General features: G+C 36.8%; 1 pseudogene; it reads right to left on the bottom strand.

Annotated features, from left to right (window-relative positions):
* Nucleotides 1–29938: 29938 nt before the first annotated feature.
* Nucleotides 29939–45839, bottom strand: LOC118833183 (annotated as a pseudogene).
* Nucleotides 45840–72089: the final 26250 nt, after the last annotated feature.

Raw genomic sequence — 72089 nt, 5'->3', positions numbered from 1 at the left:
TGAAACAGCTCAAAGGAAACACAGGATCCACAAATTTAGAGAATGCACCACAAATGTTCACATGGACTATTTGTGCCCAACCTGTGGTAGAACATTCCAAGCTCATATTGGTCTGATCAGTCGGACACATTGAAACTTGACTCTAGCATAGTGATGTCATTTTAGTCCTCTTTAAGAACAAAGGACAGCAACCAAACCCAAGTAAATACAGTCTGAATGCATTTGTGATAGATTAGTTTAGAGCCCAGTGGTGATTGATTTGTCCAGTCAAGTAAAATCATCCTTCAGATGCACAAGGTTGGGTTTGGACAAAGTGATGTCAGTTTAAATCGAATACAAATACAGGGAATCAATTGGAGGAATTCCCTGGTCAATTTTATCAGTTCCCCAATCATCTTGTTGAGATTGTTGTAGGGCATTAACCTTTGGAAGGCCACCTCCCTATATGGGTTGGGGAATGCCCACGGAAGTCTTGCTGAAGGGACTTGGAGAAATTGTAGTGATTGGCTGATTGGGACTCAGAGGGATGAACTTTTGTTGAAGGGGTCACCACTTGGTAAGCTTATAAAAGCAAACTGACAGACCACCTGTCTCCTTAAATTTCCTTTTTTCCTCCCTCTGTGAGGAAGACAGACCAAATTGTCCAGGAAGGCAGACTGGATCTGGGGGCTGGAGTAGGAGCGAAACCCAAGTTTGAGAATTCAAAGTTTGAGATTGTGAGCAGCAAACTTCTAGATCTATAAAAGGAATTGCTCATGCACTTTGCTCTTCAAAGAAAGAAGATTGTCACCCATGCATTTCCTTAGTAGTGTTCTACTTGGAAAGCAAAATCAATGAGTTTTTTCAGACAGTACAGGTCCAAATGGCAGAAGACTGCCTGTGTCTGTTCCATATGGACCTGCTTATGTATGTATTGCCTCCCTACTTAAGATGTAAACATTCATTGGCTTTGTATTCCCAGTACCTGGGACAGGCTCTAGCGCTAGATAGACATAGTGCTTGCTGATTGACTTCTGCCTTTACACATTTATTTTGTAAATTATAAAAAGTAAAAGTTTGTGAATCACTGGCTACCAATTCCATCCCCCACACCCACCACGCACATGTGTACGCATACATGTGCAGAGGATGATACATATGTAGAGCTACCTATGTTAGTCAGTCAGTAAGCATTTATATGAGTGCTCTGGCAGCTAGGTGGTGCTGCAGTGGTAGAGTGCCAGGCCCGAGGTCAGGAAGACTCACCTTCTTGAGTTTAAATCTGGCCTCAGACACTTACTCTCTCTGTGACCCTGGGCAAGTCACTTAACCTTGTTTGTCTCAGTTTCTTTATCTGTAAAATGAACTGGAGAAGGAAATGGCAAATGGCTTTAGTATCTTTGCCAAGAAAACCCCACATGGGGTCATGGAGAGTTGGACATAACTGAAAAGACTGAGCAACAACAACATGAGTGTTCAGTCTATTCTAGTATGATCTGCCTTCCTAGATATCAAAGAATTAAGGATTATGGTTTTCCTGTATTTTATGTATATTGGGGAAAATAAGAGGATCAAAGATGGGATGATAGAGAGAAGACAGAACTATAAAATATTATTTTGTTTCTATTTGCTCTGCCAAGGAGAATAATCTTGGAACTGAAAAGGATAGGAAAAGTGACTATTGGGAAGCTTAAACTAGCTACCCTTCTTGAGTTCAAGTCACCAGGCCTCAGTAAGCCAAATCCCAAGGTCCTGAGAGAACTGTTGAGGGAGAGCGCTAAGCTACAGTCAGGATTCTTTGAAGGACCTTGGAGAACAGCAGAGGTTCCACAGTACTAAAGAAGGATGGCTATCTTAATTTTCCAAAAAAGGAAGAATAAAATCTGCAAACTATTGGCCAATTCATTTGAATTTAGTTTTAGGTAAAATTCTAGAATGTATCATTAGAGGAACAGTTAGTGAACATCCAGAAAAGTATCATTGATCACAAAGAGCCAGCATGGTTTTATCGAGGACAGGTCAGGACGGCCGAGTTCATGTCCTTTTTTAGTAGAATTACTAGACTGGTAGATCAAGGGAATACAACAGAGTTTTACATATGTTTTAGAGAAGCATTCAATAAAGCCTCTCATGCTGTTCTTGTGGACAAGATGGATAGATGTGGGCTAGCTGACGGTGTGCTATATATGGCTCTGTAGGAAGGAAGGTAATGTAACCTCGGAAGGAAGTCTCTGATGTGGACCTATGCTGGAGGCCCCACAGAATCTGAGCTTCATCCTGTTCTGTTTAAGATTTTTTAATAAACGACTTGGATAAGGGTGTTGAGGACATGCCTCAAAGTTAGGAGGGATAGCTAACCATGGAGACAGAATCAGGATCCAAAATTAAGATTTAAATAGGCTAGAATGTTAGGCAGAATCTAATTTGATGAAATCTAATATGGATACACACAAAATCTTATTAAGGTTCACAAATACAAGATGAGGGAGGCATGCTTAGATATCGTTTTTTCTGAAGAAGATATGGGCATTTCAGTGGACTGCCAGTGCCATACAAATCTTATTAAGATAGGACAGCCTCCAAAAGTTAATGTAATATCGGGTTGTATTGAAATGAGGTGATAATCTCACTGTACTTGGTCTTGGTAAGAGCTCACATAGAGCTTCCATTCTGGGCATCACATTTTATGAAAGAAATTTATAAGGTCAAACTGTGTGGGAACATGTTAAGATATGTGCACCATATGAACTGTGCTAGAGAGGAAGATGAAAGAAAGAGAAGGGGTGATGAAAAGGGCAGTATTAGGAGGATGCTACAGGAAGGCAATTAGGATGGTTAATGGCCTCCAATTTATCTCATAGGTCAGGTGAAGGAAAGAGGGATGTTTGGAGAAGACTTAGCAGGACCATGATAACTGTCATCTAATAACATTTGCATATCACTTTAAGGTCTATGAAGAACCACGTGTGCTAATTGATCCTCACAACCACCCTATGAGGTAGGTGCTCTTATTGTCCTCATTTTATTAATGGGGAAGCTGAAATGGAGAGAGGTTAAGAGATTTGCACAGGATCTTATAGCTAGTAAGTGTCTGAGGCCAAATTTGAATTCGGGGCTGCCTGACTACTGGCCCAGTGCCCTGTCAATTGCGCCTTCTTTGGGATCAAGAGTTCTGTCTCACATCAGAAGGCAGAACTAGGAGCAATGGGTAAAAGTTTCCAGTGCTTACCATAGTGCTTGGCACACAGTAGGCACTCAATCACTGCCTTATTGATCACAAACCAAAAAGTAGAGAGACCTGATTGGGGAAAAACCTCCTAATAATGAGAGCTATCCAAAAGTGGAAGGAGCTGCCTCAAAGAGGAGTGGGTCCCCTTTCTTGAGGGCTCATCAGCCTTATTGGACAAAAGTTTGCCTAGATGACCCCTGAGATGTCTTCTCACTTGGAAATTCTGTAATTCCAGATTTGGGGAAGAAAGGTAATGCCTCTTTCCGTAGAGAATCTCTGGGAGAGCCAGAAGATCATCAAATTGTTTCTGTGAGGCATTTTTCTTGATATACGAGTTCTGGCCTCCTTACTGCCCTTTAATTAAAAAAAACATTAAAAGTACTGAGAAATTGAGTAGTACAGTGAAAGGAAGCTGGCTTTGAATACGTCTGACACTTAATAGCTCTTTGAGCCTGGAAAGTCACTCAGTTTCTTCATGTGTGCGATGGCAATGATAATGTTGGAGCCTATTTCTGTTTTAGCTACCATCTTTTGTACCATCTATGAATGGTTACCAGGACTTAAAATGGTGCTGAGTAATCAGGTTTTGGAAGTCAGGTTAGATATATTGCTGTATTCTCTCTTTAATTCCTAATGAACTAACTTATTTATACCCCCTTCACTTTAAAAGAAATGATTGAAAGTGGCTACCCTTCCACCTTTTACTGCTTTTATCTTTCTTTCCTCACCTTTCCCAGAGAAAGGAGGAAATTGTATTTCAGTTGCTTAAGAGTAAAATAATTAATAAGTTATGAATGAGCTCAGTTTATTATTTTTCATTATGCCAGGTTTTTCTGTAATGAATTTTGGCAGGAAGACCTAATTAAACTATAATAACAGTCCCTGAGAATAGTAACAGGAAGCATGTTAAACAGCTACCTCATGAAGCCAAATCCTTTTCTTCATTTTTCCCTTTATTTTGTCTCTTCTAGCCTTTAGAAAGTACTTTATTCAGAGAAGCATAAATCATGTACTAGAGAGTTATATAAATACAATGTTATGTACATTTTATAAACACAGTACTTTGCCTTCTGGCTGATGTGTGAGGAAAAAAAAGATTTAGGGATTAATGACAAAAACACATATACACACATATGTTCCTTTACTGAGTTACTGTTAAGATGAATTAAATATGTATTGTACAATTGAGAGGATTTGCCTTTAAGTAATCCACAAGACACTTACTTAAAGTCCAGATGTTTAGCATAGCAAGATCTGATTTTCTTCCTGATCGTGTCCATTGCCATTGTTACAATATTAAAGTAAGCTTTAATCATATCATACCTCCACTTCTGCTGTTGCCTAACAATTCACTTCACTTTCTCACATTTCTTTCTTTCTCACATCTACACTGCAAATTGTAACAAGATTAATCTTACTAATAAAATAATTTCATCAAGTCACTTTCCTGCTCACAGACTTTCACTGGCTCCCCATTGTTTTCTTTTCAATTTTTCTTAAAAATATTTATTTATTTTTAGTTTTCAAAATTCACTTCTATAAAATTTTGACTTCTAAATTTTTCCTCCTCCCTCTCTTCCCCCCTTCCCAAGATGGCATGCAATCTGATATAAGCTATACATATACAATCATATTACACGTATTTTCATGTTAGTCATGTTGTGAAAGAAGAACCAGAGCAAAATGGAAAAAACATGAAAAAGAAACAAACAAAAAACCACAAAAAGATCAAATAGTATGCCTTGATCTGCATTCAGACTCCCTAATTCTTTCTTTGGTTGGGGATAGTGTTTTTGATCATGAGATGCATTTCTAAGAAGAGCTAAGTCTAACAAAGTTAGTCATCACACAACGTTGTGGCTATTACTGTGTACAATGTTCCCCTGGTTTTGCTCATTTCCCTCAGCATCAGTTCACATAAGTCTTTGCAGATTTTTCTGAAATCTACCTGCTCACCATTTCTTATGGAAATATTGTATTCCATTACATTCATATACCACAACTTGTTCAACCATTCCTAAACTGATGGGCATCTCCTCAGTTTTCAATATTTTGCCACCGCAAAAAGGGCTCCTACAAATATTTTTGCACATGTAGGTCCTTTTCCCTTTTTTTAGGATCTCTTTGGATACGGACCTAGTAGTGGTATTGCGGGATCAAAGGGTATACACAGTTTGGTTGCCCTTTGGGTATAGTTCCAAATTACTCTCCAAAATGGTTGGGTCAGTTCACAACTCCACCAACAATGCATCAGTGTTCCAATTTTCACATATCTTCTCCAACATTTATCATTTTCCTGTTTTGTCATGTTAGTGAATCTGATAGTTATGATGTGGTACCTCAGAGTTGTTTTAATTTATACTTCTCTGATCAATAGTGATTTAGAGCATTTTTTTCATATGACTATAGATAGCCTTAATTTCTTCATCTGAAAACTGCCTGTTCATATCCTTTGACCATTTATCAATTAGGGAATGACTTGTATTCTTATAAATTTGACTCAGTTTTCCCCATATTTTAGAAATAAGGCCTTTATCAAGGACACTGGCTGCAAAATTCTTTCCCAGCTTTCTGCTTCCTTTCCAATCTTGGTTGAATTGGCTTTGTTTGTGCAAAACCTTTTTAATTTAGTGCAATCAAAATTACTCATTTTGCATTTCACAAGGTTCTCTATCTCTTGTGTGGTCATAAGTTCTTCCCTTCACCATGGATCTGACAGATAAACTATTCCTTGCTCTCCTAATTTGCTTATAGTATCACCCTTTATGTCTTTCATTGTGCACCCATTTTGACCTTCTCTTGGTATACAGTGAAGGATGTTGGTCTATGCCTAGTTTCTGCCATAGTATTTTCCAGTTTTCCCTAGCAGTTTTTGTTAAATAGCAAGTTCTTATGCCAAAAGCTAGAGCCTTTCGGTTGATCAAATAGGAGATTACTGTAGTCATTGACTACTGTGTCTTGTGTTCCACTGATCCAATATTCTATTACTTAGGCAGTACCAAGTAGTTTTGGTGATTACTGCTTTATAATACATTTTTATATCTGGTATGACTAGGCCTCCTTCCCTGCATTTCTTTTCATTAATTCCCTTAATATACTGGACATTTTGTTCTTCAAGATGAATTTTTAAATTAATTTTTCTAACTATGAAATAATTTTTTGGTAGCTTGATTGGTATGGTACTGAATAAGTAAATTAATTTAGGTAGAATTGTCATTTTTATTATATTCGTTTGGCCTACCCATGAGCAAATGATCTTTTTCCAATTATTTAGATCTGACTTTATTTGTGTGAAAAGTGTTTTGTAATTGTGTTCATATATTTCCTGGGTTTGTCTTGGGAGGCAGACTTTCAAATATTTCATATTGTCTGCAGTTACATTAAATGGAATTTCTCTTCCTTATTTCTTGTTGCTGGCCTTTATTAGTAATATATAGAAATGCCAATGACTTATATGGGTTTATTTTATATCCTGCAACTTTACTAAAGTTGTTAATTATTTCAAGTAGTTTTTTGTTGATTCTCTAGGATTCTCTGAGTAAATCATCATATGATCTGTGAAGAATAATGACTTTGTTTCCTCATTACCTATTCTATTTCCTTCATTTTCTTTTTCTTCTCTTATTGCTAAAGCTCATGTTTCAAGTACAATATTAAATAGTAGAGGTGATAATGGGCAACCTTGCTTCACCTCTGGTCTTACTGGGAAAGTTTCTAGCTTATCCCCCACTACATATGATGCTTGCTGATGGTTTTAGATAGATGCTACTGACAGATAAACTATTCCCTGTTCTCCTAATTTGCTTATAGTATCACCCTTTATGTCTTTCATTCCACTTATTTCTATGCTCTAAAAAGTTTTTAATAGCAATGGGTGTTGTATTTTGTCAAAAACTTTTTCTGCCTCTATTGAGATAATCATATGCATTCTATTAGTTTTGTTATTGATATGGTCAATTGTACTGATAGTTTTCCTAATATTGAACCAGCCCTGCATGCCTGGTATATATCTCTTTCCTAATATTTTATCTAGAAATTTTGCATCAATATTTAATAAGGGAAATTGGTCTATAGTTTTCCCTCGCTGTTTTGGCTCTTCCTGATTTAGATATCAGTACCATATTTGTGCCATAAAAAGAATTTGGTAGGAATCCTTCTTTGACTACTTTTTTCAAATAGTTTATAAAATACTGGAATTAATTGTTCTTTAAATGTTTGGTAGAATTCACTTGTAAATCCACCCAGTCCTGGTGATTTTTTTCTCAGGGAGTTCATTGATGGCTTGTTCAGTTTCTTTTTCTGAAAGGGGGTTATTTAAATATTTTATTTCATCTTCTGTTAATCTGGGCAATTCATATTTTTGTAAATATTCATCTATTTGACTTATCATAGTTATTATCATGGTTATTGGCATACAGGTGGGCAAAACAATTCCTAATTGTTATTTTAATTTCTTTTTCATTGGTAGTGAATTCTCTCTTTTAATTTTTAATACTGGCAATTTGAAGTTCTTCTTTTTTAAAATCAAATTAGCCAAAATATTTATCTATTTTATTGTTTTTTCCATAAAATCATCTCTTAGTTTTATTTATTAGTTCGAATAGTTTTCTTAATTTCTTTTTTAAAATTTTCTTAAATTGAATTGTATTAATCTCTCCTTTGGTTTTCAGAATTTCTAATTTGATATTTAATTAGGGACTTTTAAATTTTTTTTCTTTTTCTAGCTTTTTTAGTTGCATGCCCAATTCATTGATCTCCTCTTTCTCTATTTCATTCATATAAGTCTTTAGAGATACGCAATTTCCTCTAAGAACTGCTTTGGCTGCATCCCACATGTTTTGGTATGTTGTCTAATTATTCTCATCCTCTTGTACGGAGTTATTGATTGTTTCTATGATTTGTTTGACCCACTAATTCCTTAGGATTAGACTATTTAGTTTCCAATTAATTTTTAGTCTATTGTTCCATGGCCCTTTATTACAAGTAATTTTTATTGCATCAAGATCTGAAAACGATGCATTTAATATTTCTGCCTTTTTGCATTGGATTGTGAGGTTTTTATGCCTGATTACATGATCAATTTTTGTGTAGGTGCCATGTACCACCAAGAAAAAGGTATATTCCTTTCTATCTTCTTTCAATTTTCTTCAGAAGTCTACCATATCTCACTTTTTAAAAATTCTATTCACCCCCTTAACTTCTTTCTTGTTTATTTTGTGGTTAGATTTATATATTTCCAAGAGGGGGAGGCTAAGGTATCCCACTAGTATAGTTTTTATTAATGAATTTTACTAAAATAAACTTTGCTGTGGTAAAAATACAATATTATTTTTCAGGGTTAAGGGTTTAGAAGAGGGATTACATTTAATTAAAATTAATTGAACTATTTATAAGTGCTTAGTTTTCCTGTAAATAATTGAATCTTCCCGGCTACATGCTTCTTAGCTTCCAGTGTTGCATTTATAAATATTCTTGGTTCATGAGGAACTTAATACAGAAGTGGTGCTTTATTGATGTTTGACTTTCTGACCCTTCTAGGCTTATGTTGGTGACATATTGGTGCTCTGTCTCCAGTGCTGTGAGTATCTAACAGATAGGATGGAATGGGTCAGATAATGAAAGTCCCTGGTACATTAACTTTCAATTTCCTAAATGTCTGAACATTGCAGAGAAGATGAATAACAGGATTTTTAACATTTATAAACTGGTTAAATTCCTTGCACATCACCTCACAACAGCCCCTCCTCTTATGACAAGAGCATGTCTATTTACATTTTTTTACCAAGATTATAAGATTCTGAAACAATTTATAAACTACAAAGGAGTCATCTTTCTGAGAGTAATGACTAAATATGGTATTTGTTTAATTTCTAACATGTGAACATTTAATTTAAAAAAGCAGCTCCTTTTCCATCTCCTTGTTTTACTGACATAAGAGAATATTTGGGGTGTGGCATTGCATGCAGGCTAAAGTCATCCCCCAAAGCAACATTATTGTTCTAGAGAAGCATTAATCTGCACAGAGGACATAACTGCAAAGCATGGGAGTCTGAAGAGTCTGTTAGAAGTAATTAATCGTTGGCATGAGACTCACAATCACCAGAGCAATGGGGAATAAGAAGGAGCCAGGGAGTTGTTGGGTGAGGAGAGTGATAAGGAGGCACATAGCTGTTAGATTGTCTGGGTTAGGATGACGACAAGTGAGCTCATTTGTATTCTCGCAGGTTGTTTTATAGCCATTGCATCATCTGCTCTTGCCCTGTTCTATTCTGACCACTATATTTTTGCCATCCATTTTTATGAAATATGATCAGAATCAGACTTTACAATTTGGCCTTTTGGATTGTGCTAATACTACATCTGTATTTTTAATAGGTGCTGTTTTCTATGGTACTGCATTTTTTTTATAAAGATGAGAAATTTTTTTTAAATGAGGAAAGTAGCCATTGGGTTGATTCAGTAAGAAATACTATTATGCAAGCCACACCTACCCTGGACTCCTTTAACATTAAATTAAGGATATGTGTGTGTGTTTGTGTGTGTGTGTGTGTGTGTGTGTGTGTGTGTGTATTTTGATGGTGAAACAGATTTTTCCATGTGAAAATCTTCAAGTACAGAATATAGAATAGGCAAGGAGCATTACATTTACAAAATTATTTTACTCGATGATCCCTTAGGGAATCCCCTAGGTTTTTGTACTTGGCTCTGTAGTATTCCCTGACTATACAAACTCTTCTAGAGAGACCAGTCACTCTCTTGGTTTCAGTTGTTACGGAGTTTCTGTCATGTCCAGACTTCTCAATTTTGTAGAGCTTTGCAACTATCTCTATTCTTTGTGCTTCAGTCCAAGTAATTCACCAATCCCAAATATTTGGCCATGTCATAAACTCATCACAGTCCTCTAGTGGTTCACAACTGATCAATTTGAGCTCCCTGTGAGCATGTTTTAAGCACACTTCTCACCTTAACTCTGTTCTTCTCCCCAGAAATGGCTCTCCAGTCAGGCAAAGCTAGACTTCTCTTATCTCTAAAGTTTTAGAGAAACTGGCTCCTTCATTCAGAGCAGCTTACCCTATCTCCTTTGCTGATATGTATCTTTTCAAGTTTTTAAAGCTTGGATCTAAACTCTGCTCTAGAGTAATGATATTTTCTACATTCGCAATTCATTTCAACAAGCATTTCTTATGAATCTATTATGGGAGAAGTATCCTGGCTGTTTGTCCTTTGTTCTTAAAGGGGACCATGACATCAGGTGATGCCATGACAAGCAAGTGAATTAAATTCAAGTGAAGGATGGCTGTACAAAGTCACCAGAAAGCTGACTTCATGTCAGTTACTGCCTCTGATACACACTTATTGTGTAACCCATGACCAGTCCCTTAGCCTCTCAGTGTTTCCAGGTACCCTACTAAGATTATCTCTCAAAGAATAGGCACCAGTATGTATTGGTATTTGGAGTCTCTTCAGCAGAAAATCCTTATACCACTGAAATAACAATTAGGTAAAAAAGAAATATAAAAGGCCTGTAGCTGCTAGAACCTTCCCTTTGGATCTACTTTGTATGTATCTTGTAGATACCAGTTTTTGTACCTGATCTCCCCTTCATTAGAATATAAACTCCTTGAAAGCAAATTGATTTTGTCTTTGTATCTCCAGCACTTACATCAAGTCAAGTCAAGTCGATGAGCATTTATTAAGCACTTCCTATGAGCTAAGCACTGAGAATAGAATGACTGTGCTCACAAGGCGCTTAAGTTCTGATGGGAAAATTGAATACAAGAAAGGAAACTGAAAATGGAAGGGAAGATGATGGTCCCTGTCCAAGGGCCAATTGTAGGGAGCTATGGCTGCTTTAAATGGTGGTTCTGGGAGGAGCCATCCAATGGGAGGGAGAGGGAACTCCCAATTTGGGAAGTCTAGGGCTGGAGTGAGCTTCCAGGGGGCATGGTAGAGAAAGTCTGGGAGGAGAGTCGGGAACGCAGTATTGAGAAGAACGAAAAAGGAGAGCCTTCCAAGAATCCATTATCCCAGGCAGATTATCCACTCAAAGCAGAATAGAGCCAGAGTATATTTCTAAGCATGAGCTCAGGATCCATTTAGGGTTAGTCTCATCAGAGGAGCTAGCAGATTTGTTTTTTTTTAATTGTGTAAAACCTGTTGTTCTGATTTTTAAACCAGATAATATGAAAAGAGATTAAAAATTGCTTATATATATATATATATATATATATATATATATATATATATATATATGCAAACAGTGAAAACCTTACCTTTTCTGGAATTGCGCTGGTCTGAACTTGAATTAGAATTGTCCTCTCTTTCCTCCCTGCCATGGCCTTTTGTCATGGTTCTAAATGTATTAAACAGGAATGGGGGAAAAGAGATATAGGAGATTCTGTAGCTCAGAACTCAGTACATACGTGTATGTTTGAAAATCTGATGGTAGTTGTCTTACATTATGACAGTGAGCATGGTATGGAAACAGATAAGGTTCATCTGGGTTTATAGCTTATAGGGGCGAGAGTGAGACTAACCTGAAGAAATGACCTATTTGATCACACCTTATAACTGGAGGTGCATGTGCCCTAAATAGCCAGGCTATTGTGACAACCATTTTGTTATATACACATACATATATCTATATGCATGTATATATACACATATATACACATGTGTATATATACACATGTGTATATATGTACAGAGATACATATACATGCATACATATACACATACCTATCCAAAAATAAATTTGAACATATGTTTGAAAAGAGAAGCTGAGTCCACAGAGGTACATAAAGGTGTAGCTCTAAGCCTAATCCTTAAACTTCTTTATCTGGATAGTTTTCCAGGCACCTTTTAATTATTAAAAGTAGTTAGATGAGATCTAATTGAGAGGCATGGACTCTGGGCCACTATCAGGGTTTCTGGAGAACTGGGGACTAAAGTAGGAGTTAATGAAGCCATTGTATAAGATTTTCAGATTTTTTGAAAAATAATATTTTAAGACTGTATTATCATCCATCCCCCTTATCTCCCATACCTCTGCTACATAAAGGATGTGGCCTATCTTTTGTACACAAAAAAGTCACCATGGCTTAGGGATTCTAGGAACTGAAATCTTTACCTTCTTTTCCAATAAAATGTTTCATTAAATAAATATCTATATTTTTATGCTTCCTGTACTGACCAGTTGGTCATTTTAAAGATCTCAGCAAAGGGCATAATTGTTTTGACATCAAGGCAGAGGTTGCTGACTTGACCTCACAGCATCCACATCTAGAAATTTTTGGGGGGCAGGAGGTGTCAGGATTTGTGAATTCATTGTTCTAGGGATACCCTCTGCCAAAGCAGATCAGAAACTCTTCTAGAGATGATAGTCTTACAAAGTCATCTGAAGGCACTAAGAGGTTGAGGTATTTGCCCAGGGTTACCCAGACACTATGTAGCAGAGGTGAACCTTAGCTTTCTGCCAACTAGCCCAGTCAACATCTTTCCACATCTGTGATACTGAATGTATAAAGTGTTTACTCCAGTGGTATTCCATTCTTAGGATTTGAGAGTTAGACTTGGAAGGCAACTCAAAGATAATTGAGTCTAAAGGGATTTGCCCAGGCTTTCTTTTTTTATGCTGTTTGATAGTTTCCCCCAATTACATGTAAAAATAATTTTTAACTTTCACTTTAAAATTTTTTTTGAGTTTCAAATTATCTCCTTCCTGTCTTTCTCCTCTCTCCCCTCCTCCCATTGAAAAAACAAACAATTTGATATGGGTTATACACGTTCAGTCATGCAAAACACATTTCCATGGTAGTCATGTTGTAAAGAAAACACAGGTCCCAAGAAAAATAAAGTAAAGAAAAAGTATGCTTCTATCTGTATTCAGATTTCATTGGTTCTTCCTCTGGAGATGCATTTTTCATCATAAGTCCTTCAAAATTATCTTGGATGATTGTATTGCTGAGAATAGAATAGCTAAGTCATTCACAGTTGATCATCATACATTATTGCTCTTAACATGAACAATGATTCCAGGTTCTGCTCACTTCACCTTGCATCAGTTCGTGTAAGTCCAGGTTTTTCTGAGAGCACCCTGCTCATCATTTCTTATAGTACAATAGTATTCCATCATAATCATATGCAACAACCTGTTCAACCATTCTCCAAATGATGGATATCCCCTCAATTTCCAATTCTTTCCTACCACTGAAAGAGCTACTAAAAATATTTTTGTACATATAGGTCCTTTTCCTTTTTTTTAAAAAAAATCTCTTTAGGATACAGTATTGCTTGGTCAAAGGACATTCATGGTATTACAGCCCTTTGTGCACAGCTCCAAATTGCTCTACAGAATGGTTGAATCAATATACCACTTTACCAACAGTGTATTAACATCTCAATTTTCCCACATCCCCTCCAACATTTGTGATTTTCCTTTTCTGTCATATTAGCCAATCTGATAAGTGTGGAGTGGTAGCTCAGAGTTGTTTTAATTTCCCTTTTCTAATCAATAGTGATTTAGAGCATTTTTTCATATGACTATACATAGCTTTGATTATTGTCTGAAAGCTACTTGTTCATATCCTTTGGCCATTTATCAATTGAGGAATAGTTCTTATTTTTATAAATTTGACTCCATTTTCTATATATTTGAGAAATGAAGTCTTTGTCAGAGAAACTTGCCTGTAAATTTTTTTTCACTCCTTATATTTATTTCATTTTTTTGATATCATCCCTTCATAGTCAACTCATCCTGTGCCCTCTGTCTATATTCCCTTCAACTCCCCTAATACTGAGAAAGATCTCATGAGTTACACACATCATCTTTCCATGTAGGAATGTAAACATAACAGTTCAACTTTAGTAAGCCCCGTATGAATTCTCTTTCTTGTTTACCTTTTCATGCTTCTCTTTATTCTTGTATTGGAAAGTGAAATTTTCTATTCAGCTCTGGTCTTTTCATTGAGAAAGCTTGAAAGTTCTCTATTTTATTGAAAGTCCATATTTTGCCTTGGAGCATGATACTCAGTTTTGCTGGGTAGGTGATTCTTGGTTTTAATCCTAGCTCCTTTGACCTCCAGAATATCATATTCCAAGCCCTTTGATCCCTTAATGTAGAAGCTGCTAGATCTTGTGTTATTTGGATTGTGTTTCCACAATATTCAAATTGTTTCTTTCTGTCTGCTTGCAATATTTTCTCCTTGATCTGGGAGCTCTGAAATTTGGCGACAATATTCCTAGGAGATTTCTTTTTGGGATTTATTTGAGGAGGTGATCGATGGATTCTTTCAATTTCTATTTTGCCCTGTGGCTCTAGAATATCAGGGCAGTTCTTCTTGATAATTTCTTGAAAGATGATGTCTAGGCTCTTTTTTTGATCATGGCTTTCAGGTAGTCCAATAATTTTTAAATTATCTCTCCTGGATCTATTCTCCAGGTCAGTGGTTTTTCCAGTGAGAGTTCACATTTTCTTCCATCTTTTCATTCCTTTGGTTGTTTTATAATATCATGGTTTCTCATAAAGTCACTAACTTCCACTTGCTCTAATCTAATTTTTAAGGTAGTATTTTCTTCAGTGGTCTTTTGAAACTCCTTTTCCACTTGGCTAATTCTGCCTTTCAAGACATTCTTCTCCTCATTGGCTTTTTGGAGCTCTTTTGACATTTGAGTTAGTGCCTGTAAAATTTTTTTCATAATTATGATTACTAACCATATATCATATGACTATAGACAGCTTTGATTACTTTGTCTGAAAGCTACCTCCTATTTTCCCTGCTTATCCTACTCCTTCTCTCCTTTATCCCTGTCCATTATCAAACATGTTTTGCTTCTGGCTTTTACCTCCCCCAATGTGTCCTCCCTTCTATTAGCCCCCCTTCTTTTATTCCCTTCCCCTCCTATCTCCCTGTATAAAATAGATTTTATACCCAACTGAATACGTATGTTATTCCCTCTTTGAGCCAATTCTGAAGAGAGTAAGGTTCACGTGCTCCCTCCTAGCTCCCCCGTCTTCTCCACTGTAAAAGCTTTTTGCACCTCTTTTGTGTGAGATGATTTACTCCATTCTACCTCTCCCTTTCCCCTTCTCCCAGTGCATTGTTCTTTCTCACCCCTTAATTTTATTTTTTAGATACTTATCCCATCCTATTCAACTAAAACCTGTGTCCTCTATCTATGTGTACTAACTGACCTAATAATGAGATAGATTTTTTAGGACCTACATGTCCTTATTAAATCTCTTGCGATTTCCCTTACCTGTTTACGTTTTCATGTTTCTCTTGAGTCTTAATCTTGAATCTTCTCTTGAGTCAAATGTTTTATTCAGCTCTGGTCTTTTCATCAGGAAAGCTCCTCTATTTCATTGGATGTCTATTTTTTCCCCTGAAGGGTTATGCTCAGTTTTGCTGGGTAGGTGATTCTTGATTGTAGTCCTAGCTCCTCTGCCCTCTACAGTATCATATTCCAAGCCCTCCATTCCTTTAATACAGAAACTGACAAATCTTGTGTTGTCCTGACTGTGGCTCCATGATATTTGAATTATTTCTTTTTGCCTACTTGCAATATTTTCTCCTTGACCTGGGAGCTCTGGAATTTGGCTATGATATTCCTAGGAGTTTTCATTTTGGGATCTTTTTCAAGAGGTGATCGATAGATTCTTTCAGTGCCTATTTTGCCCTCTAGTTCTAGAACATCAGGGCAGTTTTCCTTGATAATTTCTTGAAAGATGATGTAGAGGCTCTTTATTTGATCATGGCTTTGAGGCAGTCCAATAATTCTTAAATTATCTCTCCTGGATCTATTTTCCAGGTCAGTTGCTTTCCAATGAGATATTTCACATTTTTTCTTTTTTTATTCTTTTGATTTTGTTTCATTATTTCTCATAAAGTCATTAACTTACCTTTGCCCAATTCGTGCCTCCTTTACCAAGGTGCTGACTCTTTTTTTCATGATTTTCTTGCATCATTCTCATTTCTTTTTCCAATTTTTCCTCTACCTCTCTTACTTGATTTTTAAAATACTTTTTGAGTTCTTCCATGGCCTGAGACCAATTCATATTTTTCTTTGAGACTTTGGATATAGAAGTTTTGACTTTGTTGTCTTCTCCTGAGTGTGTGTTTTGATCTTCCTTGTCACCATAGTAACTTTCTATAGTTAAATTTTTTCTGCTGTTTGCACACTTTTCCAGACCATTTCTTGACTTTTAACTCCATGCTAAAGTGGGGCCCTGCTTCTGAGGTTGTCGGCACAGTATCCTAAGCTTCAGGTTTTTGTGCAGCTGTTTTTATAGATAAATCTGGGGACCTGTAAGTTTTTGGTTTTTCCAAGGTGGTATGGTCTAGGCTGGGGGGAGGTGTGTTTGCTACTCTCTTCACTTATGCTCTGCTCTGTGAGTGACCACAAGCACTATTTTCCACCCTTTAACTGTGACCAGGGTCTAGGATCCCCTGTAGCCTCAAGCTCCAGTGTGCTAGTGCTCTTATTCACCCTAAGACCTAGAGACCCAGGACTGAGATACAGATCCAAGTATGGCCAATGCAAGAGTCCTGTCCCTGGTGCCAGTAAAGGGACTCCTGTAATCTCCTTCTGATCAGTTGTCTGACCCCCCTTTACTATTCGTTAGTTTAAAGGCCCAGAAACTACCACTGCCACCACTGATTCAGTCACCCCCAAAGGCTACTGCTGATTTACTGGGGCTCAACCTGCAGTGGACTGTGTTCCACTCTCACGTTGGTGCAACAGACCTTTCCTTCAGACTTTCTAAGTTGTCTTGGGCTGGAAAAATTTTTTCACCTTGTCCTTTTGTGGGCTCTGTCACTCCAGAATTTTTTGAGGTATTAAAGTTGTTTGGAGGGATTTGGGGGAGAGCTCAGGTGAGTCCATGACTTTTCTTTTCCATCTTGGCTCTTCCAGGTTTTCAACCAATAACTGGCAGACCCAAAATTTGAACCCAGGAGCTTTTATTGCAAATCTAGCATTCTTTCCATAAAATCAGAAGTGATCATCTTATTTTCTTGCAGTATCCCATAGATTAAGCATAATAATTCATTTTTATAACCTATTAAGGTTTGCAAAGCACTTTGCTCACCACAGCCCTTTGAGGTAGATAGTGTAGGTATTGTTATTATTACAATGAAGAAACTGAGGCTCTGTGAGGTGCTCTTCTTGACCCAGGATCACATTGTGAATTGGTATCCGAAGCAGCATTCCAATTATGTCCCCCGTCTCTAAGTCCAACATTCTCTTGTGACAATCCATTTCTTATGACAATGTCTGTCAAAAGCATACAAGGATGGGCATGCCATTAAAACCAACATGGAATGTAACACATTTGAAGAAGTCCAGAATAGAATTTCCATGATAGAGCACGGTACCCTTCAGTTTTTTTTTGATGTCTAGCAGAACGCTAGGAATAAAAGACATATAGAAAAGGTGAAATGGTGGATGGAGATGCCAAATCAGGGATGATGGCAATAAAAACACAATGACATCTCAGATTTTATATGTGCTTTAAAAGTGGTTAAAATGGTAAATTAGAATCAGAGGTAGTCTAATAATCCCAACCCCGCCCCAACTCTAAGACTCCATTTGTCAGACATAAGGTAGAAATGGTGGGTTTGGGGGAGAGGAGATGGAAGTTCATGCAGCTACTTGTCTGAAATGATGGGCCAGTGAGTTTGGGCCCAAACTGGTCATTCTAGAAATGGAGATAATTGGGTTTGGATATTATGAATTAGGGTTATATTTTTATTTTGATCTGGACCTGTGATTTCATTGGTGTAAGGACATGTGGGAATTGTAAAGATAACTCAGTGACTTAGGGTGCCGTTGCCTGAGTGAATGAATGTGTCAGTGAAAAAAATATTAAACACTATGTGACAAGCACAGGACAAGCTACTCACTAGCAGCGCAAAGAGAAGCAAGCAAGGGATTTAAGGAGATAATATGCTTTGAAAGGGGGATAAAATGGTAAATTAGAATCAGAGGTAGTCTAATAATCCCAACCCTCCAGCTCTAGACCTCCAGCTATGAGACATAAAGTAGAAGTGTGGAGGAGAATGGAAATTCATGCAGATAAAATATAGCATGGAGAAAAAGTTGGTGGAGTGAGATTCCCATGCAGAAGTGTGAGATAGCCTGGATTCTAGGCAAAATAAGGCAAAAATCACCTATCAAAGTATAGAATGTCAATGGCAGAGTCCAAGTTCCAGTGGCACTGAGTGGTTTAATGATTTGCCTGGAGTCACACAGGTAGTATAGTATATATGTCAGAAATAGAGCTTGAACTCAGGTCTGCCTGACTCTAAGGATTTTCTTCTATCTACCATATAATGCTGCCTCCATTTGGGGGTTATCTATTCTATTCTCTTAGTGATATTTTATTTTCACAGGATAGTGGCAATAAGAGTAAGTCTTTAGAACTCAAATTTTTAAAAATTGAATATGGCCTCATTTAATTAGAGTCTACCCTTACTTGGTTCACTGAGACTCAATGTTGGTCACTTCGTCTTCCGCAAAATCAGTTTTTTCTTCCCTATGCAAACTTCCTACCCCAATCTTCTCTGCTTAATGCAGCTGAGAGCTGAAAAAAAAGAATAAATATGCTATATTTTAAGTTGCTTTCTAGGCAAAAGATGGTCAATAAAGGATTTAGTTCAGCCTAGATTTGAAATTTATATTTAACACTTTGAGATCATGTGTTTTCGTTTTTTCTTGTATTCACATTGGTGTGGACCTAGGGGATAGTTCTTAAAGAACAAGATTAAAAAAAAAGCTAAAGCTCCAAGGGAAACTGGTTTTCCTGTGTCAACCTGAAAGTTAGGTTAAAGGAGGCAAACAAGCTAGGTGATATGTAAATTCATATTTTTATTCCCTTAAACCTAGCAGAGCAGGCTTACTTGTACCTACAAGGAGCCAGAGCATAAGTTCTGACTGTCTGAACAAAAGAGTGAGAAGGCTTAAATGCATTTCAGGACAGCCCCAACTCAGCATGTCTGTGTCAGTCAAAATTTAGGATCTCCATGTATGTTTAATCATAGTATAAGAAAGAAATTTCTTAATTGGATAGATTGTAAATACAATAAGATAAGAGAGTTGACAAAGTGTCAATTGAAATTACAGCCCAGGATCTCTATGTTTAATTTACCATTAATATGCCATAACATAGTATATGTCCATAAAATATTAAGATAAGAAAAAGTCCCATTATTCATGATAGTGTTTTGGGCTAAGGGTCTCATCCTTAATGGCCATGAACAGAGGAGAGAATGCTCTTAAGTCAGCCCCATCTGGGCTTGTTGACATAAGAAGAGGACAAAGAAGCTGTTAGGGTCCAGGCTTTGCTTCTGGTTGATTAGTTCAGGCTCCGGCCCTTATTGAAGTTATTAAATTGATATTAAATGATTATCACCTGCAGACCAACCTCTTTCACATTAACAGAGTAAAGTGCTAATGTGAAACCCTGTGACACTAATCACATTTCCCTTTAGCTTTGTGGGGAAATCATAGTCATCCATATTAGCATTTCCCACTAGTCAGGGAAGCACAATAAAATGATAAAAGAAGGATAAGAGAACCAGGAATGAGAATTGAACTGGGGAGTGAGTTTTTCTGGGGAACACACCTCTCCAGTAAATGTGGTGTGGAAGCCAAACACTTTTTGAGACAGCCTTTGAAAAATCAAGTACAAGAGGCAGTGACTATGAAACAGGAGCCAGAGTAGGCTGTAGTTTATTCAGACACTGATGCACTGTCAATATTGGCAGCACCTATTGATGATTTATTTGAATAATTACTTATGAACTCTTAACCAAGATGCTGTCAAAACAGGACAACCATGTAATGGAAAATGAGTGTACTTTCCTATTTGGTGGATGAATAATGAAAACAATACTGGCCAGGATAGGATCCTGATAATGACCAGTCAACAATATATTAAATGTATTAGAGATTAGGGGAAGATTTAGAAATTTTTCAAAATCTTAGCTCATGTCACAATCAGGATTTGACTTCCCAAGGTAAAGATATTTTTCCACTAGTCTGGATGACAATCAGTGTAATTGGAAATAAATGTGGTAAAAGAACAGCAACCTGAGGGGCAGCTAGGTGGCCCAGAGAGTAGAGCACCAGCCTGGAGTCAGGAGGACCTGAGTTCAAATCCGGCCTCAGACACTTGACACATTTACTAGCTGTGTGTCCTTGGGCAAGTCACTTAACCCCAGTTGCCCTGCCAAAAAAAGAACAGCAACCTGGGAGTCAGCAGACCTGTTAGACCACGATCTTTATGAGGGGAGCAGGGCCATTGACTTATACAAATTTTGTGTTTGTCTAAGTACCTTAGTGCCTAATACAGAAGATGCTTATTCAATTCAATGGGCCTTTATTAAGCACCTATTGTGCACAGAAAACTGTGGTGGCACTAGGGCTACAAAGACAAAAGTTCTTAAAAGAGACCTTTGAGAGTGTCCCTGTATCGCTTCTTCTGAATACCATGTCAGCACTTGTCCTGTGTGAGTTCTCCATAAAATAATCTTTTTGGCAAGTGTGCATTTGGCATTCGAGCAACTTGGCCAGACCATCTCTTAAAAACTTTGGAATTGATTGTGTGACATGGGAGACACTGGCACAGGACCACTCAGCATGGCATGCCCACAATAGAGAAGGTGCAGTATTCTATGAGCAAAGTAGAATTGAAACAGCTCAAAGGAAACAGAGGATTCTCAGATTTAGAATATCCACCCCATATGTTCATGTGGACTATTTGTGCCTGACCTGTGGTAGAGCATTCCAAACTCACATTGGTCTGATCAGCCATGGTTGCACACACCAAAACTTGACTCTAGCATAGTGATGCCATTTTGGTCGTCTTTGGGAATGAAGGACAACAACCAACCAACCAACAGAGACAAAAGATGAAATTAATCCTTGCCCTCAAGAAGCTCATATTCTATTGGGGAAGTACAATATCTATGTAGGTAAGTATATTTAGCTATATATCTGGGCTACCCCCCTCCCCAACTTGATACTCATACATTTTGCAGGTGAGATCTCAATAGGAATGACTATCTCCAGGGATCAAAAGTACCTGTGAGTCTGCTATAGCTCGTGAACCCTCACTGGTAAGTTTACCTTTTATAATCAGCCAGTAGACAAATTTAGGTCAAAACAAAGGCAATTACTAAAATAATATAGAGAAAATAGCAGCTAAATACATTCTCTTGCCTGGGATATAAAATGCCAAACGTATGCTTGCCAAAAAGATTATTTTATGGAGAACTCACACAAGGCAAGTGCTCACATGGTAGTCAGAAGAAGTGATACAAGGACACTCAAGATCTCCTTGAAGAACTTTGGAATTTATTGTGGGATATGGGAGATACTGGCACAGGACTGCCCAGGTTGGTGTGTTCTTATCAGAGAAAGTGCTGTGCTCTATGAGCAAAGCAGAATTGAAGTACCTCAAAAGAAACACCAGATGCATAAATATAGAGAATCCACCCTAAATGTTCACATGGACTATTTGTGTCCAACATGGTAGAGCATTCCGAGCTTGTGTTGGTCTGATCAACCATAGTCAGACACACTGAAACTTGACTCTAACATAGTGATGTCATTTTAGTCCTCTTCAAGAACAAATAACAACAACGACTTTCCCAGAAATGCACACAACATCGATGGGAAGCAAATGCAGAATATTAGAGTACATTGATAATGAAGGACATATGTAAGAAACACATATAACCAATGCAAATACTGCTTCTAATACCACAGGGCCGGGATATCATTTTTCTTTTCATGGTGCCTCCACAATCATACCAATTGGATACAGCATCCGAACAGACAAATCTGCTTCTTTCTGCAGCTTAACTTTCTATTTAAAAATTTATTAAATAATTAATTGTTAGTTTTCAACATTCAGTTTTATAAGATTGTGAGTTCTAAATTATCCCCTCTCTTTCCACAAGAAAGCTTGCAATCTAATATAGGCTCTACATGTACAATTATATTACAGATATTTCCACGTTAGTCAAGTGGCAAAAGAAGAATCAGAACAAAAGGGAAACACATGAGAAAGGAAAAACAAACCAAAAAAAGATAAACTAGTATCCTTTGATCTGCTTTCACACTCCATGTATTCCTATGCTCTCTAGTGTTTTTAACAGAAATGGGTCTTGTATTTTGTAAAAGGCTTTTTCTATATCTATTGAGATAATCATATGATTTCTGTTAATTTTGTTGTTCATATGGTCAAATATGCTGATAGTTTTCCTAATAGTGAACCAGCCTGGCATTCCTGGTATAAATTCCACCTGGTTATACTATAATATCCTTGTGATAAGTTGCTCTAATATCTTTGCTAATATTTTATTTAGAATTTTTGTATCAATATTCATTAGGAAAATTGGTCTGTAATGTTTTCTGTTTCAGTTCTTCTTGGTTTAGGCATCAGCATCATATTTATATCATAAAAATTGGTTGGATTCCTTCTTTGACTATTTTTCAAAATAGTTTATATAGTATCAGAATTAATTGTTCTTTAAATGTCTGGTAGAATTCACTTGAAAATCCATCTGGCCCTGGTGATTTTTTCTTAGGGAGTTCATTGATGGCTTGTTCGGTTTCTTTTTCTGAAATGGAGTTATTTAAGTATTTTATTTCCTCTTCTGTTAATCTGGGCACTTTATATTTTTGTAAATATTCATCACGTAGATTGTCAGATTTATTGGCATACAGCTGGGCAAAATAGCTCTTAATTATTGTTTTAATTTCCCCTTCATTGGTAGTGAATTCACCCTTTTCATTTCTGATACTAGCAATTTGGTTTTCTTTTTTTAAATCAAATTAAGCAAAGGTTTATTTATTTTATTGTTTTTTCATAAAGCCAGCTCTTAATTTTATTTAATAGTTCAATAGTGTTCTTAACTTCAATTTAATTAATATCTCCTTAGTTTTGTAGAATTTCTAACTTGGTATTTAATTGGGAATTTTTAATTTGTTCTTTTCCTACCTTGTTTAGTTGCATGCCCAATTCATTGATCTCTTTCTCTACTCTATTCATGCAAACATTTAGAGATATAAAATTTCCCTAAAAACTGTTTTGGCTGCATTTCATAAGTTTTGGCATGATATGTTGTCTCACTATTGTCATTCTCTTGAATGAAGCTATTGATTGCTTCTGTGATTTGTTGTTTGACCCACTCATTCTTTAGGATCAGATTATTTAGTTTCCAGTTAATTTTTAGTCTATCTTTCCATGGATTTTTATTACATCATGATGTAAAGGAAACATTTAATATTTCTGCCTTTCTGCATTGTATTGTGAGGTTTTTGTGCCCTAATACTGTAACGCCAATGCAATACTCATAGCAGCTGCTATGAATATACATACGTATCTCCAAGGTTAGTTTGCAAAATATAATAAACTCTCTTCCTCCAAGACAAAACCAAAATATTTATTTGAAACATCACTATTGGGATACCAGGAAGCAAGATTTAGCAAGGTAATCTTAAGAGTTATTTCCATCAGGCTTCCCCACAAGCAAGTTCCCCTAGGCAAATTCCTCATTCAGAGGGTTCTTCTCTCCACTTGGGTCTCTCTCTCAGCCCACAGGGGAATTTTTCCTGTCAATCCTCCCAGCAGTGAGTTCTCCTCAAGGTAATATAAATCCCCCTGCAAACAAAGACTCGACATCTTATTGGCTTAGCGCCTAGAAACTAGAAAATCCATGTGCCTCAGCACATAATTGGAAAATCCCTGTGGCCCAGAGCCTGATTAGCTCTGGGCAAGGGCTCTCTGTGTCTATTAATGGACAGGGAAGATCTTCAAATTCCATTAACCCTACAAGTACATGGTCAATTTTTGTTTAGGTGCCATGTACCGCTGAGAAAAGGTATATTCCTTTCTATCCCCATTCAGTTTTCTCTAGTGGTCTACCATATCTAACTTTTCTAAAATTCTGTTCACCTCCTTAACTCCTTTTTTGTTTATTTTGTGGTTACATTTATCTATTTCTGAGAGGGGGAGGTTGAGATCCCCCGCGAGTATAGTTTTGCTGTCTGTTTCTCCCAGTAACTCCCTTAACTTCTCCTTTAAGAATCTGGATGCTATACCACTTGGTGCATATATGTTTAGTATTGATATTACTTTATTGTCTGTGGGTACCTTTTAGCAGGATGTAGTTTCCTTCCTTATCTCTTTTAATTAGGTCTACTTTTTCTTTTGCTTAGTCTGAGATCAGGATTGCTACCCCAGCTTTTTTTTTTCTTACTTCAGCTGAAGCATAGTAGATTCTGCTCCAGCCTTTTACCTTTACTCTGTGTGTATCTGTCTGCTTAGAATGTGTTTCTTGTAAACAATGTATTGTGGGATTCTGGTTTTTAATTCACTCTGCTCTCCACTTCTGTTTTATGGGAAGGTTCATCCCATTCACATTTACAGTTATGATTACTAACTGTATCTTTCTCTCCATCCTGTTTCTCCCCTCTTTATACTTTTCTCTCTCTTTTCACCCTTTCCCTCCTCACCACTGTTTTTCTTCTGACTACTGCCTCCCTCAATCTACTCTCCCTTCTTTCAGCCCTCCTTCCTTTCCTTTCCCCTTTCCCCCACTACGTCTTCCCTCCATTTCCTCTCCCTTCTATCAACCCCACTCCCTTTTATTTCCCCTTTCTCCTCCTACTTTCCTATAGAGTAAGATAGATTTTTATAACCAACCGAATGTGTATGTTATTTTCTCTTTGAGCCAAATCCTATGTAAGGTTCAAACAATGCTCTCCTCCTTCCCTTCTTTCTTTTTACTGAAATAGTTCTTTGAGACACTTCATGTGATGTAATTTACCCTTTTTGCCTCCTCCTGTCATCTTCTTTCAGCACAATCCTTTTTTTCACTTTCTATTCAATTATTTTTTTATCCTCACATCAAAGTCAACTTATACCCACATCCTCTGTCTATGAATACCCCCTTCTAAATGTCATAATAAAGATACAGTTCTCAAGATTTACAAATATCACCTTCCCATGTAGTGATGTAAACAGTTTAACACCATTGAATAATGTTTTTTTCTTTCCTGTTTACCTTTTTCTGCTTCTCTTTAGTCTTGTACTTGAATATTGAATTTTCTGTTCAGCTGTTTTTTTCATCAGGTATGATTGAAAATCCCCTATTTTATTGAATATCCATCTTTTTCCTGAAAGATTGTGTTCAGTCTTTCTGGTTAGTTGATTCTTGGTTGTAATCCAAGCACCTTTGTCTTCTGGAGTATCATATTCCAGTTCCTACAATCCTTTAATGTAGAAGCTCCTAAGTCTTGTGTAATCCTGACTGTGGTTCAATGATATTTAATTTGTTTCTTTCTGAATGCTTGTGGTATTTTCTCCTTCACCTGGTAATTTTGGAATTTGCCTACAACATTCCTTGGAGTTTTCATCTTGGGATCTCTTTCAAGAGGTGATCAGTGGATTCATTCAATGACTGTTTTACCCTCTGATTCTTGGATATCAGGGCAGTTTTCCTTATTAGTTTCTTGAAAGATCCTGTCTAGGCTCTTTTTTTTGATTATGGCTTTCAGATAGTCCACTTATTCTTAAATTATATTTTCTGGATCTATTTTCCAGATTGGTGGTTTTTCCAATAAGGTATTTTACATTTTCTTCTCTTTTTTTCATCCTTTTGATTTTGTTTGATTGATTCTTGATGTCTAAAAGGGTTATTAGCTTCCACTTAACCAATTACTTTCTTCAGTTGGTTTTTGTATCTACTTTTCCATTTGGACAATTTTACTTTTCAAGGAGTTGTTTTCTTTAGTTAATTTTTGTCCTTCCTTTTCTAAACTGTTGATGGTCTCTTGCATACTTCTCATTTATTTTCCCAATTTTTCTTCCACCTCTCTTAATTGACTTTTAAAATCCTTCTTGAGCTCTTCCAAGAAGGCTTGTTGTGCTTGGGCCTAGTTCATATGCCCCTTTGAGGTTTCAGATATAGGTATATTGACCATGTAGTCTTCTTTTGAGTTTGTGTTTTGATCTTGGTCAATGTTTATTTTTGCTTTTTGGTCATCTTGTTTGCCTGTTTCTGGCTTTTAAAGTTGAATGGATTATTCATTTGGTTTTGTTTGGTTTTCTGATCAAGAGCATCGTATATATTGAGCCTCTTTAAAATCTTAACAGAAAATTCTCTATTTTGGAATTGTTAGTCATGATTGGAACCTTTAGCTGAGCTGGAATCATGGGAACTGAGGATGTATTTCTTTCTCTTTGATGACTCTCTTGCTTTCAGATTTCATTATTAAATCAATCTTTCCCTGTGAAACAGAGCCTAGATATGGCATATGTTAACAGCCTTGACAGAAGCTTCCAAACTTTTAAAGAAAGAATATAATAATAGTCCTATAAATTATGAAACAGTAAAGAATATAATTAATATAAGAATAATAAAGAAATAATAGATAATATAATAATAAATAATATATGTATATGAGAGAGAGAATCTAGGTAAGAGACTCTCTACGTAGTGCTATAAGAAAGCTTATGGACTAGACTATGATTTCATTGGTATGGAGACCCGATGGGTTAGGAAACTCCTTCTACCAAAGCAGTTTGGTACCTTATAGTTTAAGAGAGTGATTTACCTAGAGGTCTGAGGCATTAAGTGACTTGGACAATGTCACACAGCCAGTATGAGTTCAAGTTAGGGCCCAAACCCAGATCATCCTGGTGTTGAGGCTGAAACTTGCTATTATGCAATGCTGCTCAGTGTAAGACATTAAAAAAGAAGAAAAATTACAAATGTAGTTCAATTGTGAGAGTTAATCAAAGAGGAATTCTGATATGCCTTATCCATTCACTTTCTTATTTTTAAAACAGGCCTTTTTAAAAGTAAATTCCTCCTGGTTGTTTCATCATATCATTACACATTCAAACTTTAACATTGATATTGATTATAACCTCTTGGTTTTGCTTATGCTAACTAATGCACTTTATGGGACCTTATCTTTTGCTATTTAAAAAATACACCTTTTCCCCCTCCAGAAGAGGATAGTGAAAACACTTATTCAAATGTGATGCTTTGGGCCATATTTTTATGCCACTAGTATTGTGTTATGTTAGAATGAAAGTGCTTAATGGATGTTAAGCATTATTTTTTGTTCTGATTTACTACTAGTGGAGTATTTTTTTGCTGATTGGTACTACTTTAAGATGAATTGCCCAATTAATTGCCCATCACTTCCAGGAACCAAGATGGTGGAGTAAGCACTAAACCACTGTAACTCTCCCATACTCATCTGCAAACAACCATAAAATAGCTCCCCAAAACAAATCCTGGAACAGCAGGAATAGAACTGGCAAAAAGACAGGGTGAAACAATCTTTGAGCCCAAAAAACTTGGAATATAACCAAGAAAGGTCCATCTCACTCAGGTGGATGGGAAGTACAACCCAGGATGAGAAGCATCCCAACAAGCCAGCAGCAAGCCCCACCTCAGCAAACCAGTGGAAGGTCCTGAGCCCCAGTGTGGAACAGAAAACAACAATGCCAGGACTCCCCATGTGCCTTAACATAGCCAGGGAACCCACAGACTCCATCTCAGAGTACCACCACACTCTTCAGTGTAGTCATTGGGAAACACAGAAACACCCTACTGGGCCTCAGCACGCACCAGGCAAGCCCCATCTCACCCCAACAGTGCAGCACCAGACATGAGGGTCCCCTCTTGGCCTTGGGGCCACATCAGTGATGTACCAGGCAAGGGCCAGCCCGGGCCTGCAGCCACTAGCACAAGAAGCCAGAGACAGTACCCCTTTTACCTTGGGAGCAAAGCTCAAATTAAAAAAAAAGGAACCCTCTCCAAAAAAAGCATGAGCAGAAAACAACAACAACAGCAACAACAAGAAGCCCTCAACATCATCTTCCAAGAGGTTGTCAAGGAGGACTGCCCTGATGTCTTGGAACCAGAAGGCAAAATGGGCATCGAACGAGTCCAGCAATCACCTCAGGAGGGAGATCCCAGAATGAAAACACCAAGGAACATTATAGCCAGATTTCAGAACTATCAGGTCAAGGGAAAAATACTCCAAGTGGCCAGAAAGAAACAATTCAAATATTGGGGAGTCACAGTCAGGATCACAAAGGACTTGTCAGCTGCAAAACGTTAAAGGAGCAAAGGTCATGGAATATGATATTCCAGAGGGCAAAGGAGCTGGGACTACAACCAAGAATCACTTACCCAACAAAAAATTAAGCATGATACATCAAGGGAAGGAATGAACGAAATAGAAGGATTTCAAGCCTTCATAAGGAGAGGACCAAAACTAAGCCAGAAATTGGATCTCCAATATCAAAACCTAAGAGAAGCATAAACAGGTAAAAAGAGAAAAGAAAATATAAGGGATTCAATAGAGTTGGACTGTTTGCATCCATATATGGGAAAATGATACTTTTAACTTTGTTTTCCTTTTTGAATTGGTTTTAATTGAAATTAAAGGTGAAAAATGCAGATTACATTTTTAAGTGTTATCATCATCAGTATGTTAAAACAGTAACATCTGAACAGTGAGGCATGTCATATTTATACACTTTCTAATTTTAATTGTCTAAGAGCAATGCATTATCGGATAGATATTTACACAATCATTTCAAGCCACAGTCAATAATAAATTCCATCCCCCAAAAGAGAACAACAAAAAAGACCCTCCCCCAACAATATATTTTCTCACACTGATAAGTCTCTTTCCCTTCCCTCGCATATTCTTGTAGACCCAGAGTCTTTTTAAGTTACTTAGGAACAATTTCTCAGTGGAGATCCTGGACCAGCCCCGCCCCCCCCACTTATCTCTTAGTTTCATATTAATTTTTACAACTTTGAAACCACATAAGCAGTGTGATCTCGCCATCACAATAAAGTCCTGAATGATTAGAACGACTTTCTGTTTCTCCAATACGAAGAGATGTAAACATCTCTAAAAATAAGCTGTGATGCATACCCAAAATACCAATAATAATAATAACAATAATAAAATTTCAGCTCTATAGAACAGTTGCTTCATATCACAATGACAATATTAAACACAAGTTAACTTACTGGGAAAGATTCTTACAGATATCAGTACAGAGGTACTAATTAGTTTTGATTTCTTTTATAGCTGCTTTATAAATAAGGATTTTTTTTTCCTTAAGTCCACTGGTGAAAGAGATTTTCCTGCCATCCAGGTTAGGATCTGTCTTGAGTACTGTGTGAGAAACCCACCCACCTTCAAATGCCCTGGTTTTCTGATTAATGTCTTGCTGTTAGTAAATGGAAACCATGACAAAGTTTATATCAGCAGACACATAGACATGCCTCAGCCTATAAATATTCCACAACAGAAAAGTGTCAAGAATCCATCCCAAGAGATACTCAAGGTTTCTTTGGGACATTGGAGAAGCGGGTAAGGAAGTAGCCTACCAACTGGCAACTCTCTTTCACAGCGAAAACTCCAGGTGCAAGACAACGCAGGTCTTACTGAAACTGGGACGTTGAGCCCTGGGGAGTGAATGAAGAGATGAGAAAATGGAGGCCACCCTGCTGCCTGACAAACTTGGAACTGGTTCCATCTGAACAGGTAACTTGTCTTCATGGTCAGTTGTGATTTTCTTATTGTAAAGGTGGCCGAGGATGAGTTTAAAAGCCCAGTTCCGTAGTGGTTCATAGAACGTCCTGCCTGGGATATAGATGCATCCTTGAACTTGATCCTTTAAAATGTCAGCTGGAGCTTCTTCATGTTCCTTTGGTGCATGTTGTGGTGATGCCCTAACTCATCTGAGCTGGCAAATTTTTTCTGACAACTGGGCCACCAGCAGCTGAAGGGATTTTCACTTGTTTTACCTGTATGAGTCCTGGTGTGAGTCTTCAGGTGGTCGGACTGGGAGAATATTTCTCTGACAGGTTTTACACCGGAATGGTTTTACACCTGTGTGTCTCCTTTGGTGTCTTTTGAGTTAGTTTGACTGAGAGAATCGCCGTTCACCCTGGTAGGGTTTCTCACCAGTATGCTTTCTGCTATGCATCTATAAGTGGGACAACTTAAAGTATCTCTTGTTGCAGCCTGGATACGTGCACATGAATGGGTGTTTCTCATTGGTCTCCATGGCTGACCTCACCCCAGGTACTCACTGGACATCTTGTATTCTTCTGAAGATTCCATGAGTGTGTATTCTATATTGGGCTCCACAGAGGATCAGAGTGGTATAGTTATCATTTTCATATCCTGTAGCATGGCCCTTCAGTGTGGCCCCTAGGTTTTTCTGGTTCCAACTCATGCATTCTAGCTGCAAGGTCATTTGGCACAGATTGACACTGTTGTAATTAGTCTGGAGTAGCAGGGCTTACCTCCCAGTGCAGCTGTTGGTGGGCATGTGGCATCCATAGACTGAGGAGGCACAGAGTATTGCTGCTTGCATAAAGAGCCCTGCTGACCAATGGGACACTCGTGTTTGAAGGAGTAATTGGGAAACTGTGCTGCATGGTGCGAGAGTATGTGTCCATAGCTGGGTGTTCAGTAAAAAGTGACAGTGCTGTATCCCTGGTTATGGATGGTTGGCTGGCTCTCTAGGCTGCTGGGCAGGTAGGGAGCTGTGGGAAACATCCTGGCCTAACTCGAGGGCAGTTGGCTGGGTGGGGGCTGACTGAAGGGGCCACAGCAACAGGCTCCAGCTGTACCAGTGAATTGGCCAGAGAAGTGGACTGTGAAGGCACGCAGGCACTGCTCATTGTGGGGCTCTGCACTGATGAAGGAGTGAGGTGGCCAATACTTTTAACTCTTAAAAATTGTATCACTGGTAGTACAAATAGAAGGAATATACATAAAAAGAAGATAAGGGTATAGGGTGAATTTGAGGGAAGGACATAAAAAAAAATTAAGGGATGAGACAGAAGAGTTGAAGTTAAAAAAAAGCAGAGGTAGCAATCATGATCTCAAAGTAAAAGCAAAAATATACCTAGTTAAAAGAAATGGAGGAGACTTCATCCTGTTAGACAGTACCATGGACAATGAATCAAATTGGATGAGCGAGGAATTGTCTACCTGTCAGATTGATGGGGAAGGGAAGAATTCATGACCAAACAAGAGATGGCGAGCATTATGAAATGTAGAGTGGATAGTTTTGATAATGTCGAGTTGAAAAGCTTTTGTACGAACAAAACCAATGCAACTAAGATTAGAAGGAAAGCAGAAGGTTGGGAAACAATCCTTACAGCAAGTGTCTCTGACAAAGTCCTCATTTCTTAGATATATAGAGAACAGAGTCAAATTTATGAGAATACAAGCCATTTCTCAATTGATACGTGGCCAAAAGATATGAACAGGCAGTTTTCAGATGAAGAAATCAATGCTATCTATAGGCATATGAAATGCTCTAAATCACTTTTGATTAGAGAAACAAAAATTAAAAGAACTCTGAGGAGCTACCTCATACCAATCGGATTGGCTAATATGACAAAAAAGGAAAATGATAAATGTTGGAGAAGATGTGGGAAAATTGGGACACTAATGCACTATTGTTTGAGTTGTGAACTGATCCAACCACTCTGGAGAGCAATTTGGAACTATGCCCAAAGGGCAACCCAACTGTGCATACCCTTTGTTGCAGCAATAGCACTACTAGGTCTGTATCCAAAGGGATCAGAAAAAAGGGAAAAGGACCTACATGTGCAAAAATATTTGTAGCAGCCCTTTTTACGGTGGCAAAAGATTGGAAATTGAGGAGATGCCCATCAATTTGGGAATGGCTGAACAAGCTGTGGTGTATGAATGTAATGGAATGCTATTTTTACGATAAGAAGTGGTGAACAAAGTAAAATCAGCAGAAACAGGAAAACATTATACAAAGTATCAGCAACACTGTGTGATGGTCAACTATGAATAACACAGCTTTTCTCAACAACAAAGTGATCTGACACAAGTACAGAGAATCCATGAAGGAAAAGGCTATCCACATCCAGATAAAGAACTGATGGACTCAGAATGGAGATCAAAGTTTATTTTTTCACTTACTTTATTCTTTCTCGTGGTTTTGTTTCTTTTTCATCTGTTTTTTCCTTCTACAACTGTGATGAGTATGGAGACATATTTTGCATGATAGAACACATATAAACAATGTCAAACTGCCTACTATTTTCAGAGACGGGGAAGGGAGGGAGGGAGAAAAATTTTGAACCCAAAATCTTATAAAAATGAATGTTAAAAGATTTCTTAATATGTAATTAGGGAAAAAATAAAATGCTATTTAAATTTTAAAAAGATTAATTGCCTTTCACATTGGTGGTATAGATTCCATATCTGATGGCAATACAATTTTATGAAATTAAGGCCTATAACCATAGAGCCCCCTAAGTTTTTCTAGACAGAATACCTCAAATATTTTTCAAATAAAAGATCTCCTCTGCACCTCACCTAATGTCTTTTCCCTTTTCCTTATTTATCTACAATAGCAATTAAAGACTTGTTATGTTGCATTCTGCCACATAAGCAAGGATTACACACAGCTATGTTCAAGTCCAAATGAGGTTCTTACACTGAATGAAAAAGACACAAATTAGAAGATGAAACTGAAGCTGTGTTGGTGACTCCAACTATGCTAGGATGAAAATGAGTAAAGGGAAATGGTGTGACAAAAGTCTGCCCTGCTTATCTTCTTAGTATTCTAACTTTGATCAGCTTGTCTCACTGTTTGCTTAAACCTGGCTTAAGAAAGTTCTTAATTTGCTATGGAACCCAAAGAGGCAAATAGATGGCACAAAGACTGTTGGTGCCAGGAAGGAAATCTAAAACCATCTAGGTAAGTTTTCAGAGTCAGGAAATAGGTCCTAGTATTCTTTGTTTGATTCTTGTCTAGTTCAAATTGTGCCTAGAGAAGAATCAATGAAGCAAACCACATGCATTTATTAAGTGCCCACTGTGTTTAAGGCACTTTACTGGACTCTGGAGACATGAATTCAAAGAATAAAATAATGCTTGGTCTGAAAGAGCTTGTGTTCTAATAGAGGAGAAAGTAAGTCCCTATATTAGTACATACAGAACAAATAAGAGAATAAAACAAAGTAGCTGGCCATACAAGGTCATTTGGGAAGGAAGACATCATCAGTTGACCATCAATCAAGGACACTTTTATAACATCCCCATGAAAGACATAGATGGAAAAAGGTAATAGTCTGAGAGGAATTTTAGTATTCTGGATCAAGGAGATCCAATGACAAGTGATCATGTGATAAAAGATATAAAACTATCCATAAGCGTGACTGAGATTCAGTAAAGTACAGATCCTGGGAGGTAGATGAACTGGGAGGCCTGAGCATGTGAGGGGAATGGAACGTGTATTGAAGTCCCCAAGGTTAAGAGCAGGGTTGGGGGAACATTAAGACTCTGATGCAGTTGTTGGACTGCTTTTCTTTTCCTTTTTAATTAATGAATTTATTTTTAGTTTACAACATTCAGTTTCACAAGCTTTTGAGTTCCAAATTTTCTCCCCCTCCCTAAGATGGCATGCAATCCAGCATAAGCTATACATATACATTCATATCAAACACATTTCCACTCTAGTCATGCTGCAAAGAAGAATTATAACCAATGGAATGAAACATGAGAAAGAAGAAACAAAACAAAAAAAAAAAGAGAGAAAGAGCAAATAGTTTGCCTCAATCTACATTTAGATTCCATAATTCTTTCTCTGAATGTGGATAGCTTTTCCAACATGAGTCTTTTGGAGTTGTTTTAGAACCTTGCATTGCTGAGAGGAGCCAAGTCTATCAATGTTAGTCATCACAGATGCAGTGTGTCTGTAATTGCGTACAATGTTCTCCTTGTTCTGCTCCCTTAACTCACCATCAGTTCATATAAGTCTTTCCAGGTTATTATGAAGTCCATCTGCTCCTCATTTCTTATAGCACAATAGTATTCCTTTACATTCATATACCAAAACTTGTTCAGCCATTCCCCAACTGATGGGCATCCCCTCAACTTCCAATTTTTTGCCACCACAAAAAGAGCTGCTATAAATATTTCTGTACATGTGGGTCCTTTTCCCATTTGTATGACCTCTTTGGGATACAGCCCTAGAAGTGGTATTGCTGGGTCAAAGGGCATGCACATTTTTATAGGTCTTTCAGCATAGTTCCAAATTGCTCTCTAGAATGATTGGATCAGTTCACAACTCCACCAACAATGCATTAGTGTTCCAATTTTCCACATCTTCTCCAGCTTTTATCATTTTCCTGTTTTGCAACGTTAGCCAATCTCAGAGATGTAATATGGTACCTCAGAGATGTTTTGATTTGCATTTCTGTAGTCGATAGTGATTTAGAGCATTTTTATATATACTGAATTGTATTCTTATAAATTTGACTCAGTTGTCTATATATTTTAGAGATGAGGCCTTTATCAGAGACACTGGTTGTAAAAATTCTTTCCCAGTTTTCTGCTTCACTCCTAGTCTTGGTTGCATTGGCTTTGTTTTTACAAAAACTTTTCAATTTGATGTGATCAAAATTATACATTTTGCATTTCTTAATGTTCTCTATCTCTTGTTTGGTCATAAATTCTTCCTTTCTCCATAAATCTGACAGGTAAACTATTCTTTGCTCTTCGAGATTGCTTATAGTGTCAGCCTTTATATTTAAATCATGAAACCATTTTGACTTTATTTTGGTATACAGTGTAAGATATTGGTCTATGCCCAGTTTCTGCCATACTATTTCCCAGTTTTCCCAGCAATTTTTGTCAAATAGCTAGTTGAAAGACTCCCAGAAGCTGGAGTCTTTGGGTTTATCAAACATTAGATTACTGTAGTCATTTTGACTACTGTATCTTGTGTACCTGACCTATTCCACTGATCCACCCTCTATTTCTTAGTCAGTACCAAGTAGTTTTGATAATTGCTGCTTTATAATACAGTTTAAGATCTGGGATGGCTAGGCCACCTTCCCTAGCATTTCTTTTCATTAATTCCCTTGATATTCTGGACCTCTTGTTCTTCCAGATGAATTTTGTTATTATTCTTTCTAGCTTTATCAAATAATTTTGGTAGTTAGATTGGTATGGCACTAAATAAGTAAATTAATTTAGGTAAAATTGTCATTTTTATTGTATTAATTCAGCCTAACTACAAGCAACTGACGTTTTTCCATTTATTTAGATCTGAATTTATTTGTGTGACAAGTGTTTTGTTATTGTGTTCATATAGTTCCTGGGTTTGTTTTGGCAGGTAGACACCCAGATATTTTATAATGTCTACGATAACTTTAAATAGAGTTTCTCTTTCTATCTCTTGCTTTGTTAGCAATATATAAGACTGCCGAGGATGTATGTGGGTTTATTTTATATCCTGCAACTTTGCTAAAGCTATTTATTATTTCAAGTAGTTTTTTTTACTTGATTCTCTAGGATTCTTAAAGTATATTATCATATCATCTGCAAAGACTGGTAACTTAATTTCTGATTTGCCTATTCTAATTCCTTCCATTTCTTTTTCTTCTCTTATTGCTAAAGCTAACATTTCCAGTGCCAAACTGAATACCAGGGGTGATAATGGACACCCTTGTTTCACTCCTGATCTTATTGGAAATGCTTCTACCTTATCCCCACTACATATAATACTTGCTGATGGTTTTAAGTAGATGCTACTTATCATTTTAAGGAAGACTCCATTTATTCCTATTATTTCTATTGTTTTTTAATAGGAATGGGTGTTGTATTTTGTCAAAAGCTTTTTCTGCATCTATTGAGATAATCATATGGTTTCTGTTAGTATTGTTGTTGATATGATCAATTATGCTGATAGTTTTCCTAATATTGAACCAGCCTTGCATTCCTGGTATAAATCCTACCTGATCAAAATGTATTATTCTTGTGATAAGTTGCTGTAATCTTTTTGTTAATATTATATTTAAAATTTTTGTATCTATGTTCATTAGGGAAATTGGTCTATAATCTTCTTTTTCTGTTTTGACTCTTGCTGGTTTAGATATCAGTACCATATTTATGTCATAAAAAGAATTTGGTAGGACTCCTTCTCTGCCTATTTTCCCCAATAGTCTATATAATATTGGAATTAATTGTTCCTTAAATGTTTGATAGTATTTGCTTGTAAATCTGTGTGGCCCTGCAGATATTTTCCTAGGGAGCTTATTGATTGCTTGTTCAATTTATTTTTGTGAGATGGGATTATTTAAATGTTTTATTTCCTTTTCTGTTAATATGCGCAATTTAGGAGCCAAGATGGTAGAGCGAAAGCAGGGACTTGCTTGAGCTCTCTCCTAAGCCCCACCTATAAAAATGACTCTAAACAAATTCTAGAGCTACAGAACCCACAAGGTGACGAAGTGGAGCAAATCTACAGCCCAGGACTACCTGGAGAGTTGACCGGAGGGGGCCAGTCACACTGGGCTGGGAGTGGAGCTCAGTCTTCGTGGGCTGTGCCAGCACAGACATGGAAGAGCGGGCCTCCAGGGATGCAATCACTGACAGCTGTGGCAGTTTCTTAACCCATAAAAAAAAGACAGGATAGAAGGTCAGTAGGAAAACTCTGTCAGATCTGGGTAAGAGAGTAGCATGGTCTGGCCCTTGCCCCTGGGGAAACATCAGCGGGAGAAGCAGTAGCAGCTGCTTCTGGAGCTCCAGGCCCACAGATGGTGGAGGAATCAAGTGGCTGATCATAGGGAGATTGCAGGGATCACTTTCCTGGCACTGAGGCAGGATGCTCTTGCTTTGCCCTGCTTCTATCTAGGTCATAGTCCTGGGTGATGGTCTTGGGTAATCAAAATGCATGCCATCTTGCAATGGTGGAAAGAGCAGAGATGGGGAAAAAATTGGAACTCAAAATGTTGTAGAAATGAATGTTGAAAACTTTAATGAGTAAATTTATTAAAAATCTGGGCAATTTATATTTTTGTAAATATTCATCCATTTCACTAAGATAGTCAAATTTATGGGCATACAATTGAGCAAAATAGTTCCTAATTATTGTTTTAATTTCCTCTTCATTAGTTGTGAATTTACCCTTTTCATTTTTGATTCTGATAATTTGGTTTTCTTCTTTCTTTTATTTAATCAAATTAACAAAAGGTTTATCTATTTTATTTTTTTTTCATGAAACCAGCTCTTAGTTTTATTTATTAGTTCAATAGTTTTCTTAATTTTAATTTTATTAATCTCTCCTTTGGTTTTCAGATTTTCTAATTTGGTATTTAATTGAGGCTTTTTAATTTGTTTTTTTTCTAGCTTTTTTAGTTGTATGCCCAATTCATAGATCTCCTCTTTCTCTGTTATATTCATGTAAACATTTACAGATATAAAACTTCCCTTAAGAACTGCTTTTGCTGTATCCCATATGTTTTGGTACATTGTCTAATCATTGTCTTGGATGAAGTTATTGATTGTTTCTATGATTTGTTCTTTAACCCACTCATTCTTTAGGATTAGATTATTTAGTTTCCAATTGATTTTTAGTCTATCTTTCCATGGCTCTTGATTACATGTAATTTTTATTGCATCATGATCTGAAAAGGATGTATTTAATATTTCTGCCTTTCTGCCTTGGATTGTGGGGTTCGTATGCCCTAGTCCATGGTCAATTTTTGTGTAGGTGCCATGTACCGCCAAGAAAAAGGTACATCTCTTTCTATCCCCATTCAATTTTCTCCATATTTTCTTTCTACCATATCTTACTTTTCTAAAAATTCTATTCAGCTCCTTAAGTTTTTTCTTGTTTATTTTGTGGTTAGATTTATCTAACTCAGAGAGAGGGAGGTTGAGGTCCCACACTAGTATAGTTTTGCTGTCAGTCTCTTCCTGTAACTCTCTTAACTTCTCTATGAATTTGTTTGTGATACTACTTCATGCATATATGCTTAGTAATGATATTGCTTCATTGTCTATGATGCCTTTTAGCAGAATATAGTTTCTTTCCTTATCTCTTTTAATTCGATCTATTTTTGCTTTTGCTTTGTCTGAGATCAGGATTTCTACCCCTTTTTTATTTCAGCTGAAGCATAATATATTCTACTCCAGCCTTTTACCTTTACCCTGTGTGTATCCCTGTGTTTCAAATGTATTTCTTGTAAATAGCAGGATTATGATTTTTAATCCATTCTGCTATCTGCTTCCGTTTTATGGGAGAGTTCATCCCATTCACTTTCACAGTTATGATTACTATTTGTGACTTTATCTCCATCCTGTCTCTCTGCCCATTTATGCTTTTCTTTCTCCTTTCTCCCTTTACTTCTACACTAGAATTTTGCTTTTGACTGCCACCTCCTTCAATCTGCTCTCCCTTCTATCTGTCCCCCTCCCTTTTCTTTCCCTTTTCCCTTACTACTTCTTCCCTCCCATTCTTTCCCTCTCTCCCTTTTCTTTCCCCTTCCCCCTGCCCCAAACTGCCTTTAGGGCAAGTTAGATTTCTATACCTGAGTATGTTATTCCCTCCTTTAGCCAAATCTGATCAGAGTAAAGTTCAAACAACGCTCATCACCCTCCCTTCTTTCCCTCTACTGTAATATGTCTTTCTGCCTCTTAATGTGATGTAATTTACCCTTTTTTGCCTCCTCCTTTTCTCTTCTCCCATTACAATCTTTTTTCAGCATTTAATTAGATTTTTTATCAACACCTCAAGAGCAACTTAAACCCATTCCCTCTGTCTATATATTTCCCTTCTATATGATGAAATAACGATTCAGTTCTCAAGAGCTGTATCATCTTCCCATGTAGGTATGTAATCAGTTTGAACTTATTGAATAACATGTTTTTCCCCCTTTCCTGTTAACCTTTTTATGAGTCTTTTATTTGAAGATCAAATTTTCTATTGCTCTCAGGTCTTTTTTATTTCATTGAATATCTATCTTCTCTCCTGAAAGATTATGCTCAATTTCACTTGGTCGTTGATCCTTGGTTGTAATCCAAGCTCTTTTGCCTTATGGAATATCACATTCCAAGGCCTCCAATATTTTAATGGAGAATCTGCAAGGTCCTGCATTAATCCTGACTGTGGTTCCATGATATTTGATTTTTTTTCTTTCTGGCTACTTGCAGTATTTTCTCCTTAATCTGATAGTTCTGGAATTTGGCCACAATAATTCCTTGGCATTTTCAATTTGGGATCTCTTTCAGGAGGTGATCAGTGGATTCTTTTGATGACTATTTTACTCTCTGGTTCTAGGACCCCAGGGCAGTTTCCTTGTTGATTTCTTGAAAGATGCTGTCCAGGCTCTTTTTTTCATCATGGTTCTCAGGTAGAGCAATAATTCTTAACTTGTCTCTCCTGGATCTATTTTCCAGGTCAGTTGTTTTTCCAATGAGGAATTTTATGTTTTCTTCTATTTTTTCATTCTTTCAATTTTTGACTGATTCTTGATATCTCATAGAGTCATTAGCTTCCAGCTGCCCAATTCTAATTTTTAACAAATTGTTTGCTTTTGTACCTCCTTTTCCATTTGGCCAATTCTACCTTTTAAGGAGTTGTTCTCTTCAGTGTACTTTTTTCCCCTTTTGTCAATTGTATTTTTAAATTTTTCCTCTACCTCTCTTATTTAACTTTTAAAATCCTTCTTGAGCTCTTCCAAGAAGGCTTTTTGGGCTTGAAACCAGCTCATATTCCCCTTTGAGGTTTCAGATGTGTGTATGTTGACCATGTTGTCCTCTCCTGAATTTATCTTTTGATCTTCCTTGCCACCAAGATATTTCTCTATGGCCATTGTTTTCTTTTAATTTTTCTTGTTCACGTTTTTTGCTTTTTTCTGGCTTTTAATCTTTGCTTCTGGGGCCCAGGGGTCACTGTTGCAAACTTCTTGTGCTGGGGGCTAGGGGCCTGCTTATTGGCTTTCTGTGCTGGGGCCTCAGGTGCCTATAGTTGGATGTTGTAGTGCTCTGGTACTTTACCTGGTGCTAAGCTGGAGGTAGTATGTGCCTGGTGTTGGCACTTGCCTGCTCTTCCACCCTGGGGCTCAGGCTCTCCTGCTGGTCTGCTGAGGGGGGATTGCTGCTAGCTTGCTAGGATGCCTCCTGTCCTGCACTGGTCCCCTTCAGCCACAGCACAAGGGAGCTTTCCTATTAATTCCCTAGCCTTCTGAGCTAGAACTAAAAGACTGCCATCTTTCTGCTAGCTCCACCATTCCAGGATTTTTTCTGGTAAAATATTTTCTGGGTTTTTCAAGGTCATCAAAGGGAGAGTGAGAGCAACTCTCTGTTCACTCCACTATCTTGGCTCCTGGAAGTTTAAATCTGGACTCCTTTTCTTAAGAAAGGAGAATGTCACAGGATCTTGTTAGGGTGATATCAGTGAACTTCAAAGAGACAGAGGTTTAGAGGAATAGAGATAATCACAGATGGGGGATCTGGATGGGGCAATAAGAAACAAAGTGTATGGCTGCTCTTCCTCCTTCTAGCCCAGTGTGTTAGGACTGAGACACAATGTCTTCTTAGGCGAGCCAAGTTTCCATGAATGCAAGAAAATTGAAGGACTATGAATGGACAAGGTCTACACATTTCTTTGTGGTTGTAGTTCAGTCATGTCTAACTCTTTGTGACCCCATTTGTTTTTGTTTTTGTTTTCTTGGCAAAACTATTGGAGTGCTTTGCCATTTCCTTCTCCAGCTCATTTTACAGATGAGGAACTGAAGCAAACAGGGTAAAGTGGCTGGATCAAGCTTATACAGCTAGTAAGTATCTGAGGCCAGATGCATCTCCCTGACTTTCGGCCTGCCCCTGTATCTACTTCACTACCTAGCTGCCCCCAGGAATTTCTAGAGGACACTATAGAAAGAGACAGCAGAGTTGTATAAGGAATTGTTTGCTGTTTGTCCTTCATTCTTAAAGAGGACCATGACATCAGGGAAGTGATGCCATGACATGCAAGTGAATTGGATTTAAGTGAGGGAGAGCTGTGCCAAGTCACCAGCCTCACTTTCTCCTCTGGAGCCATCTTGGTCCAGGGGCCAGATATGGATCAGGACAGCTGGAGATAGCCCAGGATGTCATGGGAGACCTTGGCCTTTTCAAGCTAAGGTCTTTAATAGGAGAGTAATGTGGTATTTTTTTCCTTTATTCTAATCTTCTTGTATAAAATTACTAATATGGAAATGTTTTACATAATTGCACATGTATATGTATATCCTATATCTGATTGCTTACCATCTCCGGGGTGGAGGGATAGAATTTGGAACTAGAAACTTTAAATAAAAATGTTTAAATTTTTTTAAAGGCAAAAGGAGACTGGAGCTTAATCCATAAATTTAATCTGAGGTTTGTTAGATCCTTTAGGTCCTTATGTCTCCTCCACTTTCATTCTATGGAAGGGAGAAATGTGAAGTGATGCAGGTCAATTCTGCCCAAGTCAAGTAGAGAGATTGGTGTTTTTATGCAGCAAATTCTTCCCATCTCATGTTTTCTCTGAATCTATGTACATTCATGAAAGGACAGATATTAAATGTGGGTAAACTTTGAGCCCACAATTTTCAAAAGTCATAAAATAAGTAACATCGATCTTACAGCACTGAATAAAAAGTCACTGACCATCCAGACGTCTTATCAGAGATAAAAGAGATTATAACTCTACTTCCAAAGAGCTAATTAAGTGGTAATAAAAATAATAGAGATCCAAAATGCATAAGTTTAGAAACATCATCCCTGTGTTATACATGGTCATTTCTTCTGTGTATAATTGTAATTAGCTTTACCTTTACTGTTAGCAGAGCATGGTAACTTTATTAAGGAATCAGCTGACACCTCCTCCAAAGGCCAGTTCCTGCTTTCCTTAGCAAGTGAACTTTAATTTCTAAGCTGCCTGTCAGATATCATCACAAATCTAAGTTTTTTTCAGCAATGCTTATATTTCAACATTTATTATTTTAATGAGTTTATTTATTATTATTTTATGAGTCATTGTTCTTCATTTGTTCAGTCATGTCTGATGATTTGTAAATGCATGGACCATAGCATGCTAGGCCTTTCCATCCTCCACTATCTCCTAAAATCTATCTAAACTCATATTCATTGCTTCCATGACATTATCCATCTCATCCTCTTCCATTCCTTTCTCCTTTCCTACCATCAGGGTCTTTTCCCATGAATCATATCTTCTCATTATGTGGCCAAAGTATTTAAGCTTCAGCTTCAGTATTTGACTTTCCAGTGAATAGCTCAAATTAAAATTTCTTTAAGTATTGACTGATGTGACCTCCTTGCTGTCCAAGAGACTTTCAAAAGTCTCTTGAAAGTCTTGATTCTGTGGTGGTCTCAGCTTTCCTTATAGTCCAGCTGCCACAGCCATACATTACTACTGGAAAAACCATAGCTTTGACTATATGAACCTTTGCTGGCAAGGTGATATCTTTGCTTTTTAGTCTGCTGTCTAGATTTCCAAGGAGTGAGTATCTTTAATTTATGGCTGCAGTCACTGTCTGCAGTGATCTTTGAGCCTAATAATATAAAATCTGACACTGCTTCCATTTCTTTTCCCTGTTTGCCAGGAAGTGATGGGACCATTTGCCTAGATTTTTTTATGTTAAGCTTGGAGCCAGCTTGATAACACTCTCCCCCTTCACCCTCATCAAGAGGTTTCTTTATTATTCACTTTCCATTATCAGAATGGTATTTTCTGCTTGTTCTCCCAGCAATCTTAATCCCAGCTTTGATTCATCCAGTCTGGAATTTCCCATGATGTATTATGCATGTAAGTTAAATAAATAAGGTAACAATATACAGCCTTGTCTTAAACCAATCAGTTGTTTGATGTTTGGTCCCGAATGTTGCTTCTTGACCCACACACAGGTTCTTCAGGAGACAAGTAAGATGATCTGGTACTCTCATTTTTTTGAGGACTTGTATATTTTGTTGTGATCCACACAGGCTTTAGTGTAGTCAATGAAGCACAAATAGGTGTTTTTCTGCAACTCCCTTGCTTTCTCCATAATCCAGCCAATGTTGGCAGTTTGGTCTCTAGTTCTTTTGCCTCTTTGAAAATCAGTTTGCTCTTCTGGTAATTCTCGATTCACATATTGCTGAAGCCTAGCTTGCAGAATCTTATGCATGACCTTGCTGGTGTGCAAAATGAGCACAATTATTCAGTAACTTGAACATTCTTTGACATTATCTTTCTTTAGGATTGGGATGTAAACTAATCTTTTCCAACCCAGTGGTCACTGTTGAGTTTTCCAAATTTGCTGGCGTATTTAGTGCAGCACTTTAATAGCATCATCTTTTGGGGTTTTAAATAGATCAGCCAGAATACTATCACCTCTAGTAGGCTTATTGTTATCTATCCTTCCTAAGGCCCACTTGACCTCATTTTCCAATACGTATGCCTATAGATCAGTAACCATCATGGTTATCAGTAATGTTAAGATCTTTCTTATATAGTTCTGTTTCAACAATCCAGCTAGCAGCTGTTGTGGGGGTGAAAGACCAACACAACCAGCACCCAGAAAGCTGCCAACACACTGCAAAAGCGCAGGTTCTTTTGATCTGCCTTAATAAGAAAAGCAAGGTTAAGGGGTTGACAAGCTTACTTTAATTCAGCATACAAATATCATTCACTTAGTTCAGGGGAAAAAACCCAGCACCCTGAACTTCAGAGCAAAATACAAAGTACAAACATTGACAGACAGACCTTGTCTGATTCAAATCCCAATACATAGTTACCAGAGTTTAACAAAGCCCCAACATACGGGTTACAAGCTGGAGGGCCCTTTGCTACAGCTGCCCGGAGTCTCTGCATCAGCACACAAGCATGAGTGAGAGCCCTAAACAAATTACAAACATCAACAGACAGACCAAATACAGATTCATAGTTACCAACATCTAGATTCAGCCCGGGAGCTCATAATGAGGGCTGGCCCAGAGTCACTCCAGCCACCACTGCTGCGGGTAAGAGCTCCAAAGAAGAGGAAACCAACCCCTGGTTTTATATCTTTTTCAGGGTCAGGGGTGAGTCACACATGCTACTCACCCATGTGAACTAAAATTGTCACAAAGAGGTGACTTAAACCCACGTGGTCTAAGAGCCCCTGATGTCCCAAACCTATCACTCAAACTCATGTGTAAACTAGGCCCTCCCTTAGTTAGCCCCACCTGGGGCCCCACCTTGGTTACCAAGTCACACCCACATAGGTTTTACACCTAATAGGGGTTTGGGCATGGGGCTTAGTACCTAGTAAGGCTCAATGAAATACACTGAATTACTTAAAGGAAACAAAAACCAACTAAGTGCTAAGAACCCATTTTGCTTACCAACACAAGTTCTCCCATATATTCTTGTCACCTCTTCTTAATCTCTTCTACTTCTGTTAAGTCCCTACCATTTTTGTCTTTTATCATTCCCATTTTTGCATGAAATTTTCCTTTGACATCTCTATTTTTCTTGAAGAGATCTATTTTCTTTTTCATTCAATTGTTTTCTTCTATTTCTTTGCATTGCTCATTTAAGAAAACCTTCTTACCTCTCTTTGCTGTTCTCAGGAATTGTGCATTCAGTTGGGTATATCTTTCCCTTTTTCTTTTCTCAGCTATTTGTAAAGCCTCATCTGACAGCCATTTTGCTTTCTTGCTCTTCTTTTTCTTTGGGATTTTTTTTGTTGCAGCCCCCTGTATAATATTGCAAAACTGTGCCCACAGTTCTTCAAGCATTTTACCTACCAGATCTGATCCCTTAAATCTATTTATCACTTCCATTTCATATTCATAAGGGATGTTATTTAGGGCATACCCATACCGTCTGATGGTTTTCCCTACCATCTTCAATTTAAGTCTGAATTTTTCAATAAGTTCATGATCTAAGCCACAGACAACTCCAGGTCTTGTTTTAACTGATTACATAGAGATTTTCCACCTTTGCCCTGCAAAATATATAATCAATCTGATTTCTGTATTGACCACCTGGTAATGTCTATGTGTAGAGTCACCTTTTGGGTTGTGAAAAAGAATATTTGCTATAACCAGTGTGTTACCTTGACAAAATTCCATTAGCCTCTGCTCTGCTTTATTTTGTACTGCAAGGCCAAACTTGCCTGTGACTCCAATTGTCTCTTGATTTCCTACCTTGGCATTCCAATCCCCTATGATGAATATGACATCTTTTTTATGTTATTTCTAGAAGGTGTTTTAGGTCTTCATAGAACTGATCAACTTGGGCCTCTTCGGCATCAGTGGTTGGATCACAGACTTATATTACTGTGATGTTGAATGGTTTTCCTTGGATTCAAACACATATCATTCTGTCATTTCTGAGGTTATACCCCAGTACTGCTTTTTTCATCATTTTATTGACTTATGAGGCTACTCCATTTCTTCTAAGGTATTCTTGCCCACAGTAATATATTTAATCATCACTTAAATTAAATTCACCCCTTCCCATCCATTTAAGTTCACTGACATCCAAGATGTCAGTGTTTAATCTTTCTATCACCTGCTTGACCACATCCAGCTTACTATAGTTCACAGATCTTGCATTCTGGGTTCCTATGCAATACTGATCTTTATAGCATTGGACTTTCCTTTCATCATCAGATGTCTTTGCAGCTGTCTTTCCTTTCACCTGTGTCCCAGCCACTTCATTCTTTTCTGGAGCTACTTGTAGTCGTCCTCTGCTCTTCCCCAGTAATGTGTTGGTGCTCATCTTCCAGTGTCATATCTTTTATCATTGTAATACTGTCCATGGTATTTTCTCAGCAAAGATACTGGTTTCTCATTTACTTCTCCAGTGAGTTGCCTTTTGTCACAACTCTTCACTATGACCTGTCTGTTTTGGGTGGCACTACACAGCATGGTTTCATTGAGCTACACAAGCCTCTCCACAATGACAAGGATCCAGGAGGGGTTTATGCACTTAACATCCCTTTATGTTGTTAAAAGATCAATCTTTAATTCATCATCAGAAAACTCTAAAATGTCTGATTGCACATGGTACTATGCTTAAGAATACAAAATAGTTATTAAGTGACTCTGCTAAACTTCTCTATTACACTTGATGCTACTCTTGTACTCATTTTCCAAGTCTGGGTAACCCATAATACTTTGAGTTATACTAGGCTTGAAGTCAGAAGATATTTCTCTTTAAACATGAGTTTTACCATGACTGATTTACAAGTGTTGGAAAAGCTTTGAGAAGCTTATATATGTGATCGAATTTAATCCCAAATGTCCTTTTTAAGAGTCATCATACTTCCAATCATTCTCCAACTTTCAATCAATTAGACTATCAACAAGTATTCCTTGTACACAGAATGCACAGTTATCATTGTGCTACATATTATGAGTGCAGAGATAAGTATTAGACATCTCCTGCCCTCTAGGACCTTTCAATCTAGTTGTCTATGAGATAGCAAAGACTACATAAGCACCCACTCACCTTTAATGCTATGATTATATAAAACAGAAATGGCTGATATTTATATAGAAATAGCTAGGTAATGCAGTGCTGGACCTAGAGTCAGGAAGACCCGAGTTCAAAGAAGACCGGCCTCAGATGCTTACTAGCTCTGTGGCCTAGGGAAATCACTTAATCGCTGCCTACCTCGGTTTTCTCATCTGTAAAATGAAGAGAGTAGTATTAATAAAATGCCTTGTAAACATTAAAGTACTGTATAAGTACTAGCTATTCAGCTCTCTTTGTGATGGCAAAGAATTGGAAATTGAAGGGATGCCCATCAACTGAGGAGTGGCTGAACAAGTTGTGATATATGATTGTGATGGAATACTGTTGTGCTATAAGAAATGATGAGGTTTATATGAATTGATGTAGTGATCAGAACCAGGAGAATACTGTACACAGTAATAGCAATATTGCAACAAAGATCAACAGTGAAAGACTTAGTTACTCTGAACAAGACAATGATCCAAGACAATTCAAAAGGACCCATGATGAAAAAATTCTATCCACTTTCAGAGAGAGAACTGATAAACTCTGAGTGCAGATTGATCTTTTCACTTCTTTTATTTTTCTTGTACTTGTATTGTGTGTGTGTGTGTATGTGTGTGTGTATTTTATTTGTTTTGGAGCAGGGAACGTGGAACTGTTTTGTATGACTTCACATGTATAATTGATAATATATTGCTTACCTTCTCAATGGGTGGAGGAGGGGTAGGAGGGAATTTGGAGCTCAAAATTTTAAATGATGAATGTTAAAACATTTTAAAATTGTGATTGAGAAGTTCTTAATGAAATAAATACAATAAAAATAAATACTAGCTATTATTTTATTTTTGAACTTTCAGTTTTGCAAAGCTGTTTGCATATTACCTCATTGGCTTTTCATAAGAACTCTATGAGGTATATCTTCTGGCGTAAGTAGTGAATGTATTATTATTCCCATTTTATGTATGGGGAAACTGCCACTTAGAGATATTAATTCACTTGCTCATGATCATAGATCTAGGAAACATTGGAGGCAGGATTTAAACCCACAGATCTCTGCTGACTCCAAGATCAGTGCTCTTTCAAGTATACTGGGTTGTATCTCAAAAGCATCTAATACAAGACATTATGTATAAACCTGCTAAATTTCATGAATTCAGAGGAGAGAGAGGTCATAAAAAATTATATTAGCAAAGGAGAACTGAATGACAGAAGTAGGGCTTGATATGGTCCATAAAGAATAAGCTGGTTTTAGATAAAATAACAGCTAATATTTTTGTGATGCTTACTATGTGCCAGGCATTATAGTAAGCACTTTATAATTATTATCTCATTTGATCCTCACAACAACCCTAGGAGGTAGATGCTATTATTATTTTACAGCTGAGTTAAAGTGAGAAGAACAGGTTAAATCACTTGCCAAAGGTCTGTAAGTGTCTACTAAGTGTCTGAGGCAGGATTTAAACTCAGGTCTTCCTTACTCCAGCCCTGGTGGAAGCAAAGAGAGAGATCATTCTAGATGAGGTAAATATGAAAAAAAGCTTCAGAGGTGGGAATGACTATGTCTTACTATTTGTGGGTCAGTGTGAGAAGGCATATGTGAATTAAATATGTGGCATTTAGGAAAGACTAGTTTGGCAGTGTAATATAGAATGGATTGGCAAAAGCAGTGCCTAGAGTCAGGAATATCAGAAGACTGTATGCAGTTATTTGACCATGAGTTATGGATAAACTTGATGAAAAAAGAATTGTGTAAGAAAGATTCAGATATGGAAGACACTTTAGGAAATAATGATAGGATATGGTGACAGATTTGGGGGCATGCAGAAAAGGGACTAGTCAAAAATAACTCCCATATTTCCAGTGATTTGGATGAAAGGTAAGGATTTGGAGGTAGGAAAGAACTTGATTTCGAGAATGGATTGTAGAATTCAGTGCAAGATGTCCCTGTGGACATGTCCAGTAGATTTTGTTACAGAGATGACACTAAGTGAAAAGCTTTGAACTGGGGATGGAGAATTTAGGAGTCATCATCATCAAAGAGAGAAGTTGAAAACATAATAGTGGATGGAGGTGTCAAAGAGAAATAGAAAATGAGGATCTGGATAGTAGGAAAATGGCTGCAATTGACTGATATAAGATGAAAAGATGTGATTAAGAGAGGATTCTGGGAAGATGGCAGAATAGGTCAGAAAATTCCAAACTCTCAAGATTTTCCCCCACAAAAAAGAGAAGAGAAAATATCACCTTAGGGGGAACAAAGTGCAGGTAAAAATAAATAAGAATAGGGGCACAACAGGAGTCTTCCTGGGACAATTTGAGAAGATGAGAAGAAAAATCTCAGGAAGAGGTTTGGTCCCGACAAAGAGTAAACACCTCCAGGCTAGAGTCTGCTTTAACAAAAAGCCGCAAGTGGCTTAAACTACAAGTGGCAAGCCCTGGGTTTAGTTGGTTTAAAAGGCTGCCTCCCTCTGAGCCACAGGAACTTTTACTCCCGGGATAGTGAGGGGAGTTGGGTGTCTGAACCGTGGAACATCAAGGGAGCCTCTGCTGACAAAAACGCCAGACCAAGGTGTGCCGAGAAGAGCTGGGGGTGGGGGTAGGGTGAGAAGGAACCAGCCTGGTGAGTGAAAAAGAGGTGGGGAAGAAAGCCCCTGGCTGTGGGCACTGTGAACCTGGATGTTGGTTAAAGGAAACAACAGACTAGATAAAAGAAGATTGTATTACTTATATTAATTCCCATAAGCATAGCAGACAGACATACATGTATGAGATTGAGCCAGAGAATGTCTGACTGACTTGTACAGAAACATGAACAGGTTTTATATTCTTTAGAACAATCACAATTCAGCATGTTACTTAAATTTATGATTCTTGGGTATGTTTGACCATAAGACAAGGATTTCCCTTAATTGAATAGAGTTGTAAAGGATGTTGACAAAAGTCAGTTGAAACTACAACCTAGCGTATCTGTGTCTCATTACATTCCATAACATAGTATATACCTGTAGAATATTAAGCAAGGTGATCTCTCTCGGGATTAGGGTCTCATCCTTGATGACTAACGAGGGTCAGCCTAGTCTGGCTTTGTTGACAGAGATAAGGGTATTTCCTGAGCAAACTTTTAGAGAGAACAAAGAAGCCCAGGTCCTGGATCTTCATCCAGTTACTCATTAATTCAGGCTCTGGGTCTACTTGAAATTAAAAATGATATAAAATAGTATAATATTTTCCACAGCACTTACACGAGGTTGGAGGCTTGGCTTTGGTTCCAGGCTAGAGAGGAGAACTGAAGATCTGGGGTAAGGGGAACCATACCCCAGGGCTAGAGGTGATTACAAAAATTAAGCTAGTACCACACAAAAAAAATGCACAGGCAAAAGAGAAAGAATCTAACCATAGGAAGCTATTATGGGAATAGAGAAGACTGGGGTTCATCTTCAGAGGAGGATATTGAAGTAAAGAAACCCCCAAAGAGTAACGTCAAATGGTCACCTGCCTAAAAAGAATTCATAGATCTTTAAAAATCAAATGACAGAGATGGAGGAAAAACTAAAAAAAAAAAAAAGAATAATCCAAGAAAAACTAGATTATGAAAGGAAAGTCAAGCAATTAGAAAAGGAGATCCAGAATCTTAAGGAAGAAAATGACATCTTAAAAATTAGAACTGGGCAAAATGAAGCCAGTAAAATTATCAGAGATCAATAAATAATTAAACAAAATATGAATAATGAAAAAATGGAAGAGAAAATGAAACGTCTTATGAGGAAAACAACAGAAAAGAATAGATCAGGAAGAGAAAACATAAAAATGATTGGACTAACTGAAAGCTGTGATAAAAAAAAAGAATCTTGGAACAAAGCAGTCAAAATATATGCCATCTTGGGGTGGGGGGAGGGTAGAAATGGGAAGAAAATTTGTAACTCAAAATCCTGTGGAAATCAATGCTGAAAACTAAAATATTAAATAAAAATGATAAAATTTTCAAAAGAGTTCAGCTCTTACCATTGGTTCATTCTGGTAACTGATGTTTGACACTATTTTGACTCTAAATTTCAGGGAAGATCTTGTCCTGTTCCAAAATTATAATCAAGATCATCTCGGCTCAGTTGAAATAGGCTTGTTTTTGTTTGGGGGGGGGATTTTCTTTTTGCATTAGGATTCTTTCTTTGTGTTGGTAGCACCTTGTTTCTGGACTACAGATAACAGGTTATTGGATTCTGAGCACAAAGAACATTCCATTTCCATACTTGCATATCCCCTATAGCCAACTTCAAAATCCCCAGAAACTGGGAAATAGAAACACTGAAAATAATAATAACTTATCCATCCCCAGAGAGAGAACTGATGGTGTCTGAATACAGATTGAAGCATACTTTTCTATTTTCTCTTTTTTTCTCAGCGATTTTGGTTTTTTTTTAGTCTATGTTTTATTTCACAACATGACTATTGTGGAAATGTTTTGCGTGACTACATATGTATAAACTTTATCAAATTGCTTGCCTTCTCAATGGGGTTGGGTTGGGAGGAGGGGAGAGGATTTGGAACTCAAAGTTTTAAAAATGAATGTTAAAAATTGTTTTACATGCAACTGGGGAAAATAAAATACTAAATAAAACAAGAATCTTGATACAATAATACAAAAAATAATTAAAGAAAATTGTCCTGAAGCATTAGAATAAGGGAAGTGGGGGGGAAGTAGAAATAGAAAAAATCCATTGATCACCACTTAAGGAAAATGAGGAAAACTCATAGGAAGATTATAGTCAAATTCTGAAACCCCCAGCTCAAGGATAAAATATAAAAAGCAACAAGAATAAAACAATTTAAATATGATGGTGTCACAATAAGAATTACACAATACCTTACAGCGGAGACATTAAAGGACCACAGGTCTTAGAACACAATATACTGAAAAGCGAAAGACTTGGGGCTCTGTCTGAAGATATACCCTGCAAAGTCAAGCATAATCCTGAATGAAAAAAATGGACATTTGATCAACTGCCAGACTTTCAAGAATTTGTTAAAAAAAAAACACAAAACCTGAACTTAATAGAAGATTTGACCCACAAGAGCCAAGAGAAACATAAGGTATGTGATACTTGAGTAGCCAGCTATTGCTAGAAAAACCCTGCCCCCAGCCCCTAACTACAAACCCCAGTTTTGCATACTAAAGAGTGGACTCAGACCTTTTGGAGTCTAGCAAACATCCCTGGGCTCTGTGACTCCTCCAAGGAATGTCAATAGATAAGGTTATCCCACTTAACGACAACCTGTCAGAATCTGTGATCTGTCAGGACCTTTGTTCCTGTACCCCCAGACCACCCTGTGACCTAGCATGTAAATTCCCTATATAAACTACCCTGTCACTTCAAAACTTGGCCATTGATTTGTGGTTGCAGTACCCCAATGGCCGCTGGCTAATAAATTCTCCACTTAAAACTTATACTCTGTGGAGTGTCTCACTTGCTTCTGGTATAACAGGTACATACCAAAGCCTGATTACAAGAGATTCAATAATATGAATTTAAAGAGTGAAACTATTTAGGAACAGCTAAGAGTAATTATTTTACACAAATGAGGTGCAAGAGGAAGAATTAATATGGAGGAATTAGATGGGGGGAGGGCTGGTAGTTCTGGTAATCTATTTTCTTTTTTTAAAATTTTTTTCAGGTAATCTATTTTCATGGGGGATGGGTTTAAGAGTGAATGATACATATATATTTAGAAGACTACAAAAGTCTTCTAAATTCAGAAGAAATAAAACGGTAAGGGGATAGGGAGGGAGGAGAGGACAAAGGAAAGCTCTTTAGAGGGGAGGGTGAGGAAATAGGGAAATGGGAGGTATAGAATGGTATTTAGATCAATGGGACTGGGAGGATACGGGAGGGATCCTTGGAGGGGGAAGGCAAGTAATAGGAGGGCAAGGTAATGGCTAGAAGTAGAGGAAACAGGAGGGATAGGAAACAAGAGATATGCACAAACATAAAAACAAAGATCAGGAGTAGAATTTGTTTGGGAAAGTATATGTCTATTTATGTATGTGTATATGTGTATGTACATAACTATAGCTATAGAGAAATATATCTGCACTTAATTGTAGTCTTCTGGGGGGAGGAGGAAAGGGGGAAAAAGAATAAAGTAAAAAAGTGCACAGCAGACAAGAAAAGAAAACTTACAGGGAATCAAAGAAAAGACAGACAGCTCTCAACGTGTAGTATTTATCATACAGGCTTTCTTGAAAATTTATTGTTACATACTTTGAATCCTCTCTTAATTTCTGCTATGCACACGACATTTTTTCCTGTCTTTGTATTTAAGCTCCAATATTTAAGTTTATGATAGGCTTTTATTTCTTTTTTCTATTCTGTATTCGTGTATTTCCTAAATGGTTTTACTTTTTAAATTCATATCATACAGTATTCTGGTGTTTGAGTCTAAAATAAATTTTAAAAAAAGTAAATAAAAATATTTGATTAACAGATAAGCAGCCTCTACACCAAAATTAGCTGATACGACATCTGCACTGCTTTGAGGTAAACTGAAACCCAGGGATTATCATGCTGTCTGGATAGTAGCGGTAGACATTGTAACCCGGGGGATATTCTTTAACTGATGTAACAGATGAAACAAACCACTCGCAATTTTAGAAGTGAAGGAATTAAGATTAGTTATGTACCTTAAAAATCACCATGCCCAGTTCTCTAATTTTTCAGGCGAGGAAACTGTTGCCCAGGAAGCTATTGTTATTCAGCCAAGGTTGTAAAGCTAATTAATTACAGAAGCAGCACTAGAATTCAAGTCTCCTTGAATTGAAGTGTCCTTGGAGAACCGGTCACACCAGAATTTACCTTCCCCTCCACCTTTTGAAAAACAATTATACTGACAAAGTGCAATGATCTATGGATAAAATGTTTTCTATTACTTTGTCTCATTAGAATGACGATGATAACAAAGCATCATTATATTAGCCATTATTAGGAGTAATAATAAAACATTACAAAATAGACAGCAATATAGAGTGCAATTTCAAAAGATGTGTGTATGGATTTTTTTTTCAATTTAAAGACTATTCTGTGCTATGAAGGGAAAGTAGTTCCTGCTTCCCAGGACATCATACAGTGACAGTGACACTCCTTCATGATGTTAGTTAATTAAGATCTCTCATGTAAAAAGGTTAGTATTTGCAGCTCATTCTTTTAAGTGCTGATACGGATTCTAAGCATGACGCAGCCTTCAGACTCCGAGTAAGACATTTATTTCTTTCCCTATGCGTCTTCTTGGGTTGCTATGCGTCTTCCTGGGTTGCTATGCGTCTTTCTGGGCTGCTGTGCGTCCTCCTGGGTTGCTATGCGTCTTCCTGGGTTGCTATGCGTCTTCTTGGGTTGCTATGTTTGAAGCAGTTAGTAAGGATTGCTTTGCTTAATTTAGGTTTTATTATTCTGTCTTATTTGAGCAATTTATTATGTGTTCATTTAGGGCACTGAAGACACATAACCCTCCTATGGATGATATATGAAACCCTCATACATTGTGGACTGGAAAGGGCTTTATAAGCAATTAAACAAAGTCATTTTTATGATTATAAATACCCAAATTAACTACAAAGGGCCCATGAAGAAAGATGTTTTTGTATCCAGAGGAAGAACTGATAAATAGAAGTATCTATACAATGATTTTACATACATACATACATACACACATACATACATTTTTGTGTCTGATGGTAGTCATCTCTAGGGTAGGGAAGAAATAAAAGGAAAAAAAAGAAATTTACATGATACCTTTATTTTATATTTAGAAGGAATAGCAAGTTGTACATAATAGATTATTAGTTTCATTTGTAGTCATCTTTTTATTCTACTGTTATGAAAAAAATTTGTTTTATTTCATAAATTAAAAATAAAATAAAATTTAAAAAAAGCAATTAAACAGTCTGTGGTTTTGGCAGCTGGGGGAGTATAATCAATTTTTGAAAATGATAAAATGCTTATAAATCATGTAGTTCATGATAGGTATTGGATCAGGTGTTCCCAAGGAGTACTCATTGATCATTGGAGGTCAGAATCTGTGCTGTTTACTCACTAAATTCTATCACCTGGCTTTAACTGTGGTTTACAGGCTATTTTTGAGATGCATGTAAGAGAGAACTTATTACCCACCCAACCTTGTCTCTTATTGACAAGGGTCTAAATAGATCAGCACTAAGAAGATACGCAACTTCTTGCTCTTATTTTGAAAATTAGGGAAAGTGTAGGCTTTCCGTTTTGTTGAGAGGTTAAATATTTCAGTCAGTCAGTAAATCAATTATTAAATGCTTATTATTTACCAGGCACTAGGCTAAGTCTTGGTGCTACAAAGAAAGGAAAATGCATAATCCCTGCCCTCAAGGAGCTCACATTCCAATGGAGGAGACAACATACAAACAACTATCTACATACAAGACATGTACTGTATGAATGGAAATATTCTCACAGGAAAGGCATTGGGGAGAGGCTTAGGGTAGGGCCTGGAAAACCCTCTTACAGAAAGTAGGATTCCAGCTGAGTCTTGAAAGAAGTCAGGAAAACCAGGAGTCAAAAGTGAGGAGGGAAAGTATTCCAGGCATAAGAGATAGCCAATCAAAAGGCCTTGAATTAAATATTCATTGATTGACTGATTCCATAAAGCCCCTGAACCTGGCTTCTGAAAAGCATGCTATTTACTCTGTGTTGTGTGTGTGTGTGTGTGTGTGTGTGTGTGTTTTCTCTGGGTTCTCTTGTTTCATACTAGTTGATACAAGAAAACTTGTGCCCCCTCCCTGAAATGAGACAACACTGAGATGTTAAAGATGTTAAAGTTAAAGCCAAAATTTATTTTCCCCTAATTCATTGATATTTATTGTTTTTTAAATAATTTTTTCTTCATTTTAAACTTAAATACAAAATGATAAAAGAAAAAAAAGAACATTTCCATGTACACAGCAGACCATAAGAGAGGATTCAATTACAATAAATTTCCATGTCAAGAAAACCTTTATAATAAATACTGTGCATTGTTTTCAAAGCTACCCAGCTTTTCTTTGCTTTCTTCTAGGTTTTCTTTTGTTCTCTGCTGTGCCCTTTTTATTTTTTCTCCCTCCCTCCACCTACTTCCCCTACCCTAAAGAAGGCTACAATTAAACAAGATGTATACCTATATCTATATCTGTACATACATACACATGCAGATATCTAGAAACATACATACACACACACACACACATATACATATAAGACCATACTATGCATACTTCCACTTGTCATCTCTTTCTCTGGAGGTAAATTGCATCTTCCTTCATATGTCCAAGTCTTTCCATGTTTTTCTAAATAAATCAGCTCATCATTTTCTATACCACAACAGTATTCCAACACAATCACATCCTGTTTGAGAGATTTTTTATGAAAGTTTTTTCTCAATTTTCTGCATTCCTAGTATTCTTGGATATATTGGTTTTATATATACAAGAAAATTTTAATTTAAAATAATGACAATTATCCATTTTACACTTCAGCAATGCTCTCACTTTATAATATAGGTTAAGGTCTGATACTGTTGAATCTCCTTCCTTTACATGTTTTTCCCTAGTTTCTTTGAAATTTTTGACCTTTTATTATTCAAATAAAATTTGTTATCTTTTTTTCTAACTCAGTAAAAATAAAATAATTTTTAGTAATTTAATTGGGATGGCATTGAATAAATAGATTAGTTAGGGAAAACTGTCATTTTAAAAATTATATTGGCTTTACCTACTCATAAACAATAAATCTTATTCCAATTATTTAAAACTGACTTTTTGTATAAAAAGTGTTTTATACTTATGTTCACGTAGTTTCTGTGCCTGTTTTGGCAGGTATGCTCTCAGGTATTTTGTACTGTCCATTGTTTTAAATTGTCTAAAACAACATTGAATAATATTGGTGACACATAGTGTAGTTTCCCTATTTTCTCTTTTAATTAAATCTAGTTTACCTTTAACTTTGTCTGAGATCATGATTACTACCCATCCTTCTTTACATAATAAATTCTAATCCAGCCCTTTATTTTATTTTTGTGTGTCTCTCTCATTTTTATTAAGTTTTCTGAAAGCAACATATTGCAAATTTAGATTTTTAATCTGCTGTTTCCATTTTATGGGTAAATTCATCTCATTCATAGGCTAAGCATAATTATGTGTTACGTATTTCCCTCCTTGCTATTTTTCCTCAATATTCTTCTACCCTATTTATCTTATCCCTCCTCACTCCTCTAATTTATTTCTGTCCTGTACCTTTTCCTCCTATCCCTCATTCTACCCACCCCTCTAAGACACCCTGTCTTATATTATCCCCCTGCCCTATCTCCTTACCCTTTTATTCCTTTCTAAATTTAGAAGACTTTTATATCCTTCTAGATATATGTTGTTTCCTCTTTAACCCATTTCTGATAGGAGTAAGGTTCCAGCACTACCCACTCTCCCCCACCTCCTTACTTCTTCTGAATCAATTCTTTTCATGCCTCATTTGTATGAGATAATTACTCCTTTTTATCCATGCCTACACAGTTTGAATTTTTTAGAATCACCCCAGCATAGACAGCTCAGCCCAAGTCTTTCTTTCAAACTACATAAATAATGATGACATTCATACGAGTACTAATAACATTTTCACATATAAGAAGTAAACAGTTTTACCTTATTTAATCTTTTATAATCGGTCTGTAATGTTTACCTTATATTTCTCCTAGATCTTATGTGAAATTTTCCTCTTTTTGCTGCAAATTTTGGTCTTTTGGTTGCAAATCCCAAAAAGGTTTTCATTTTATTTTTTTAATTTATTTTTTTATTTTTAGTTTACAACACTCAGTTCCACAAGTTTTTGAGTTTCAAATTTTTCTCCCCCTCCCTCTCCTCCTTCCTCCACCCCTAAGACAGCATGTAATCTGATATAGGCTTTATATATACCTTCACATTAAACTTATTTACACAATAGTCAAGTTGTAAAGTAGAATTATAACCAGTGGAATGAACCATGAGAAAGAAGAAACAAAACCAAAAAAGAAGAAGAAAAGGACAGAGCAAATAGTTTGCTTCAATCCGCATTTAGACTCTGTAATTCTTTCTCTGGATGTGCATAACTTTTTCCGTCATGAGTGTTTTGGAGCTGTCTTACAACCTTGTATTCCTGAGAAGAGCCAAGTCTATCAAAGTTAGTCATCACAGATACCTGCTCCAGTCACTCAGCATCAGATCATGTAAGTGTCTCCAGGTTATTATGAAGTCTGCCTGTTCATCATTTCTTATAGCACAATAATATTCCATTACATTTATATACGTATACCATAAGTTGTTTAGCCATTCCCCAGTTGATGTGCATCCCCTTGATTTCTGTTTCTTTGCCACCACAAAAAAGAGCTGCTATAAATATTTTTGTACATACTGGTCCATTTCCCACTTGTGTGATCTCTTTGTGATACAGCCCTAAAAGTGGTATTGCTGGGTCAAAGGGTATGCATATTTTTATAGCCCTTTGAGCATAGTTCCAAATTGCTCTCCTGAATGTCTGGATCAGTTCACAACTCTACCAACAATGTAACAGTGTTCCTATTTTCCCACATCTTCTCCAACATTTATCATTTTCCTGTTTTGTCATGTTAGCCAATCTGACAGGACAGATGTGGTGCCTAAGAGTTGTTTTGATTTGCATTTCTCTAATCAATAGTGATTTAGAACATTTTTATATGACTATAGATATCTTTAATTTCTTCCTTTGAAAACTGCCTGTTCATATCTTTTGATCATTTCTCAACAGGGGAATGACTTGAATTCTTATAAATTTAACTCAGTTCTCTGTATATTTTAGAGATGAGATCTTTATCAGAGGCACTGGTTGTAAAAATTATTTCCCAATTTTCTGCTTCCCTCCTAATCTTTGTTGCATTGGCTTTGTTTGTACAAAAACTTTTCAATTTAACATAATCAAAATTATCCATTTTGCATTTCTTAATGTTCTCTGTCTCTTGTTTGGCCATAAATTCTTCCCTTCTTCATAAATCTGACAGGTAAACTATTCCTTGCTCTCCCAAATTGCTTATAGTATCAGCCCTGAAAGGCTTTCAATTTATTGGATGTCCATTTCTTTTTCATTCATCCTTATACTTAGCTTTGTTGGATAAGTTACCATTGAGCATAAACCGAGCTCTTTTGCTTTATGAAATACAGTATTCCAACATCTACATTCCTTCAACATAGTAGCTGCTCAGTCTTGTGTAATCCTTTTGTAGCTCCATGATATTTAAATTGGCTTTTTTTCTTATTGCTTGCAATATTTTCTCCTTAATCTGGGAGCTTTAAAACTTGGCTATGATATTCCTGTAAGTTTTCCTCCTGGGATCTCCTTCAGGTAGTGATCAGTGGATTTTTTTTTCTATTTCTGCTTTGCTTTCTTGTTCTAGAACTTTAGGGCAATTTTCCTTGAAAATTTCTTGAAATATTGTATCAAGATTCTTTTTTTTGATTGTGTGTTTCAGCTAGTCTGACTTCTTACATTGTCTCTCCTTGATCTGTTCTCCAGATCAGTTGTTTTTCAGATATGATGTTTCGCATTCTTTTCTATTTTTTTTCATTCTTTTGATTTCATTTTAATATTTCTTGGTATCTTATAATGTCATTAGTTTCCCATTGCCAAATTCAAGTTTTCAAGGAATTATTTTCTTTCTTAAGTTTTTGATCCCCTATTTCTAGTTGGTTGACTTTCTTTTCATAATTTTCTTGATTTTCTTGGATTGCTCTTATTCTTTTTTCTAATTTTTTCCTCAATCTTTCTTATTTGATTTTAAAGTCCTTTTTGAGTTTTTCTAAGAACTCTTTTTGGGCTTGGGACAATTTGACATTTCTCATTGAAAAATTTAACTTCACTATCTTCCTCTGACTACAAGCCCAGTTCTTCTCTATTCCCATAGTAGCTATCTATGGTTGAGTTCTTTCTCCTTTGCTTTCTCAATTTTATTTTTGTTTTTGTTTTTAGTAGCTATTATTATAATCAAGTTCTCATCCCAGGGTGTGGAGAATGATGCCTCAGGCCTCAGGTCCTTCTTACTGTTATTTTCTGAGCTTTACCCTAGGGCCCAACCTTGGACACACCTGTCCACTCCTTAGCCACAGCTAGGGCCCCTAGCCACAGTGTCCTGCAAATTCTCTTGCTCTCTGTGTCTCTCAGTTGGCTGTATACTATAGCTGTCCTCTTTGCCCTGGAATGGAAACCATGGACTCTGCTCTCCTGAAAATGCCCACAGCCATCAGGGTTTTGCCCCCTCTGCTTTGGCACCTCCAGGTGTGTGCTCCATCTCCCCTGCAGCCGCAGCCTGTGCTCAATCTCTCAACAGTGAAGGGTCCTTCAGTCTTCTCTTACTCAGCCTTCTGCTCCTCAAACTGTCCATGAGGTGAAAGTTTCTAAGGCTGAGGCTGCCTTCCAACCCAGCTGCCCCCAGGGCTTGTTGTTTCTTGGTTCCATGGAGTTGGCCTGGAGATGTTTGCCTTTCATCAGGCTGAACCACCACCCCAGGAGGTTGCGTCTTTCATGGGGTCTTCTCGAGTTGTCTCAGGAGGACATCTGCTTCACCCCGACTCTGGTTTATTTCTGCTGTTCTACATTCACTCTGAGGCGATGTTAAGTCTTTTTTTTGTGGAGGAAATTTGGAGAGCCAAAAGTTTTCTGACCTACTCTGCCATCACCCCGGAATCCTCTCCAAGGCTAAACTTTAAATTTAACATGATGTTACCTTCCTATTTTGAAAATCAAGGAAAATCAGAAATTGAAAAATCTGAAAAAGAAGGCAAAAAGAGTCAGTGACTTCACGTTTCGTAGGGAGGGATGATAAGGTACTTATCACTCAAACCTATTGTGATACTTTGATCAACTGAAGTGCAGGAAGGTGGGTGGTAAGAGAGTATGAGGTTGACTTAATCACCTTATTGTGACTTCAGATGCTGGCACAGTATTTAGCAACAAGCTGATGGCTAAAAGATAAAAATGTTTATCCCACTCTGAAATAAACTACTTAAATATTCATTTACCTTGGGCTTTCATTAGTAACTCTCCCATAGGAAAATGCTGATTCTTAATCAATAATACACCATGCTTGTGAACATTTTCTTCATTAGGACTGGGCTTAAGTCCCAGTGTGAGTTGTCAGTGTTGGTTGCCACATGTTAATAGTTTAGATTTCTCTGTTTCTATGAAGTGCTGAAATGTGTCTCTGGCAAGGATCCCATCCAGTCATTTGAGTTAAATATAATTATGCAAGTGGAGGTTAGAAAATAGTTTATGGCTGCTAAATGCTACTAGATGCTTTTGAAATTAGCCACTAATGAACAAACTAAATTTCTTTTTTTTATTAATTAATTGATTTTTAGTTTACAACACTCAGTTCGACAAGTTTTTGAGTTCCATATTTTCTTCCCCTCCCTCTCCTTGCCCCTCCTCCTGCCCAAGATGGCATGTAATCTGATATTGGTTCTACATATACCTTCATATTAAACTTATTTTCCAAATAATCAAGTTGTAAAGACTAATTATGACCAATGAAAGGAACCATGAGGAAGATGTAACAAAACCAAAAATAAAATAAAAAAAGAGAGAGCAAGTAGTTTCCCTCAATTTGCATTCAGATTCCATAATTCTTTCTCTGAATGTGGATAGCCTTTTCCATCATGAGTCTTTTGGAGCTGTCTTAGAACCCTGCATTGCTGAGAGGAGCCAAGTCTATCAAAGTTAGTCATTACAGAAGCAATGTGTCTACGGTTGTGTACAATGTCCTCCTGGTTCTGTTCCCTTTGCTCATCATCAGATCATATAAGAATCTCTGAGTTCTTATGAAGTCTATCTGCTCCTCATTTCTTATAGCACAATAGCATTCCATTACATTCATATACCGCATTTTGTTCAACCATTCCCCAGTTGATTGGCATCCCCTTGATTTCCAATTCTTTGCTACTACAAAAAGAGCCGCTATAAATATTTTTGCACTTATATTTCTTTGGAATACAGTGCTAGAAGTGGTATTGCTGGGTCAAAGGTATGCATATTTTTATAGCCCTTTGAGCATAGTTCCAAATTGCTCTCCAGAATGGTTGGATCAGTTCACAACTCTACCAACAATGTAACAGTGTTCCTATTTTCCCACATCTTCTCCAACATTTGTCATTTTCCTGTTTTGTCATGTTAGCCAATCTGACAGGACAGATGTGGTGCCTAAGAGTTGTTCTGATTTGCATTTCTCTAATCGATAGTGATTTAGAGCATTTTTTCATATGATTATAGATATCTTTAATTTCTTCCTTTGAAAACTGCCTGTTCATATCTTTTGACTATTTCTCAATTGGGGAATGACTTGTATTCTTATAAATTTGACTCAGTTCCCTGTATATTTTAGAGATGAGGCCTTTACCAGAGATACTGGATGTAAAAATTATTTCCCAATTTTCTGCTTCCCTCCTAATCTTGGTTGCATTGACTTTGTTTGTATAAAAACTTTTCAATTTAAGGTAATCAAAATTATCCATTTTGCATTTTGTAATGCTCTCTATCTCTTGTTTAGTCATAAATTCTTCCCTATTCCATAAGTCTGACAGGTAAACTACTGCCTTCTTTCCCAAATTGCTTATAATATCAGCCTTTATATCTAAGTTGTGAACCCATTTTGACTTTATTTTGGTATATAGAATAAGGTATTAGTCTATACCCAGTTTCTGCCATACTATTTTCCAGTTTTCCCTGCAGTTTTTGTGAAATAGTGAGTTCTTATCCCAGAAACTGGACTCTTTTGGTTTATCAAAGAGTAAATTACTCTATTCATTGACTACTGTGTCTTGTGTACGTAACCTGTTCCACTGATCCACCACTCTCTTTCTTAGCCAGTACCAAGTAGTTTTGATGACTGCTGCCTCCCTAGCATTTCTTTTCAGTAATTCTATTGATATTTTGGATCTTTTGTTCTTCCAGGTGAATTTTGTTATTATTTGATCTCGCTCTATAAAACAAGTTGATTGGTATGGCACTGAAAGAGTAAATAAATTTAGATACAATTGTCATTTTTATTCTATTAATTCACCCTAACCATGAGCAACTGATGTTTTTCCATTTATTTAGATCTGACTTTATTTGTGTGAAAAGTGTTTTGTTATTGTGTTCATATAAGTCCTGGGTTTGTCTTGGTAGGTAGCCTCCCAAATATTTTATATTGTCTACAGTAACTTTAAATAGAATTTTTCTTTCTATCTCTTGCTGTGGGGCTTTGTTAGTGTTATATAGGAATGCCCCAGATTTATGTGGGTTTCTTTTATATCCTGCAACTTTGCTAAAGTTGTTTATTATTTCGAGTAGTTTTTTTTACTTGATTCTCTAAGTAAATCATCATATCATCTGCAAAAAGTGATAACTTAGTTTCTGCTTTGCCTATTCTAATTCCTTCGATTTCTTTTTCTTCTCTTATTGCTACAGCTAACATTTCTAGTACCATGTTGAATAATAGGGGTGATAACAGGACATCCTTGTTTCACCCCCGGATCTTATTGGAGATGCATCTAGCTTATACCCATTACATATAATGCTTCCTGATGGTTTTAGGTAGATGTTACTTATCATTTTAAGGAAAACTCTGTTTATTCCTATGTTTTCTAGTGTTTTTAATAGGAATGGGTGTTGTATTTTGTCAAAAGCTTTTTTTGCATCTATTGAGATAATCATACAGTTTCTGCCAATTTTGTTGTTGATATGATCAATTATGCTGATGGTTTTCCTAATACTGAACCAGCCTTACATTCCTGGCATAAATCCTACCTGGTCATAGTGTATTATTCTCATGATAAGTTGCTGCAATCTTTTTGCTAATATTTTATTTAAAATGTTTGCATCAATATTCATTAGGGAAATTGGTCTATCATTTTATTTCTCTGTTTTGACTCTTCCTGGTTTAGGAATTAGTACCATAGCTGTGTCACAAAAAGAGTTTGATAAGACTCCTTCTTTGCCTATTTTCCCAAATAAAGTATTGGAATTAATTGTTCTTTAAATGTTTCATAGGATTCACATGTAAATCCATCTGGCCCTGGAGATTTTTTCCTAGGGAGTTCATTGCTCAATTTCTTTTTCTGAGATGGGGTTATTTAAGTATTTTACTTCCTCTTTTATTAATCTGGGCAATTTATATTTTTGTAAATACTCATCCGTTTCCCTAAGATTATCAAATTTATGGGCATATGATTGGGCAAAATAATGCCTGACTATTGTTTTAATTTCTTCTTCATTGGAGATGATTTCACCCTTTTCATTTTGATACTGGTAATTTGGTTTTCTTCTTTCTTTTTTTAATCAAATTGACTAAAGGTTTATCAATTTTATTGTTTTTTTTTCATAAAACCAGCTCTTAGTTTTATTTATTAGTTCAATAGTTTTCTGGATTTCAATTTTATTAATCTCTCCTTTGGTTTTCAGTATTTCTAATTTGGTATTTAATTGGGGATTTTCAAGTTGTTCTTTTTCTAGCTTTCTCAGTTGCACGTCCTATTCATTGATCTCTCTTTTCTTTATTTTATTCATGTAAGCATTCAAAGATATAAAACTTCCCCTAAGAACTGCTTTTGCTGCACCCCATATGTTTTGGTATGTTGTCTCATTATTGTCATTCTGTTGAATGAAGTTATTCTTTCTAGTATAGAAAAAAATCCATTGATCACCACTTAAAAGAGATCCTATGAAGAAAACTCACAGGAATATCATAGTCAAATTCTGAAACCCCTGGCTCAAGGATAAAATACTAAATTCATCAAGATTAAAGCAATTTAAATATGATGGTACCATAATTAGGATTACACAAGACCTAGCAGCAGAGACTTTAAAGTACCACAGGTCTTGGAACACAATATATCAAAGAGCAAAAGAACTGGGGCTCTGGCTGAAAATATCATGCCCTACAAAGTTAAGTATTATCTGGAACGAAAAAAATGGACATTTGATAAACTCTCAGAGTTTCAAGACTTTGTTAAAAAACATCCTGAAGTTAATGGAAGATTCAACATATAAGAACCACAAGAAACATAAGGTACATACCAAAGACCAATTATAAGGAATTCATAAAGACAGACTGTTTACCTTTTGTATATGTAAAATGTATGTCTAAGATTCTTATTAATAATTGGGTAGCTCATAAGAAAGATTGGGGTAAACCTGACTATGATATGAATTTAAAAAGTAAAACCATTTAGGAACAGCTAAAAAGAGTAATTATTTTATGCAAATGAGGTACAAGAGGAAGACTGGATACAGAGGAATTAGATGGGGAAGGAGAGCTGGTAGTTCTGGTAACCTACTTTCATCAGGAATGGGTTTAAGAGGCAACAATACATATATATATTTAGAAGAGTATAAAAGTCTTCTAAATTTAGAAGAAATAAAATGGTAGGGGCATAGGGAGAGGGGTGAAGATGAGGGAGGGATTTTTAGAGGCAAGAATGAGGGAATAGGTAAAAGGGGGTAGAGAAGGGTGTTTAAATTTATGGGAATGGGAGGATAGGGGAGGGATCCTTAGAGGGGAGTAGGCAAGTAGTAGGAGGGCAAGCTATTGGGTAGAAGTAAAGTAGAGGAGGCAGGAGGGATTGGAAAGAAGAGATATGCACAAACATAAAAACAAAGATCATGAGTAGAGGATGTTTGGGAAAGTATATGTCTGTATATGTATGTATATATCTATAGCCATAGAGAAACATATCTAAACCTTATTGTAGCCTTCTGGGGGGGATAGAAAAAAGAACAAAGTAAAAAAGTGCACAGCAGAGAACAAAAGGAAACTCACAAGGAAGCAAAGATGGACAATTCTCAACACAATGTATTATTTATCATAAGGCTTTCTTGAAATGGATATTTATTGTTACATATTTTGAATCTCTAATGTTCTGCTATGCACATGGCATGCTTTTCTTTTTTCTTTCTTAAAGTTTCAATATTTAAGTTTATGATATATTTTTTGTTTCTTTCCTTTATTCTATATTTGTGTTCTGGCCCTTGAGTCTAAAATAAAATCAAATAAAATTTAAAAAAAAATTGCACCATTAATATTATAGGTAGAAGGAATATATATATAGACAGAGAATGCACATATAAGGTGAATTTGAGGGAATGACAAAAAAATAACTAAGGGATAAAAAAGCGGAGTACACTGGGTGCAGAAGGAACAGAGAGGTAGAACAGGGTAAATCATATACCATGAAAAGGTATGAAAAACCTATTACAGTGAAGGGGAAGATGGGAGGATGAGAGAGGCACATCACTTGAACCTTACTCTCATCAAAATTGGCTCAAAGAAGGAATAATATACAGAATAACTTGAATTTTGTAGAAATCTATCTTACCCAACAGGGGAGTATGAGCAGAAGAGATTAAGGAAGGGAAGGGGAGACAGATATAAGGGAGGTCAGATAAAAAGAGCTGTGGACAGAAGCAAAACACTGGTGAGGGGGGAAAGGGTGAAAGGAGATAGGACACACAGGAGGAAAACTAGGATGGAGGGAAATAGTAATCATAACTGAATGTGAATGGGATGAGGGTGGATCAAAAACCAGAATCCTACAATATGCTGTTTACAAGAAACATGCTTGAAGCAGAGAGACACACACAGTGTAAAAGTAAGGGGCTGGAACAGAATCTATTATGTTTCAGATGGAGTAAATAAAAAAGCAAGGGTTGCAATCCTAATCTCAGACAAAACAAAAGCAAAAAAATAGATCTAATTAAAAGAGATAAGGAAGGAAACTGCATTTTGCTAAAGGTACCATAGACAATGGGGTAATATCAATACTAAACATGTGCACCAAGTGGTATAGCATCCCAATTCTTAAAGGAGAAGTTAAGTGAGTTACAGGAAGGAATAGGCAGGAAAACTATAGTAGTAGAGCACCTCAAGTGTCTGCTTTCAGAATTGGATAAATAAATCCAACCAAAAATAAAGAAACTAAGGAAGTGAAGAGAATATTAGAGAAGTTAGATATGGCAGACTTTTGGAGAAAACTAAATGGGAACAGAAAAGAATATATCTTTTTTTTCTCAGCAGCATATGACAACTGCCCAAAAATTGACCATGTATTAGGTATAAAACCCTCAAAATGAAATGTAGAAAGGTAGAAAAGTTAAATATATCCATCTCAGATAATAATGCAGTAAAATTACATTCAAGAGAGTGGAAAGATAGATTAAAAATTAATTGGAAACTAAACAATCTAATCCCATAGTGTAAGTGGATCAAAGCACATATCATATAAATATTCAGTAGTTTCATTCAAGAGAATGACAATAATGAGACAACACTCCAAAATTCATAGGGTACAGCCAAAGTAATACTTATGGGAAAATTTATTTATCTAAATTCTTACATCAGCAAAATAGAGAAAGAGCAGATTGATGAATTGGTCATGCAAGTAAAGAAGCTGGAAAAATAACAAATTAAAAAACCGCAGTTAAGCACCAAATTGGAAATCCTGAAAACCAAAGGTGAGATTAATAAAATTGAAAGTAAGAAAACTATTGTGCTAATAAATAAAACTGGGAGCTAGTTTTATGAAAAAATGAATTAGATAAACCATTGGTTAATTTGATTTAAAAAAGAAGAAAACCATATATCTAATATGAAAAACAAAAAGGGTGAAATCACCACCAATGAAGAAGAAATTAAAGCAATTATTAGAAAATATTTGGCCCAATTATATGCCAATGAATCTGACAATCTGAGCAAAACTGAAGAATATTTATGAAAATATAGATTACTCAGATTAACAAATGAGGATATGAAATGCCTAAATAACTCCATCTTAGAAAAAGAAGTTGAACAAGCCATTAATGAACTCCTTAAGAAAAATTGCCAGGGCCAGATGGGTGCACAGAAGAAGTCTATCAAACATTTAAAGAGCAATTAATAACAATACTATATAAACTACTTAGAAAAATAGATGAAGGAGTACTACCAAATTCCTTTTATGACACAAATATGGTGCTGATACCTAAACCAAGAAGAACTAAAACAGAAAAAGAAAATTATAGACCAAGTTGCCTGATGAATATAGATACAAAAATTTTGAACAAAATACTAGCGAGGCAATTATGGCAATATATCCCAAGGATTATACATTATGACCAGGTGGAATTTATATCAGAAATGCAGGCTTGGTTCAATATTAGGGCAACTATCAACATAACTGACGTATCGATAACAAAACCAAGAGAAATCAGATCTCAATAGATGCTGAAAAAACTTTTGATGAAATACAGCACCCACCCATTCCTATTAAAAACACTAGAGGGCATAGGACCAAAGGGAGCATTCCTTAAAATTATAAACAGTATCCATTCAAAACCATCAGCAAGCATTATATGTAATGGGGATAAGCTAGAAGTCTTCCCAATAAGATCAGGGGTGAAAGAGGAATGCCCATTATCACCACTATTATTCAATACTGTACTAGATATGTTAGCTTTAGCAATAAGAGATAAAAAATATTGAAGGAATTAGAATAGACAATGAGGAAACGAAGCTCTCCCTCTTTGCAGTTTACATGATGATATACCTAGAGAATGCTGGAGAATCAAATAAAAACCTACTCGAAATAATTAAGTGCAGCAAAGTTGCAGGATATAAGATAAACCCACATAAATCAGCAGCATTTCTGTATATAACCAACAAAGCCTATCAGCAAGAGAAAAAAAGAGAAATTCCATTTAAAATAGCCATAAACAATATAAAATACTTGGGAATATACCTGCCAAGGCAAATCCAGGAACTATGTGAACACCATTACAAAATTTTTAACACAAATAAAGTCAGATCTAAACAATTGGAAAAATATCAACTACTCATGGATAGGCTGAGCTGAATAATAAAAATGACAATTCTAGGCTAAACTAATTTACTAATTCAGTGCCATACCAATCAAACTACAAAAAATTATTTTATAGAGCTTAAAAAACCAACAAAATTCATCTGGAAGAACAAAAGGTAAAGAATATCAAGGGAATTAGTGAAAAAAAACATCCAAAGGAAAGTGTCCTGGCAGTGATCATCAAAACTATCTGGTATTGGCTAAGAAATAGAGTAATGCATCAGTGGAATAGACCAGGTACACAAGACACAGCAGTAAATAATCATAGTTACCTAGTGTTTGATAAACCCCGAAATTCTAACCTCTGTGATGAGAACTCACTATGTAACAAAAACTGCTGGGAAAACTGGAAAACAGTATGGCACAAACTAGATATAGGCCAACATCTCACACTGCATATGAAAATAAGATCAAAATGAGTACACCATAAAGGGTAACACCATAAGCAAATTAGGAGAGCAAGGAATAGTTAATCTGTCAGATTTACAGAAAAAGGAAGACTTCATGACCAAACAAGAGATAGAGAGCAATACAAAATGTAAAATAGATAATTTTTATTATATTAAATTACAAAGCTTTTACACAAACAAAACCGATGCAACCAAGGTTAGAAAGGAAGCAGAAAGCTGGGAAACAATCTTTATAGCAAATGTCGGTAGGCAAAATGGCCTTTGTTTTCTTTGAGTAACTCAGTTTATTTCATTAAGCCTTACTAGGTGCTGGGCCCTTGGGGCCCAAGGTAGGGCTAACTCCAGGGAGGGCCTAGTTTACATGTCTGGGACAGCAGAGGCTTTTAGACCTCGTGGGTTTAAGTCCGCCTCTTTGTGGTGATTCATGGGGCTGGCTAAGGGGAGGTGTTAACTCCAGAGCCATGCCCTATTGGGTGTTAACCTAATCTATGTGGATGTGAACCTCCCAGGGTCCTAAAGGGAGGGGCCAACTCGAGAAGCAATTGGCTCTGGTCATTCAGGCGATGCTTGATGATGTCAAAAACTCTATAAGAGGAGAGAAGACAGCTTGAAGATCTCTTTCTGGTTGGAGCAGCAGTTGTGGCGAGTGTGACTCTGGGCCAGCCCTTTTTCTGAGCTCCCGGGCTGAACCTAGATGTTGGTAACTATGAATTGTAGTGGGTCTGTCTGTTGATATTTGTAATTTGTTTGTATTTTGTTCTGAAGTTCAGGGTGCTGGTTTTTCCCCCTGAACTAAATGAATGTTCTGAAGTTCAGGGTGCTGGTCTCTTCCCCTGAAGTAAGTGAATGAATCTGTATTTGGTCTATCTGTTGATGCTTGTAATTTGTTTGTATTTGTTCTGAAGTTCAGCGTGCTGGCTTTTTCCCCTGAACTAATTGAATGCTGTCTGTATGCTCCCCTGAACTAACTGGATGCTGTCTGTATGCTGGATTAAAGTAAGCTTGTCAACCCCTTCACCTTGCTTTCATTGGTTAAGCAGATCAAAAGAACCTGTGCTTTCCCAGCATGCCAGCAGCTTGCTAGGTGCTGGCTGTGGGTGGATTTTACACCCCCACAGAAGCTGCTAGCCGGATTGTTAAAACACAAGTGTCTCTGATAAAGGCCTCATTTCTCAAATATCTAGAGAACTGAGTCAAATTTATAAGAATACAAGCATTCTCCAATTGATAAGTAGTCAAAGAATATGAAAAGGCAGTTTTCAGACAAAAAAAGAATCAAAGCTATCTATGGTCATATGAAGAAGCACTTTAATTAGTTTTGATCAGAGAAACGCAAATTAAAACAACTCTGAGGTACTACTGTACACCTATCAGATTGGCTAATATGACAGAAAAGGAAAATGATCAGTGTTGGAGAGGATGTAGGAAAAATAAGACACTAATGCACCATTGGTGGAGTTGTGAACTAATCTAACCATTCCAAAGAGCAATCTGGAACTGTGTCCAAAGGGCAACCAAACTGTGCATACCCTTTGATCTAGCAATACCACTACTAGGTCTGTATCCAAAGAGATCATAAAAAAGGGAACAAGACCTACATGAGGAAAAATATTTGTATTAGCCCTTTTTGTGGTGGCCAAATATTGGAAACTGAGGGGATGCCCATCAATTGGGGAATGGCTGAACAAGCTGTGGTATATAAATATAATTATTTACACTGTTATCATTTGATTAAATTCCATGGGGCAGCTAGGTGGTGCAGTGAGTAGAGCACCAGCCCTGGAGTCAGGAGGACCTGAGTTCAAATCCGGACTCAGACACTTGACACACTTAATAGCTGTGTGACCTTGGGCAAGTCACTTAACCCCAATTGCCCTGCCTTCCCCCCTCAAAAATTATTAAATTGTATAATACTATTGTTCAATAAGAAATAACGACTAAGCAGATTTCAGAAAAAACCTGGAAAGACTTGTATTAATTGATGCAAAGTGAAAGGAGAAGAACCAGGAAGACATTGTACACAGGATCAGCAACATCCTGTGATGATCAACTATGAATGACTTAGCTCTTTTCAGCAATACAATGACCCAAGACGAGTACAAGTGACTCACAAAGGAAAATGCTATCCATACCCACATAAAGAACTGAAGGACTCTGAAAGCAGATTGAAGCATACTTTTTTTACTTACTTTATTTGTGTATGTGTGTGTGTGTGTGTGTGTGTGTGTGCCCTTTTGATTTATTTCTTCTTTCACAACTGTGACTAATATGGAAATATGTTTTACGGAATTGCACTATATCAAAATGCTTACCATTTTAGGAAGAGGAGAGGGAAAGAAGGAGGGAAAAGAATTTGGAATTCAAAATCTTTTAAAAAGGAATGCTAAAAATTGTCTTTACACATAATGGGGAAAAAATAAAATACTATTTAAAAAAGAAAGAAATGCTATGCCTGGTCATTGTTATTGAGCAAATACACATATCTAGCATGGACCTCAATATTTTCTCATTACCTAGAATGTTGCTTGTGAAATTGATTATTGCTTGATTAGTAGTCAAGAGTTTTATTAATCACAACAATAACTGTTGTAAGCAATTTTTCAAGGCCTAGATTTAGAACTGTTTTGTATAGGCCATGGCAGTATGATACTTGCTAGGAAGCTCTGTATGCTATTTTGAGCAGCATAATATTTGATAGGAGATGATGCATGTCATTTTGAGCAAGCCTGTCACTTGAGGGAGATAAAAAAGATGAATGAAGGATGATTCAACCTGGTCATGGGATGTTTTTCCTTGCACTGAGTTTCTGTAGTACAGGGGAGTGTGGGGTTGGGGACTTTTCAAGGATGTAGAGTAACTTTGTGTCCCTGTTACCAAGGGATCTGGAAGACCTCTTTTGCAAGTCAGCATAATTATGGACCAACCATAATCTTCATTTAGTTGAAATCAGTTGACATTATGTAATGAACTTATATATGCAGACTATGTAGAAGGGTGCTATCATTGTATGGGTGGGTCTCTGGCCCCTGGGGGTCCATTGACCTCTATTATTGGGAATTGCTAGCCTTACCAATAAATAGATTGTACTTGAACGCTCATGCCTCAGTTTCCCTTAATTGTGTATTTATCATGATGCCCTGGAACCAAGGAGAAAAGATTTTTATAAAACCTTTAGAAATGATA

This window comes from Trichosurus vulpecula (genome assembly GCF_011100635.1).
Source record: "Trichosurus vulpecula isolate mTriVul1 chromosome X unlocalized genomic scaffold, mTriVul1.pri SUPER_X_unloc_3, whole genome shotgun sequence".
Classification (NCBI taxonomy): domain Eukaryota; kingdom Metazoa; phylum Chordata; class Mammalia; order Diprotodontia; family Phalangeridae; genus Trichosurus; species Trichosurus vulpecula.
Note: the sequence above shows the minus strand (reverse complement) of the source record. Positions and strands in the feature narration are given on the sequence as shown.